Consider the following 72,089-nt stretch of genomic DNA (forward strand, 5'->3'; position numbering starts at 1 on the left):
TCGGAATCCGGGAGCCCCCTTTAAGAAGGGGGCCCCCGGATACCGGCCCCCCACCCTATGTGAATGAGTATGGGGTACAATGTACCCCTACCCATTCACCTGTGAAATAAAGTACAAATAAAAACACAACACAGGGGGAAAAAATATTTTATTGCACAGCCGGGGGTCTTCCGTCTTCGGGGGTCTTCTCGCCGGACTCCTCCGCTATGTGTGTGTAGCTCTTTTGCCAGCGGAGGAGTCCGGCTTTCTTCCTCCCCGCCGCCGGCCTCTTCTCCCGACTTCGGGGGTCTTGTCCCCCTCTTCGGTTCTTCTGCCGGGCCACCGCGCCTGGTCCGGTGGCCCGGTCTTCTGTCGCCGTCTTCCGTTCTTCTGTCGCCGCCTTCGGTTCTTCTGCCGGGCCACCGCGCCTTCTTGTAGCTCTTTTACAGGCGGTGGCCCGGTCTTCTGTCGCCGTCGCCGCCTTCCGTTCTTGTTCTTCTTCTTGTTCTTCTTGTTCTTCTCCAGGCGATGTTGACTCGACGAGCTCTCCGGCCGGAATGCCGGGGACGCGCTGTGCGGTCACTTATATAGTGACAATGGGGCGGGGTCACATGGTATATGTCACATGGGTTGGTCACATGGGTTGATGTCACATGGGGACTATGACATCGTAAGGGGGCGGGGTCACCATGTGACATCAACCCATGTGACATATACCATGTGACCCCACCCCATTGTCACTATATAAGTCACAGCGCAGGGCGGCTCTGGCATTCCGGCCGGAGGGAGCGACGTGTCAACATCGCCTGGAGAAGAACAAGAAGAACAAGAAGAAGAACACGAACGGAAGGCGGCGACGGCGACAGAAGACCGGGCCACCGCCTGTAAAAGAGCTACAAGAAGGCGCGGTGGCCCGGCAGAAGAACTGAAGGCGGCGACAGAAGAACGGAAGACGGCGACAGAAGACCGGGCCACCGGACCAGGCGCGGTGGCCCGGCAGAAGAACCGAAGAGGGGGACAAGACCCCCGAAGTCGGGAGAAGAGGCCGGCGGCGGGGAGGAAGAAAGCCGGACTCCTCCGCTGGCAAAAGAGCTACACACACATAGCGGAGGAGTCCGGCGAGAAGACCCCCGAAGACGGAAGACCCCCGGCTGTGCAATAAAATATTTTTTCCCCCTGTGTTGTGTTTTTATTTGTACTTTATTTCACAGGTGAATGGGTAGGGGTACATTGTACCCCATACTCATTCACATAGGGTGGGGGGCCGGTATCCGGGGGCCCCCTTCTTAAAGGGGGCTCCCGGATTCCGATAAGCCCCCCGCCCGCAGACCCCGACAACCAACGGCCAGGGTTGTCGGGAAGAGGCCCTTGTCCTCATCAACATGGGGACAAGGTGCTTTGGGGTGGGGGGGCCGCGCGGCCCCCCCCTTCCCCAAGGCACCCCCCCATGTTGAGGGCACGCGGCCTGGTACGGCTCAGGAGGGGGGGGCGCGCTCGCTCGCCCCCCTTTCCTGGCCGGCCGGGTAGCGTGCTCGGACAAGGGTCTGGTGTGGACTTGGGGGGAACCCCCACGCCGATTTTTTTCGGCGTTGGGGTTCCCCTTTAAGCCCATTCCAGGCGGCGGAGCCCGCGACGTCTCCTTCGCGGGCCCCGCCTACCTGTACACGCGCTCGAAATGGGCGGATTTGCCTCCTCCTTACGTGGGCGAGTCCGTTCATTTCAAAAGTTGAGCGAACTGTTTGCCCAACCTTGTTCGTCAAACAGTCCGCTCGTGTGTGGGCAAGTCCGCTCATGCAAATTTTGAGCGGACTGTTTGACAAACTGTTTGCCGAACAAGGTTGGGCGAACAGTCCGCGCGTGTGTACGCGGCCTCAGAGAAAAATTGCGACAGGGAAGGCAGCTCCAGCTGATTGAAAGCCTCAGCTCTGTTCCTGTGTGTTGTGTGCAGGGGGGTGTGTCCCTTTCCTCCAATCAGCTCGAAGAGCTCTTCTCACTGAGCTCTGCAGAGTGCAACGTTCTCCACCCCCTTTTTTCTGATCTTGCAGACAAGCTTATAAATTCAGCACTTTGAACAGATGTAGAAAAGATGAGACAGATACAATTTACGTAGGAGGATTTGTTTCATCTCAATCTATCACATGAGCATAGTCCCTTTACTGGGTATATGTAAAGGTTTACAACAACTTTAAGATGCATCCAAGTACTAGCAGGCAGACCTCCTTTTCATGGGAAAAGTTCCAACAATAATCATTACTTCTAGGTCATGCGGTAACCTGCTGTAAACGAGCCTTCAAAATTGAAAACAGCATAACATATGGTTTCAGTCCTATGTGTAAAAATATCCTTGCCAGGAAGCTTAGGAAGTTAAGGTCTCTGACAACTACATTAGATCATTATTTTTCCACTGGCCTACGGCTCTCAATTCTCAACCTGTGCCACATAAGGCTTCAGTATACAGCTGCACCAAAGCAGTAATATGAATGATCAGATGACAAGCCAAAGAGGAGGAACTGGCAGAGATGGCTGATCAACTGCAGAAGAATTGGGTTTTACCACCAGCACTGGAGTCTGCAATATTTTTTGTAAAGAACTTTAACCACTTGAGACCCGCAATACGTCTATTGACATCATGGGGTTTCGCTGGTTATATCTAAATGATGCCTGAGTCCACAGACATCATTCAGATATTGCCGTTTTCAGCCGGCGATTCCCTACACCATAAGAACAATCATAGCGGCTGTTCCGCCGCTTGATCGTTCTTACGGGCGGCGGGAGGGGAGGTCCCCCCCTCCCGCCGCCCTCCGGTGCTTCTACCGACTCACCGTTTCCATTGGTGAGTCGGTCACAGGATCCGCCGGCCCCAGCATGTGATCATAGAGATTTCTGGCGGACTAGATTGTCCCCGGAGTCTCTATGATCGTTCGGAGGCTGGGCGCGATGTTATGACGTCACGCCCGGCCTCGGTATTCAAAATTAACGGCGCCGATCTGGCTAGGAAGCCATGATCGTTTTTTTTTTGTTTTTTTTTGTTTTTTATTCTTCCCAGCCTAGAGGTGAGATATGGGGTCTTATTGACCCCATATTTCACTGTAAATATGTCAGATCGTGGCATATTCCTATTACAAGGGATGTTTACATTCCTTGTAATAGGAATAAAAGTCATCAATTTTTATTTTTATTTTTTTTTAAGTGTAAAACTAAAAAAATAAAATAAAATTAACAATAAAATAATAAGAATAAATACATTTTAAGCGCCCCTGTCCCCGTGAGCTCGCACACAGAAGCGAACGCATACGTAAGTCCCGCCCACATATGAAAACGGTGTTCAAACCACACATGTGAGTTATCGCCGCGAACGTTAGAGCGAGAGCAATAATTCTAGCCCTAGACCTCCTCTGTAACCCAAAACATGTAAACAGAATTTTTTTTTTAAAGCGTCGCCTATGGGGATTTTTAAATACCAAACTTTGGCGCCATTCCACGAGCGCGTGCAATTTTGAAGCGTGACATGTTGGGTATCCATTTACTCGGCGTATCCTCTTCTTTCACATTATGCAAAAAAATTGGCTAACTTTACTGTTTTTTTTTTTTTTTTTAAGCATGAAACAGTTTTTTTTTCTGAAAAAAACGCGTTCGAAAAATTGCTGCGCAAATACTGTGCGAGATAAAAAGTTGCAATGACCGCCATTGTATTCTCTAGGGTCTTTGCTAAAAAAACATATATAATGTTTGGGGGTTCTATGTAATTTTCAACCAAAAAAATTAGGAATTTTACATGTAGGAGAGAAATGTCAGAATTGGCCTGGGTCTGAAGTGGTTAAACATCTATTTTAACACAAAACAAAATCCTTAGTATTATATGTATGTATATATATATATATATATATATATATATATATATATATATATATATATATATATATATATATATATATATATATAAACACTCATTCAATGTATTTTCTGTAAAGCTGAGAGACATCAGAGAAGCATTTTGGTCTTTAGGTTTTTTTGCCCAGATGGAGCCATGATCTAATGTCTTTGAGGATGTTCTTACCCGAACCCCTGGTCCCTGCTGTATATACCTCTGTGGGTGCTGGTCTTGTCAATTCCCACGCTGCTGGTTCACCAGTCTGAGGATTTGCAATTCTTGCTCTTCTCCCTCTTCTTTCTGCAGGGCTTCTGGGACAGCTCGGAGTGCAGGGGCGGACTGACCATTGGACCATTGCCGAGGGCCCCCGAGCCACTAGGGTGCCCATCAGGGTTGCCAGCCTCAGTAAAACCAGGGACAGGATGTAAAAATCTGTGTTTTTTTTTACATCTGTCTCTGAAATTGTCCCTTACCGACATCCTTTTGGTCTAAAAATCCTGAGATTATAGCTCCAGTACCTTTTCAGCCAATAGAAACATGTCTGTGTATAATGTATGTACATGTATGTGTATACTGTGTGATTGTATACTGTGTGTGTGTGTGTGTGTGTGTGTGTGTGTGTGTGTGTGTGTGTGTGTGTGTGTGTGTGTGTGTGTATATATATATATATATACTGTGTGGCCCCATAAACTTGGATTGCTTGGAGGTCCCATAATCTCCTATTGTCCAGGGGCCCCATGAGTTGTCAGTCCAGCCCTGTCAGAGTGATTCTGATTGCTCCAGTACGGAGCATCACTGTTATCCATCTCGGAAGCGATTCAGAAAGAAGAGAGAAGAGCGGGGATATCAAATCCCCAGACCATTACGCCAGGGGTGTAGGAACTGACAGCTCATCACCCACAAAAGTACAGCAGAGCCAAGGTATAAGGTGTTGGTACCCCTACAAAGGTGAACTAACCTTTTAATGTGAAGGTGCCTTTCTAGATCCTCATCTACAGATTATCACAATGCACTTCTGAATATATGGTCAGGGCTGCGAATTAACATGTTATGGAACAAAACGAGGGGAATTTATCAAAACTGGAGCAGCCAGATTTTGGAGCAGCTGTGCATAGCGGCCAGTTAGCTTATTTCTTTAATTTTTAAAGCTCAACTGAACAAACTAACGATGGGAGCTGTTTCGTTGCCATACCCATCTCCAGGTTCTTTCTGCTCTAGTTTTGATGAATTTCCCTTTTTACAACTAATTATGCTTAAGATAATAGCAGGAAAAATACAAGATTTATGTTTCTTGCATTTAACTTGCTATAAGATAGCGGCTTATTTATAAGTTTGCAGTCACCTCCATTCACTGGTATTATGCCGCGTACACACTATCGGACTTTGACGGACTTGGTCCTGCGGACTATCCGTCAGACTTTGCCGCGGGAGGTCCGCCAGCCTTTCAAACTAACGGACTTGCCCACACACGATCACTCCAAAAGTCTGACAGATTCGAACGTGGTGATGTAGAATAAGGAAGTTCATAGAAAAGTAGCCAATAGCTGCCCTAGCGTCGGTTTTCGTCCGTCGGACTAGCACACAGACGACCAGATTTTTGGACCGGACTCAAGTCCGTCAGAAAGATTTGAAACATGTTTTATTTCTAGGTCCGTCTGACTTTTGGGAAGAAAAAGTCCGCGGGAGCCCCCACACACGAGCGAATTGTCTGACGGATTCCAGTCCGCCAGACTAAGTCCGGTTGAAAAGTCAGATCGTGTGTACGCGGCATAAGACTGGGCAGCACATGTTGCAGATGAAGGTATTGGGCAAATTGCGCATGAAGTTTCCAATAAAATGGCAGCACAGACCTTCATAGGAAATCAACAGATTTTCCATCGCAGAGTGGCAGAGATTTCTGACCAAATGTTTTCTGGGGGAAACCACTGGAATGGAATAATGGCACTGCCATCCACTTCCTCACACATAGTCAGTAAGGCTGCCTTTTACAGTAATGGGCTGACAGCGATGCACTTCAGTCAGGAAGTGGGGTACAGTGCCATGCTGAAGGTGGTATGTGCGCATTAAACAGGGCCCCAAATGACTGAACTCCTGGGGCACACTAGAGCAAAACCAAAATGGATTTAGTACAACCTGGTCCAGAACTCGTGTTTGGACAGTGAAGGAAGAACAACACAAGATCCCAGCATTAGCCTGATAGCACAGCACAATAGTGATTAGCTGACATGGTTTGCTCAGCTCTAGCCATAGCTTTAGAAGGAGTGGGGAAAGCTCCTCTGTGGTAATTGGAAAAAAACTCATGAGCAAGGACAGCTGTAAAAACCTAGCGGTAATTAAAAAAAAAAAAAAAAAAAAAAAAGTTTGTTTGCAGTTCAACGTTACATGTTTACGTCATAGTTTCCTTACTGGAAATACATTTATATAGAGCAACATGTACCTAGTGTTTTTTTCCCCCCTTTAAATATGTTGTAATAATCCAATAATTTAACGGATAACTGTCCTTTCATATTATAAGGAAACTATTTTGCCTTGGGCAGACAGGGTTGCCTTACGACTTGGCATTTCCTGGAATAACCCTATTGCAAGGTCTGTGCGCAATGTTTAAAGCAACCTGTCGTGCTACAGTCATTAAAAGCCACGGGCTGAGCCTTAATGATGCAGGGAAGTGAGCCCATCTACCCCAATGCTCCAATCATTCTCTATGAGCCATTTGAAGCATGGCACTGGGTATTTTCTTTTTATAGCTGCAGCACAATGGGAGGCTCTTAAAGCGGAGTTCCACCCAAAAGTATTATTATTATTATTATTATTCAGGATTTATATAGTGCCAGCAATTTACGCAGAGCTTTACAATATAAAAAGGAGATGATACAGTTACAATACAATAAAATACAAGAGGATTAAGAGGGCCCTGCTCAGAAGAGCTTACAATCTAATAGGGTGGGGCAGGTGGTACAAAGGGTTATAACTGTGGGGAATGAGCTGATGGAAGTGGTAGGAGAGTTTGAGACGTGATAGGCTTCCCTGAATAGATGAGTTTTCAGGGATCGCCTGAAGGTAGCAAGAGTAGGGGATAGCCAGACCAGTGGAGGTAGAACTTCCACTTTAAGCACTCCTCGCCCCCTGACATGCCACATTTGGCATGTAATTTTTTTTTTGGGGGGGGGGGGGGTACCCTCTTTTTAGTGGGACTTCCTGTCCCACTTCCTCCCTCCTGTTCTCGGCAGCCTAGGCGACTCCTCCTCTCGCTCTAGGCACCCCCTCCCTGCCAGCGATCTTCTGGGACACAACACAGGTCCTAGAAGATTGGCTAGCCAATAGCAGAGTGCAGCGTGTCTCGCGCATGCGCAGTGCGCACCCGCCGCGAAGCCGTAAGCTGTCACGGCCGGGTGCCCACAGTTGCTATGATGGTGCCGAGGAGAGGAGGGGGGAGAGGAGCGAGGCTCTGGGCGGCTGCATCGCTGGACCGTGGGACAGGTAAGTGTCGGTTTATTAAAAGTCAGCAGCTATGCTTTTTGTAGCTGCTGACTTTTAATAAATGAAAAAACGGGTGGAACTCCGCTTTAAGAACTGTGCACAGACGAGGCACAACAGCTGGGTTTTTCTAGGGAAATCAATGTGGCAATTTAACGTTTGAAAAGTAGCTCAATTGTGCCCTGGGGTAAGTTTCATATTTTTCCAAGTACAATCCTTCCTATTTGGCAGATCTATCTGCATTTTCCATTATTGCCATCTAATGACGTACTGGCAGAATATTAATTCAAGCTAACACGTTGCTCAATTTGTCACCTAATCCCTGACTACGTACAATAACCTGTCTGTGAGAGTCCTTGAGGCAGAACTGCATTACATCTGAGCACCACAAACCAAAAATGCTGTTTAACCACTTCAGCCCCAGACCATTTTGCTGGCCAAAGACCAGACCACTTTTTGCGATTCGGCGCTGCGTCGCTTTAACTGAGAATTGCGCGGCCATGCTACGTGGCTCCCAAACAAAATTGACGTCCTTTTTTTCCCACAAATAGAGCTTTCTTTTGGCGGTATTTGATCGCCCCCTGCGGTTTTTATTTTTTGCGCTATAAACAAAAATAGAGCGACAATTTTGAAAAAAAAACGCATTATTTTTTACTTTTTGTTATAATAAATATCCCCCAAAAATATACAAAAAAACATTATTTTCCCTCAGTTTAGGCCGATACGTATTCTTCTACATATTTTTGGTAAAAAAAAAATCGCAATAAGCGTTAATTGATTGGTTTGCGCAAAAGTTATCGCGTTTACAAAATAGGGGATAGCTTTATGGCATTTTTATTAATATTTTTTTTTTACTAGTAATGGCGGTGATCAGCGATTTTTATTGTGACTGCGACATTATGGCGGACACATCGGACATTTTTTACACATTTTTGGGACCATTGTCAGTTATACAGCAATCAGTGCTATATAAATGCAGTGATTCCTGTGTAAATGACACTGGCAGTGAAGGGGTTAACCAGTGGGTGGCAGTGTAGGGGTTAAGTGTTCCTAGGGGTGTGTTACTAACTGTGGGGGGCTTGGCTTTCATTTAGTGAACACTGATCTCTGCTCCAATTACATGGAGCAGAGATCAGCGTCACTAGTTGCTAGGCAGAATGGGGAAATGCTGTTTACAACGGCATTTCCTCGTTCAGCCGCCCCGTGACCGGACTCACGGGGACTCACTCACGGGGATCCTGACCAGCACGCAAGGCAGGGCGGCATTAAAGATTGGACGTACCTGTACGCCAATATGCCTGCCCGTGACATTCTGCCGACGTACATCGGCGTGAGCTGGTCGCGAACCGGTTAAAGTGGAGGGCCGGTTATAAAAAAAAAAAAAAAAATTAAAAAAAAAGTCAGCAACTGCAAACACTGCAGCTGCTGACTTAATAAACACACTCACCTGTCCAGGGCGCCCGCGATGTCGGCCGCCCGAGGCCGACCCGTCCCTCGGCTCCCGGCGCCGCCATCCCTTGTAAGGGAAACAGGCAGCGGAGCCTTATGGCTTCACTGCCCGTTTCCTACTGCGCATGCGCAAGTCCCGCAGCTACTGCGCATGCGCGAGTCCCGCAGCGCTTTCTGAATGGGACGCGCTGTGTTCAGGAACACACAGTTCCCAGAACACAGCGCGACTCATTACCCAGAAGACGCCGCGATGAAGACAGAAGACAGAAGATCTCCGCGGAGGAGGAAGAGGAAGATTAGGAGAAAGTGCCTAGCAACAGGCATTTCTGGTAAGTAAAAAAAAAAAAAATTTTTCATTTTTTTTTTTTTAGATTTTTTGTAATTTTTAACATTTTTTTGTTTTTCAGGGTGGCCCTCCCCTTTAAAATAAAACTGAAACCATTATACAGGCACACCCCACTTTTAAAAAGAAAGTAAAGGCACTTAATATATATTTTTTTTAAATGCAACCTGCAAGGCAAAGGCATAATGAGCTAGTATGCATAGCATTATGAATAACTTACCTGGGAACGAAGCCCCCGAAGCAGTCCTCCTTCTTCATCTTCACTGCTGCCATGTATCCCGGAGTGACTTCCGGGTCTCGCTGCTCCAGCGCTGCGATTCGCCAGAGCCGCGATGACGTCATTCCCGCGCATGCGCACGGGAGCAGACACGAGTGGCATATCGCCGTGATCTGTGGCTTGCCCAGTGCGCCTGCGCCGTAGACAGCGGTGCCTGTATTTTTGTAAATATCTCCTAAACCGTATAGGTTTAAGAGATATTTCTTGGACCTACAGGTAAGCCTTAATCTAGGCTTACCTGTAGGTCAAAGTAGTTTGTAAGGGTTTACAACCACTTTAAGTACACAATGGGGTTTATTTACTAAAGCTGGAAAGTGCAAAATCAGACCCGCTTCTGCATAGAAATCAATGAGCTTCCAGGTTTTATTACCAAAGCTTAATTGAACAAGCTGGGAAACTTATTGGTGTACTTGTCATTTTAAAAAGACAGACACAGCTGCAACAATATACCCTATTACACAGGGAAGTGCAGAAAGGGACAAAAGACAAAAAAATCTCTGAATAAAGTTCTAAGATGTTGCAATAAACTTTTTTTTTTCTGCCTGCTTTCTTCTTGACAAATCACAGACCTAATTTCTAAGCAACACATTTGCATCCTTCTGAACTACAAGTTGGCCCATTTCCCAGAAAAAAAAAAAAGCATGCATTTTTAAAAAGATCATTTACATATTCACTCATCTCTCCACCCCGCACACTCCGTAAGAAAAGTGCTGATCAGATTTGCCTGCAGAACCAGACACAAACACATGTTGTTAGCTCTCCGACTGTATCCAACAGTCTTTTTTAGCCTTCAGATGGAACTCTACCCATGTTCCTCAAGGAGAGACATCCAAGGTAACCACTCGGTAGTGCCTAGTTCTGTGCTGTTTGCTGCTGGCCTCTTAGGCAACATCATTGCCCTCATAATTCTCTGGCAACACAAAGTAAATGGGAAGACCAAGAAGACTTCAGTTTTCTACATTCTGGTAACGGGACTCACCGTAGTAAATCTCACGGGGAAGATTATTGTGTGCCCAGTTGTAATAGCTGCTTATTCCAAAAATGAAACTCTATTCCAGCTGACTGGGAACCAAAATCTGTGCCATTTTTTTGCTTTTTGTATGACATTCTTTGGCCTTGCGCCCACCCTCATCCTTTTGGCCATGGCTGTTGACTGTTGGCTGGCTCTAGCCTATCCATTTACCTATCAGAGACGCATCACCAACAAAGTTGGGCTTATGGTCCCTGTTGTGGCTTGTATTTTCAGCCTAGGCTTTTGTTCGCTGCCTTTTTTTGGAATTGGGAGGTTTGTACAATATTGTCCCGGCACCTGGTGTTTTATTGAAATGACCATGAGGAACTCAGCTCTTGGGGATCGCATCTATTCTATGCTCTTCGGTACGATTATGGGACTAGTAGTATTGGCCATCATTTTCTTCAATGCGGCCATCATGAGACATCTCTATACAATGTACCGGAATAACAGCAAGAGGATCGTTGTTCGTGCCAATGTTAGCAACAAAGGGATGGATGGGAACCAAGCTCAGATGAAGGAGTCAGACCATCTAATTCTGTTAGCAGTCATGACTGCTTTATTTGCTGTCTGCTCGCTGCCTCTGACTGTACGTATGTAGGAGTAAATATTAATTAGTATATTTTATAGCAAACTTACATATGACTTAATTTCTATAATGCAATTGTTTTTTTTTTACCACCACTTCAATATGAGAGGTAAAGGGGCTCGTTCACAGGGACAGTACATAAAATATATTTTGCCTCCTTACCCTGTTTTTGAGTTTGGAAGTGGTCCCACCTGTTGAATGCAAAATGCTGTCTAATGTCGCGTACACACGATCGGAATTCTCGTCGGAAAAAGCTCTGATGGTTTTCCCAAAAGGAATTCCGACGGAATTCGGCTCAAGCTGTCTTGCTTACACACGGTCACACCAAATTCCGATCATTTATAACGCGGTGACGTACAACACGTACGACGGGACTAGAAAAAGGAAGTTCAATAGCCAGTAGCCAATAGCTTCCGTCTCGTAGTTGAATCTGAGCATGCGTGATTTTTTGGCGTGTCAGAATTGCATACACACGATTGGAATTACCGATAGAAAGTTTTTCCGTCGGGAAAATTGAGAACATGCTATCGATTTTTGGCTGGTGGCAACTCGGACAGCTAAATTCCGATGGAGCGTACACACGGTCGCATTTTCCGATGAAAAGCTCTCATCTGTCTTTTTCTGGCCAGAAATTCCGATTGTGTGTACGCGGCATAATTCTTGCCACAGCAGCAACATCCAACAGAAGTTCAATCCCTTCTACAATCTATCCAAATCTAAACTAAAAGTTTTGGGGGTTTCTCTGACCCAGTGCAACACCAGATCAATGTTAGCCCTTGTACACACGGAGAATCCGTCGGAATGTGTCCTATCGGACCGTGTTGTCGGATAATCCGACTGTGTGTGGTATGCATCGGACTGATTCCGTCGGAATACCCGTCGGACCCAATTTTCCAACTTGTTGGAAATATTTCCCGTCAAACTGGTCCGATCGGACATACTCCGATCATGCGTAGAGAATTTTGATCGGACCAAGTGCCACGCATGCTCAGATCAAATTCCTACATCAAAGCTATTGGCTACTAGCCTGAATGTAGTCCCGTCGTAACGAAATTACGTCATCACGTTCTGAAAGATCGGATTTTTCGACAACTTTGTCCGACCGTGTGTATGCAACAGTTTCGGACAAGATCCGACGGACAAAATCCGATGGATTTGGTTGTCGAAATCTCCGACCGTGTGTACAGGGGCTAAGTCTTCCTGATCTCTAACAAGCTGCAAACGTGTGGCAATAACAAAAGCTCATCTGTTCTGCCCATAGTACCGGAATTTCATTTGAGAAGATAAAGTATTTGTTCCGATACCAAAAATTGGGCCAAAAAACTTATAGGAAAAAAATCTGATTAGCTCTGCTTGGTTGCTTTATGTAATTGTATACTTTTCTTTCCTTAAACTTGAAAGTGTTTTGGCACTCAAGCTGAACTATGTCTGGCAGCTGAACAGTCAGTAGAAAGACAAATAGCGGATCTTCCAAAACATGGAATCGCTGCACCAGCAAGCACAGAAAACCTGTTCAGATTATCTCCAGGACTTGATTTTTCTGTAAATTCAAAGGGGTACATCCAAGAGATGCTGGGGCTTTAATCCGTAGGGCTCATGCACACTGGGGTTTAAAAAATTACATTTTAACAGGCGCTTGAAATTTCTTTTTAGCCTGTAAAAGCACCTCTATGTTAGCCTAGGTGTCCATGAACACATAGGAGTTTACAGGAATCTTGGAAGAGGATCATTTACAGGCTGGGAAAAAAAATAATAAAAAAATAATCGGCACGTGTTGACAAGAGCTATTTGGGCAGAAAACACGCTTGATGCAACTAGATGTATTTAGCACTTAAGCATTCCTTCACTGGCTAAAATAAGTTAATTTTCAGGCCAATACAATTCATAAGCTCTCAAATGCTTGACATGCCTAAACACACATGCAAAACGTGGCTTTAGGGGCTTTTTTAACCACCTTAATTAGGGATGCACGATGCCATTTTTTTTTACAATGAGTACAAGTACCAATAGCTTTTTTTCTTTTTTTTTTTAGTACTCGCCGATACCAATTACCGATACCTACCGCGACTGTTTTGTTTTAACTTACTTCAGCTGTCAGCAACGGTACAAAGCATTGAAAAGTTATTTACAAATTAAATAAATAGATTAAATGGAGGAGAATAGGGAGTTAATTAAAGTGGAGGGCCACCCTGAAAAACAAAAGTACATTAAAAATTAGCAAAAAAATAGAAAAAAAAATTTGAAAATGTTTTATTTTTTTTAAACTTACCAGAAATGCCTGTTGCTAGGCACATCGTCCTAATCTGCCTCTTCCTGCTCCGCGGTGATGTTCTGTCTTCTCTCCTCCGTGCGGCGTCTTCTGGGTAATGGGTCGCGCTGTGTTCTGGGAACTGTGTGTCCCAGAACACAGCGTGCCCCATTCACAAAGCGCTGCACGACTCGCGCATGCGCAATAGGAAACGGGCAATGAAGCCGCAAGGCTCCACTGCCTGTTTCCCTTAGTTGAAATGGTGGGGCCGGGACCCGAGAGCCGAGGGACGGGTCGGCCGACATCGTGGGCGCCTTGGACAGGTAAGTCTGCTTATTAAAAGTCAGCAGCTACAGTGTTTGTAGCTGCTGACTTTTAAAACATTTTTTTTAAAGCTGGCCCTATTTCTGATTTTAGGTGCTGAAAGCAGTACAATTACTGTGCATGGAAATTTGGCGTTTTATATTGCAGGCCTGCAATTCTTAGGAATAACTCTCTTAAATCTGTTCAAACCAGAGTCTAGTACACATCCCGGGTATGATAAAGTTTATAATATAATAAATAACGATAACAAATAATAATAAAAATTATTTAATAATGTAATCAAATCCAAAAACACTGAAATTTGCTAATTTGCAGAATTGTCGCTGTCATTAGATTTAGTGGTTGATGACGGCTCTCTCCACAAATCGCTATCGCTCAATTGTGCAAGTGATTGTGCAATTTATTATCACTGTTTTCTAGTGGGTCTAAAATCACTTTTGACATAAAGGGACACTTTTTGGTTGCTATGGGCAATCTCGAAATTCCAGGCAGAAAAAAACAGTATTTATAATATAAAACTGCATGCAGGGCACTGGACAGACCACTAGGGACAAAGGGGGTGTGTATTTTTTTGTATACAGTACTACTGTATGTGTTTTGTATCTTTTTACTTTTTTGAATTTGGCGCCGATCTCCGCTCCCGTGCGCCGTAACGTCGCAGGGAAGAGAGCTCAGCGGCACTCGGGCACTGTGTGACTAGAGCGGAGGATGGCTCGCACACACAGCGGGGGGACATTGCTGGATCCAGGGGACAAGGTAAGTAAGTTTCCCTGTATCCTGCAATGCGATTCTGAGGCCGCGTACACACGCGGGGACTGTTCGCTCAACTTTGTCCGCTGAACAGTGTTTCAGCGGACAGTCCGCTCGTGTGTGGGCTTTCAGCGGACAGTTTCAGCGAACAGTCTGCTGAACAAGGTTTTTCGGAATTTCCGAAAAACTGTCCGCTGAAACCTTGTTTCAGCGAACAGTCCCCTCGTGTGTAGGCTTGTTCGTCAAACAAAGTTCCGCGCATGCTCAGAAAGAATTTATACGCCGAAGGTTGCATTGCAGTGTATAGGACGTCGTTTTCTAGTCCCGTCGTACGTGCCGTTCACGTCATCGTGCACGGTTTCAGCAAACTGTTCGTACGTCGTGTGTGGCCATGTCCGTCCATGCTAATTTTGAGCGGACTGTCCGCTGAAACTGTTTGACGAACAAAGTTGAGCGAACAGTCCCCGCGTGTGTACGCGGCCTTAGTCTGGCTCGGGGTTACCGCTCGTGGTACTGAAATTCCAGGAGGTGCCAGTCTCGGGATTACCGCCAGGCAGGTTAAGGCTGATTCGAGTAAATTAAGTTTTATTAAGGGGTTAAACAGAGGGACATTTGTTCATCCCATTTGATCTGCAGATGAAGAAACAGAAATATACAAAAAGAAACAATGTTTCTTTTAATTTGAGTGTTTCAGGGCTGAGCAATGTTGGTAATAAACATTGCTAGTTGCTTTTTTTTTTTTTTTTAACATGAATTTTTATTGAGAAGTTTTCCAAAGTGTAAACAGAGTATACAACTATATAAAAGGTACAGAAAGCAAGAAGTGGTCACAACAATTGTGTGGTAGATCTGTCACGAACAATAGAATGTACATCATTGAGTTCAGCATATGAGAATATAGAAAAATCAATTAAAGGAAATCAAGGAAAAATATTTAACGCATGTTGCTGCGACTAACTTAAAAATAAATTTAAAGTAAGATAACGTAAAATAGTTGATAGGATGGGTCCTTCAAAACCAAACTTTCTAAGCCCTTGTACACGCGGTCGGAGATTCAGACGGAATGTGTCCTATCGGACCATTTTGTCGGATAATCCGACTGTGTGTGGTCTCCATCGGACGGTTTCCATCGGAGTATCTGACGGACCAACTTTTCCAACTTGCCAGTAAAATTTTCTGACAAAATGCTCCGATCGGACATACTCCGATCATGTGTAGCCTACTCCGACGGACAAAGTGCCACGCATGCGCAGATCAAATTCCTAAGCCAAAGCTATTGGCTACTAGCCTGAACGTAGTCCTGTCGTAACAAAATAACGTCATCACGTTATGTACAATCGGATTTTCCGACAACTTTGCATGACCGTGTGTATGCAACAGTTTTGGACAAAATCCGTCGGACAAAATTCAACCGAATTGGTTGTCAGAATGTCCGACCGTGTGTACAAGGGCTAAGAGTGTGTGACCCCAGTGTATTCTGTCAAATGCCTTCTCCGCATCCAAAGAGAAGAGCAGAGAAGGCACCCGACAGGACCTTGCATATTGGATAACGTTTATAACGCTACATGTTGCGTCCGATGCTTGTCTACCTGAGGTAAAGCCCGATTGATTTGGGTTGATCAATGTAGGTAGGATATGAAGAAGTCTATGTGCCAGGATTTTAGCATAGAGCTTGACATCTGTATTTAGAAGTGATATGGGACAAAAATTAGAGGGGGTGTCTGGGCTTTTACCCAGTTTTGGGATAAAGACCACATACGCTTTAAGCATCTCAGAGGGGAATGAAGTGGATGATATAAGGATGATAAAGTTAACCAGGGCTTGGTGTCACAGAGTTGGAGCCGCTGGAGGAGGCCGGAGAGGCGCCGCCGGCGCCATCTTTGATCGGGCCGTGGGATGACGGGGGAAAGAAGTGTGGCAGCTTCTGTAGCTAGGATGAGCCTTTTCCGCTTGCGAGGCATCTCAGTGTGAAGGCCGGTACTTAGGAGAAATCCTGGGGCAAAGAGGGCCGCTCGGGAACACCTCGGCACGTTATAATTCCAATGTCTGGCACGGAGCTATCTGCTCAGGCGTTCATCCAGTAGCTCGGTAGCCAAGTTCCCCTGCTTCCTTTTTTTTTGACAGCTCCAATTACCGTACTTCTTCAACACTGGGGAGACCCACTGACAGCTCAAAGACCGAGCCTGAAAGTATCAGTTCCAGGTATTGGTGCATTTGCACGAGTACCGATACTTGTGCAAATACTCTGTATCTGCACCCATACTAGTATCGGTGCAACCCTAACACCACTTTACCTGAAATATGGCTACAGCGTGATCCTCTCATTCTGGGAGGTATCCATGGACGTCCATCAGGCTCGCTCTGTGATCAGTGTTCTTTGGATACAGCAGATCACACATTAAGGTAAAGGGCCAATCACAGCTGATCACATGTAAACAGACCTGCCGGTTAGCGTGAGTCTTTTTCTAACATGCTGTGTCTGTGTGAGGAAAGTAGAGCTGATAAGCAGCAAGCCTGTCAGATTGTTTCACTGATAATCAATGCTCTTATTATCAGTGCAGCTTATCAGTGCAGGATATCAGTGCAAGCTATCAGTGCAGCTTATCAGTGCACATCAGTTAAGAAAAATTATTACTTATTTGCAAATTTTGTAACAAAGAATTTTTTTTTTTTTTCAAAAAGTTCTTAAATACTACCACAAGAAAGCTCGGTCTCAAAAAAAATATATAAAAATTTTATTTGGGTACAGTGTTGCATGACTATGCATAGATTTATTATACTTGTAGGATCCCAGTGGAGCCTGGAAACAACTGTAGTAGGCACCGCTACTCCCCTGATCTCTACTAGCTTCCAAGTGCCATGGCGAGGGTCTGTTCTGCTGCATTGTGAACACAGGAGGTCACCTGCTCAACATGGGTGCCATTCAGATAACAGTGTGTATTTTCCTCAATAGGTGTAAACTGTTCTCTGCTTGGATTGGGTGAAGAGGCAGGGAGATGACATGACAATCTCCACCTTATCTAATCAGAGAAGGCATGGCATTCATTGATAAAATGCAACGCGTTCTCTGAATGGCGAGCTCTTGTGTTCAGTGAGCAGCACGGCAGTGGCTCAGTACAGGACCCAGAAGCTAGTGGAGATCACTGTAGTAGCGGTGTCTACTACAGTTCATTTCCAACTTCCAGCAGGATCGGCCGGGTATGGTAGGTATGTGTATGTGACTAGTATGAAAGCGCTTCCCCCACGTGACAGATTATAAATGATAAATTACAACAAATGTTGTGTAAATATCAAATTAAAGTGCAAGTGCAACAATGGAGTTCATATATAGTTCATGAAGTTCACAAAAAATACACAAAATTTCATGAGACTTCAAAATCTTCTTAGTTCGCAACCATTTCCATGTGCAAAATAAATATATCTTCTCTTTTGCCTCGTTTCCACTGAGTGGATCGATTTGGTTTGGTACGGTACGCTATTTTGAGTGTTTCCATTATGAAAGCAGCCCATACAACCGAACCATACCGCACCATTCAGGGTCCTGCTTCAGATGTGGGGCCATAGAAAATGGTCCGGTACGGTTAGGGCGGAGCTACGATACATTCCACTGATTGGCGGACAGAAAAAACATCTGCCAATCAGTGTGAGGCCACGCTAGGCATTTTTTCTAAACCCCATATGGCCCCTGGTGGTCCGACTTGCAGTGGAGACGCTCACCTGAATAGGCCAGACCATTCTAACCCTTCCAAACTGTACCGACCCGAAACCGTTCCACTCAGTGGAAACGAGGCATTTGCCATCTGTTACCAACTACCTGAACACACTTTGAGGACATCTCAAGCTGACATTGGAGTTCCAGCCTGTAGGACAACAAAACCCAGCCATCAGTACAAGTGCCTGAGACTTCTGTCATGAAGTCCATGATATCTGGTGAGTGTAATGGTACACAAGAGGGGAGCACGGACTGCATGAATAGAATCCTAACAGCACTTAGGATTCCATTTGTGCGTCACCTCAGTTCAGCCAATCAAACTGGAAGGATGACTGGTTGAAAATGAAAGCACTGGGAACCGGGGAGAGCCACTGACAGCGCATTGCTGGAGGGCTCCATTTGTAGGTAAGTCGGTCATAATGTACTAGCATGCAATTCATACTAGAACATTATGACTGCTCTAAGGAGGATTAATGGGAAGGAAAGCGGGACCCTGAAATTTTGGCCTTGAAAGAAGAACTGCAATGGTACTGCAATGCTAGTGGCTTGTGTCGCATTTGTAAGGCAATGCAATGGAAGTGGGTTGTGTCTCCACAATGTAACATGTTACCACAACAAATGGTAAAAACACATGTTAATAATAACTGTGCAGTGCCTAGTGGAGTTTTATGCATGATGAAAATTATTCCAGAGAAATCAATATAAGAGACATTCAGACCCCTGCTATGCAGAAACACTTCCTATTAGTAGAGGAAAAAAAAGTAAAAATTCTGGGGAAGACAATAAAGCAAATGAGGGGTGAATAAGCAGCTTCTTGGAAATCTTTTGCACCATAGGCTAGGCGGTGAGGCACTAAAAATAAATCGGTCCGCTGGGACCAAGAGGAAATCACTACTTGTCATTTTTTCCCAAGGAAAGCTTTCTCAGTATAGGATGCAGACATACTGTATGCTCCGTTCCGAATCCCTATGGAAGAGGGCCCGTCATACAACAATAAAGGAAAATGGTAACGTGTTTATAGTACTTACACATTTGAGCTCTATTACATGTGCTCTACACACAGAGCCAGCACCCAGGCTGTGCAGGGGAGGTAAGGTCTTGGTATTTGTACCTGGAGCGATATACATCTTTTACTTACACGTTTGAGTTATTTGAACATTTGCCTTGAAGTTAATTTTTAACAAGTCTTAGAGATTTTATTTGATTGTCATTTTCTATTTTGTTGGTTTTGTTTGATTTATATATTTGTAAGGCAGCCAGGAAATAACTCTTCATTCATTCGAACAAACCCAGGGCTTAAAATGAATGGAGCAAATGTTGAAGTGTCCATTGAAAAAGTTAGACTTTTTGTTTTGCTTTAGACCAGTGGTCTCCAAACTGAGGTCCAAGGGCCGGATGCTCCTCTTTGTTTCCTTTTATCTGGCACTAGGGAACCTCTTCCTACCACTGACACCAATGATGGGCCACTATTCCTACCACTGACACCAATGATGGGCCACTATTCCTCCCACTGACACCAATGATGGGCCACTATTCCTCCCACTGACACCAATGATGGGCCACTATTCCTCCCACTGACACCAATAATGGGGCACTATTCCTCCCACTGACACCAATGATGGGCCACTATTCCTCCCACTGACACCAATGACGGGCCACTATTCCTACCACTGACACCAATGATGGGCCACTATTCCTACCACTGACACCAATGATGGGCCACTATTCCTCCCACTGACACCAATGATGGGCCACTATTCCTCCCACTGACACCAATGATGGGCCACTATTCCTACCACTGACACCAATGATGGGCCACTATTCCTCCCACTGACACTAATGATGGGCCACTATTCCTCCCACTGACACCAATGATGGGCCACTATTCCTCCCACTGACACCAATGATGGGCCACTATTCCTCCCACTGACACCAATAATGGGGCACTATTCCTCCCACTGACACCAATGATGGGCCACTATTCCTCCCACTGACACCAATGACGGGCCACTATTCCTACCACTGACACCAATGATGGGCCACTATTCCTACCACTGACACCAATGATGGGCCACTATTCCTCCCACTGACACCAATGATGGGCCACTATTCCTCCCACTGACACCAATGATGGGCCACTATTCCTCCCACTGACACCAATAATGGGGCACTATTCCTCCCACTGACACCAATGATGGGCCACTACTCCTCCCACTGACACCAATGATGGGCCACTACTCCTCCCACTGACACCAATGATGGGCCACTACTCCTTCCACTGACACCAATGAGGGGGCACTATTCCTTCCACTGGCACCAATGATGGGACAGTATTCCTCCCACTGACACCAGTGAGGGGGCACTATTCCTCCCACTGGCACCAATGATGGGGCACAATTCCTCCCACTGGCACCAATGATGGGGCACTATTCCTCCCACTGGCACCAATGATGGGACAGTATTTCTTCCACTTGCACCAATGATGGGACAGTATTCCTCCCACCGACACCAGTGAGGGGGCCACTATTCCTCCCACTGGCGCCAATGATGGGGCACTATTCCTCCCACTGGCACCAATGATGGGACAGTATTCCTCCCACTGACACCAATGATGGGAAAGTATTTCTCCCACTGACACCAATGATGGGAAAGTATTTCTCCCACTGACACCAATGATGGGAAAGTATTTCTCCCACTGACCGCGATGATGGGACAATATTCCTCCCACTGACATCAATGATGGGACAGTATTCCTCCCACTGACACCAATGATGGGGCATTATTCCTCCCACTGACACCAATGATGGGGCACTACTCCTCCCACTGACATCAATGATGGGGCACTATTCCTGCCACCGACACCAATGATGGGGCACTATTCCTCTCTTACTACAACCAACAATGGGCAGACGTCCACTCACTGATACCAATTATAGGGCATTATTCCCCTCCTTAAAGTGGTTGTAAAGGCACAAGGTGTTTTACCTTCATGCATTCTATGCATGAAAGTTAAAACCTTCTGTGTGTAGCAGCCCCCCCCCCCCCAATGCTTACATGAGCCCCCTCGATCCAGCTTTGTCCATGAGAGCTTTGCCTATATGGAGACTCAGGCTGAGTTCACACCAGTGCGAACTGGATGCAGCTTTCTCCGCATTCAATTTGCATAACAGGAGTTTTTGACCAGCTCTCTACGGGGCTGGTTCACACATCTCCGCAGAGGCTCTGGTGCAAATTGCGCAGGAGCCCTGTGTGTCTTTTGGTCAATTTCAGGTTCAAAGTCAGCCAAAAATTTGGGCTGAAATCGGACATGAAACGGTGAATGGAGACTCAATGGGCTCCTGCTGCGATCTCAAGTGTGAACCCAGCCTTACACTCCTAATTGGCTTTTGGCAGCAGTGGGAGCCAATGGCTCTCCCTGCTGTCAATCACAGCCAGTGAGACAATCAGGAGATAGAGGGAGCGGGACAGGTCCAAGCTGCGGCTCCGTGTGTGAATGAACACACAGAGCCGCGGGTCAGGAGCGCACCTGCTGGGGAGCCCCCACAGCAAACTGCTTGCTGTGGGGGCACCCGGCAGGAGGGAGGATCCAGGAGCGCCGGGGTGGGACCTGAGAGGAAGAGGATAAAGGCTGCTCTGTGCAAAACCACTACACAGAGAATGTAAGTATAAAAAAAAAAATTATATAAAAAACAAGGCTTTAACCACTTCAGCCCCAGAAGATTTGGCTTCTCAATGACCAGGCCATTTTTTGCGTTACAGCGCTGTGTCGCTTTAACTAACAATTGCGCAGTCGTGCGACCCTGCACCTAAACAAAATTGACGTCCTTTTTTCCCCACAAACAGAGCTTTCTTTTGGTGGTATTTGATTGCCTCTGCAGTTTTTATTTTTTGCGCTATAAACAAAAGAGCGATAATTAAAAAAAATATATATCTTTTCATTTTTGCTATAATAAATATCACTGATTTTTTATCCAAAAAAATGCTTTCTTCAGTTTAGGCCGATATGTATTCTTCTACATATTTTTGGTTAAAAAATATCATGATAAGTGTATATTGATTTGTTTGCGCAAAAGTTATAGCGTCTACAAACTATGGGAAAGATTTATGGCATTTTTATTAATATATATATATATATATTAATAAAAAATTTTTTTTACTAATAATGGCGGCAATCTGCAATTTTTATCAGGACTGCGATGTTGGAGTACAAATTGGAAACTTTTGACACATTTTTGGGACCAGTGACAATTATACAGCGATCGGTGCTATAAAAATGCACTGATTACTGTATAACTGTCACTGACAGGGAAGGGGTTAACATTAGGGGGCGATCAAGGAGTCAACTGTGTTCCCTAGGTGTGTTCTAACTGTAGGGGGGATGGTACTGTGTAGGAGAGAGAGAGAGAGAGAGAGAGCGAGCGATATCGGTGTTCATACATAGTATGAACAGATGATCTGTCGCTACTCCCCTGAGAGAACCCTGTTTACACACACAGATCCCGGTTCTTGCTCTGTCACGAGCAATCGCAAGAGCCCAGTGCTCATCGCGCCCGCCGGGCACTCGCATCGGCTCAGGGCACACATTGTGGTCCACTAGTGGCCAAAAGGCGAAGCGACGTAAGGCAACATCGTTTCGCCCAGCTGTGCCATTCTGTCACAGTAAAACTGCGGCAGCTGGTTGGCAAGCGGTTAATATCACTTTAGGACCACAGGTACTATTTATTTTTTTATTTTTTTACTCCCATTGACCAGCAAGCTTAAGACAATATTTAGTCCCACTGACACTGGGGCATTTTCTAAACCCCAGGGCTAGTCTGGTCAGCTCTAATGTCTGAGGGTTAGTAAACTGAGCCTTTGTTTAGAAAGTTTGGATACCCCCCTGCTTTGGACCAGGGCCGTTTTTAAGGCAGGGCAAAAGGGGCAGCTGCCCTGGGCCCTGTCATTGTTGTGGGACCCAAAGCAGCTGCCTCATACTTGCCAACTATCCTGGTTTAAATTCCCTCGTCCCTTGAGGTTTTAGTCCTGTGCTGTGTCCCAATATCTCAGTGTGAAGTGCTGCTACTAATGCTGTCCAGCTCTGCCCTTTTGTTGTGTACAGATGACCCCGTGTTTACATGTAAATTACCAGCATTCATATGTAAATAGTGGCTGCATTCATATGTAAATAGCGGCGACCGGCGGCATTGATTTGTATATCATGCCTCCCTGAGGTCATATACACAGTAATCTCTAGCAACCAAGCAGAAATCATGTGCTGTAACCTCTAGTAACTAATCAGTGAGCCGTAATGTGTGCTGTAACCTCTAGCAACCAGTCAGTGAGTGGTAATGATACACTGTAACCTCTGGCAACCAATCGCAACCCGATCTGATTCAGTAAACTGGATTTGAGTCTAGCTGCTATTTATTTTATGTCTCAGAGCAGGTGGAGAGCAAAACTGCATGGGGGGAGGAGGGGGGGCCTCCAAGAAAAGTTTTGCCCAGGGTCCAATCAATTATAAAGACGGCCCTGCTTTGGACCCATGTAACCCAACGACCTTCTCCAGATTTCAGAAGGCAGTTGTGTCCTACCGAGCTGTGTTTTGGATCAGATAAGATTTGATTTGTTTTTATTTTATTTTATTGTATTCAATATTACAATTTTTACATGGTAGCTCACTGATAGCAGCAATAGAGGCACAAATGTGTCCATGGTTCTAGTTCCTGTTCCCTGTATGTCAAGCTTTGGATCCCCATTTATATCTCAGGCCTCCCTATTGGTTCTTTATTGAGATAAGCAAACTCCACTTTTACGGGAAATGATGAGATTTTTAGGGTCTATGACCAGTTTGTTTTAGTTTGGATTATTCTCATTTCTAAAAAAAAATCCGCAAATAGTTTAAATTTTACTCATGGATTTTATTTAAAAGTATTAAACCCAAAATGAAAAAATGTAATATATTGCAGTCTACTAATCACTGGATGTGGTGGCTGCATTAACTTTCTTTTTAAGGCTTTTCCCCTCCGTTTTCACCTGGTGATCTGGCCAGTAACACTCCTCCTGTATTAGAGCGCCTCCAGGGGCGGACTGACAACTCATGGGACCCCTGGGCAATAGGAGATTATGGGGCCCCCGGGCAATAGGAGAAGATTATGGGGCCCCCGAGCAATAGGAGAAGATTATGGGGCCCCCAGGCCATAGGAGATTATGGGGCCCCCGGGCAATAGGAGAAGATTATGGGGCCCCCGGGCAATAGGAGAAGATTATGGGGTCCCCAGGCAATAGGAGATCATGGGGCTCACAGGCAATAGATTATGGGGCCACACAGTATACACACACACACACACACAAATACAGTAGACAACAATATACACACACAGTATACATACACATACACACACTGAAAGGGTACTGGAGAGGCGGGGCAGCTATAATCTTGGAATTTTTTTAAAAAAACACAGATTTTTACATACTGTCCCTGGTTTTATTGAGGCTGGCAACCCTGATGGGGTCCCTTAGTGGCATGGGGCCCTCAGGCAGTGCCCGAGTGGTCAGTCTGCCCCTGAGCGCCTCCACTCACTCATCCACTGTATCTACAGGACAATTTAGCGACTCTTGAACAGCGGCATTGTAGAGGTTAGTGTTATGCCGCGTAAACATTCGTTTTTGACGGACTAGGTCTGGAATGAATCCGTTGAATATTACGATCGTGTGTGGGGCTCCAGCGGACTTTTATTCCCCAAAAGTCCAACGGACCTAGAAATTAAACATGTTTCAAATCTTTCCGACGGACTCGAGTCCGGTTGAAAAATCTGGTCGTCTGTATGCTGGTCCGGCGGTTGAAAAACGACGCTAGGGCAGCTATTGGCTACTGGCTATGAACTTCCTGTATAGAATGCATGAAGGTAAAAAAACCTTGTGCCTTTACAACCACTTTAAGGATGGGATTAATGCCCTATAATTGGTATCAGTGAGTGGACGTCTGCCCATTGTTGGTTGTAGTAAGAGAGGAATAGTGCCCCATCATTGATGTCAGTGGGAGGAATACTGTCCCATCATTGGTGTCAGTGGGAGGAATAGTGCTCCATCATTGGTGTCAGTGGGATGAATAGTGTCCCATCATTGGTGTCAGTGGCAGGAATAGTGCCCCATCATCGGTGTCAGTGGGGGGAATACTGTCTCAGCATCGCGGTCAGTGGGAGAAATACTGTCCCATCATTGGTGCCAGTGGGGGGAATACTGCCCCCTCACTGGTGTCAGTGGGAGGAATAGTGGCCCGTCACTGGTGTCAGTGGGAGGAATAGTGGCCCATCATTGGTGTCAGTGGGAGGAATAGTGCCCCATTATTGGTGTCAGTGGGAGGAATAGTGGCCCATCATTGGTGTCAGTGGGAGGAATAGTGGCCCATCATTGGTGTCAGTGGGAGGAATAGTGGCCCATCATTGGTGTCAGTGGGAGGAATAGTGGCCCATCATTGGTGTCAGTGGGAGGAATAGTGGCCCATCATTGGTGTCAGTGGGAGGAATAGTGGCCCATCATTGGTGTCAGTGGGAGGAATAGTGGCCCATCATTGGTGTCAGTGGTAGGAAGAGGTTCCCTAGTGCCAGATAAAAGGAAACAAAGAGGAGCATCCGGCCCTTGGACCTCAGTTTGGAGACCACTGGTCTAAAGCAAAACAAAAAGTGTAACTTCTTCAATGGACACTTCTACATTTGCTCCATTCATTTTAAGCCCTGGGTTTGTATGAATGAATGAAGAGTTATTTCCTGGCTGCCTTACAAATATGTAAATCAAACAAAACCAACGAAATAGAAAATGGCAATGAAATAAAATCTCTAATCCCTTGTACACACGGTCGGACATTCCGACAACAAAATCCGTCTGATTTTTTCTGAGGGTTTTTGTCCGAAGCTGATGTTGCATACACACGGTCGGACAAAGTTGTCAGAAAATCCGATCGTTCAGAACGTGATGACGTTCGTTCGTTGCAACGGGACTACGTTGCGGCTAGTAGCCAATAGCTTTGGTCTCGTAATTTGATCTGAGCATGCGTGGCACTTTGTCCGATCGGAATTCTCTACAAATGGTCGGACAAAGTCCGATCGGATCATGTTGTCGGAAAATTTTCTATCCAGCTCTCAAACTTTGTTGGTCGGACATTCCGACGGAAAAAGTCAGATGTAGCCCACACGCGGTCAGATTATCCGACAACACGGTCCGATCTGACCTTTTCTGTCGGAATTTTCCGACCGTGTGTACAGGGGCATGGACTTGTTAAAAATTAACATTAAGGCAAATGTTCAAATAACGCAAACGTGTAAGTAAAAGATGTATATCGCTCCAGGTACAAATACCAAGACCTTCCCTCCCATGCAATAGAGCTCAAATGTGTAAGTACTATAAACACGTTACCATTTTCCATTATTGTTGTATGACGGGCCCTCTTCCATAGGGATTCGGAACACAGCATACAGTATGTCTGCATCCTATACTGAGAAAGCTTTCCTTGGGAAAAAACTACAAGTAGTGATTTCCTCTTGGTCCCAGCGGACCGATTTATTTTTAGTGCCTCACCGCCTAGCCTATGGTGCAAAAGATTTCCAAGAAGCTGCTTATTCACCCCTCATTTGCATTATTGTCTTCCCCAGAATTTTTACTTTTTTTTCCTCTACTAATAGGAAGTGTTTCTGCATAGCAGGGGTCTGAACGTCCCTTATGATTTCTCTAGAATTATTTTTATAAGGCACTGCGCAGTTATTATTAACATGTGTTTTTACCGTTTGTTGTGGTAACATGTTACATTGTGGCGACACAACCCACTTGCATTGCAGTACCTTGCTAAACACAGATGTGAAAAGTTCTTCTTTCAAGTCCAAAATTTCAGGGTCCCGCTTTCCTTCCCATTAATCCTACTTAGAGCAGTAGGAAAATCAAAAGACGGTTTAAGTCATAATGTTCTAGTATGCATTGCATGCCAGTACATTATGACCGACTTAACTACAAATGGAGCCCTCCAGCGATGCGCAGTCAGTGGCTCTCCCCAGTTCCCATCGCTTTAATTTTCAACCAGTCATCCTTCCAGGTTTTGTATTTTCAGCAGTTTAATTGGCTGAACTGAGGTGACGCACAAATCGAATCCTAAGTGCTGTTAGAATTCCATTCATGCAGTCCGTGCTCCCCTCTTGTGTACCCTTATGCCGCGTACACACGATCGGACTATCCGGCGGACTTAGTACGGTGGACCTAGTCTGGCGGAACACCCGCTGGACTTTCTGAACTATGGACCTGACCACACACGACCGGACATTTCCGGCGGACAAACCGCTAGATTATGGCGGGAGTCCGCTGGATTTTTTAAATGAACCGACTTGCCCACACACGGAGAAAAGTCCTTTCATTTTGAACGTGGCTCCAGGTAGACGGGACTAGCGCAGGAAGTCAATGTCACTGCCTCCATCGGCGACATTGACACCTCGCTGGCTCCGTCACCTGGTATGGACTTCAAGGGGAAGCCCTACGCCGAAAAAAAGCTCAGCATGGCCCCCCCGGGTCCATATCAGACCCTTATCCGAGCACGCAGCCCGGCGGTCAGGAAAGGGGGTGGGGATGAGCGAGCGCCCCCCTCCTGAGCCGTACCAGGCCGCGTGCCCTCAACATGGGGGTTGCTTTGGGGAAGGGGGGCCCTGCCCCAAATACCACCAAAAGAAATCTCTGTCTCAAAAAAAAGTTAACATTTTTTTTGGGTACAGCATTGCACGACCTCTCAATAGTCAAAGTGCGACAGCGCTGAAAGCTGAAAATTGGCAGGAAGGGGGTGAAAGTGCCCTGTATTGAAGCGGTTAAAAAAGAAAACAAATGCAGCCATCACATCAGTGGCGCTGTTTTTATTTATTTGGGGGTGGGAGGGAAACACCCCCCCCCCCCCGCTGTTTTCTGGTCAGTCTGGCACTTACCCCATCCTGGCGAGTGGGACGCAGCCTGGTGCAGTGGCTCGGCACCGAGTCCTCTCCTCCATAGCAGCTTCCAGCTCCTCCCCTCCACCTCTTAATCATCCAATAGGATCGCCTATCCTTTCAGCCAATTGAGTGACTTGTGTCAAAACCTGCTTCCTGATTGGCCGGGAGGAGCATCAGTGTTACAACAGTGAATATTGATCCACTGTTGTAACACACCTGGGTGGGCTTGGAGCGCACTCTCTGCGACCCGAGCCCACCCTATATTGAAGCCTATTAGAGCCTCTGGCTCTAATTGGTGCTTCAAAAAAAAAACAGCTGCCCCAGCATTGGAATTCATGCACCGTGTCCTGAAACGGGCCGGACACATGGATAGGGTAGGCGGCGATGGGCGGGGGGGTGGCGCCCCTGCGCCCTTAATGGACAGGCTGCCACTCTATCACATCTAAGAATTGGTAAGCTGCAATACAAGAAATGTTTTGAGTTTAATACCGCTTTAAGTATATTTACATTTACATTTATTACTATAATTTCTTTGCTGTGTTCCAGTGCGGAGATTTATCGTCACTTGCTAAAGGAAGAAAGCTATGCTTTCAAAACATTTCTACATAAACCAGTCGTTAAAAAAACAGAGCACTGTACATAACATTTGCACTATTGCCCTAGCGCAAGCAGCTCTGTTGTGCAGTTACCCCAAACTGACAAAATAACAGATAGTGATTTCCCATTGGATGATGACAGAAATTGCAAACATCTGTGGTCAGGTCCAACTGAGCATGTCCCAAGGAAACATGCACTGTGAAGTAAAAAAAAAAAAACATTTCTAGAGAAAAGATTAGTTCCCAGATACTTTGCTTGTCTTACCACCTGTGCCAAGACAAATATGGAGCTGGCATAGCAAAGCTTCATATAAAAATGATTGTTGCCTGGATGGTGTGCTGATCCTGGGACATCAGTAGAGTCTGAGTCGCATGCAGCAGTGCATACATGCAGCAGCCAGTATATGATGTAGCCATGCTTTAATTTGTGATTTTAATGTGACTGTTTTATATTATTATTTATTTAATGTGTGTAGCACCACCCCCGTGGGGACTGCTTGTTTACCTGTTCATCTGTACCACCATGACCCTGTGAACTTTCCAACCCACCTGACACTCTGGGTTCAGACATCTTTGCACCACCTTAAAATAATAAGTCAAGCAACTCAGTGAGTTTATATTCTATTAACGTTTACTGGAATAACTCAGATATTGTTGCACAGATGAGGTACTAGATCAACTGAGCTTTGGATAACAGTCCTAGTTCAGTAGAGGAATTCCTCCTCAGTAATACAAGTTGACAATAAACAGTATATTATATACACGCATGTACAATGGAGTACCACTTAAACATGACCTGAAAGGATAAGCAAGAGTTAAGTATAAATTCTGGCAAGACTTCTAAAGGGGAACCCAGGCCGGCCTATTTAACTTTAAATCCTAATGAGAGATCAATTAAACAAGAATGGTATGAGGGCCCTTTAATTAGTAATGACAGCAATGTCCCAGTTGCAGACCTGATGGTCTTAGCCGGCAGTCGGAGCTCATTAACTATATCCAATTAGGTGCAGTAACAAGGCAATAGTATTTCTTGAAACGGTTGATGCAACAGGTGTCTATGTACAGTGTTCAAATATAAGTGCAGTAAAGTGTTTTATCAGGGTAAAACTGTCTGTACACAGTGTCCCAGTGAAGCAATAAAGAAAGGATTGCAAAGGTGGGCAATCGCCCTCTCACCAACGCCCAGGATGATTCAATGCCTTCTGAACATTGGCTCCCGGAGAGGCGTTCTTGCAGCGGATCCACTTGTGACGATCATCTGATGTGAAGCACAAAGAGTGGGTTGTCAGGCTACTAGAGTGGTGCTGGATAGATGTCAGATGAACAGCCAGCAGGGCTATGTCTTTCTTGGCCGGATTGGGGTGTTGTCCACCGTGTGGTAGGCCACGACCTCGCTCTCCCGGGAAACAGAGAGGTTCATCTCACACAAGGCCCAGGAAGAAGAGCGTGGGGCGGTTTGTTTTATAGCTCTTTCCAGTAATGTCTCTGATGGTAGCAAAGATTCCTGGGATATGTAGTCCTGGTGTATAGTCATGCGGAGCAATTGCCATTCTGAGGAACTACCAATCCCACAATACCTTTAGTTTGGCTCACAGATATGTCAGTTAGTGATGCTGGGCACTAGAGGGACAATACAGTACATAGAAATGACGGGGAGCCGCTATACTTTACCATTGTAGTCCACATTACTACATGTGTTATAAAGATGTACAGTACTGTAAGGTTTTATTACGGTATTTATCAGTGTATGACACGCACTTGTTTCCCCTTAAAATCAGGGGTAAATCATGGGTGTGTGTTATACGCCGATCCTCCACCATTTTGAGCCTCAGGGCGGCTTTCAGCCGCCTTTGGCTCTTCTCAGTGGCTTTCGCCCGCCTTCGGCCCTTCCCGTGGCTTTCGGCCGCCTTCGGCCCTTCTCAGCGGCCGAAAGCAGCCAAGAACGGCCGAGAGCAGGCGAAAGCTGACGAGAATGGCCGAAAGCTGACGAGAATGGCCGAAGGCGGCTGAGAACTACCGAGCGCCACGAGATACTCAGAACATCCGGCTCTGTATCTCAGCGGCGCCATTTGGAGAAAAAAAAAGAGCTGCAAATAAAACTGACAAGGCTGTAATTGACACTGACAAGGGTACAACGAAGGACAAGGCTACATGATAAAGCTGCAATGATGGACAAGGCTGCATGACAAAGCTGCATATGACACTGACAAGGCTGCAATGATGGACACTGACAAGGCTGCATTGATGGGCATTTAAATGTAAGGTTTTTTTTCCTTAAACTTCCCTCCTAAACTTGGGGTACGTGTTATATGACGGAGCGTGTTATACGCCGATAAATACGGTATATACTCATGATCAGGAAGAATATAAGTCATTAGTAAAAAGGAGCTGGCATTTTGAAGAGAAACTGTCACCTGCCCATTCAGGGCAAAGTGACAGTTCTTCTGGATTGCCCACCCCTCCAGCAAGTTATAGTCATCATCCCTGAATGGCTAAAGTGACGGAGTCGGTTGAAAATGGATTTGAATTAAAAAAGTGAAGATTTGCTATCTTAGCGAATATGCAGAAATAGTAATTGTGTCTTAGCATTGCCCTTTGTCTTAAAGTGGTTGTAAACCCTTACATATACCCAGTGAAGGGACTAACCTCAGGCAATGCACAAAGATGAAACAAATCCTCCTAAATAAGTTGCATTCGTCTATCTGCAGTCTTCTCTTCTCTACATCCGTTCAAAGTCCAGAAATTTTAAAGCTCATCTTAAAGTGGAAGTCCGCCGGGAGTTCCGCCGTTTTTTTTTTTTTTAAAGCCAGCAGCTACAAATACTGCAGCTGCTGACTTTTAAAATAATGACACTTACCCGCCCAGCGCGCCCGCGATGTCGGCACCCGAAGCCGATCTCTCGATCGTCTCTCGGGTGCTGCCGCCGCCATCTTGGGTATGTGAATCAGGAAGTGGAACCTTTCGGCTTAATTTCCCGGTTCCCTACTGCGCATGCGCGAGTCGCGCTGCGCAATAAGGATGGTCCCGCTGCCTCTGGGATCTGTGTGTTTCCCAGCAGGCAGCGGGGGACTTTCGGAAAGGGGCGTAGATTCTGCAGAATCTACGCCCCTTTCCTCAGATAGCTATGCCGGAAGTGGGTGCAGATACCTGTACTGTACAGGTACCTGCACCCCCCTCCCCCCTGAAAGGTGCCAATTGTGGCGCCGGAGGGGGGGAGGATTCCAATGAGTGGAAGGTCCACTTTAGGGTGGACCTCCGCTTTAAGACAAAATGGGGCAGAGAGCTGAAGTTACACTCTGCAGAGGTCACTGAGAGCGGATTGGCGGGAAGAGGCACACCCTCTTCACAAAGCATATAGGAACAGACTGTCAATCAGCTGGAGCTCTCTCCCATGTCACAATTTTTCTCTTGGTGTCAGGAACATTGTCAGAAATGATTCATGCTGATACCAGAGGAACAAAACAAACCCAATCGTTTGCAAACTGTGCCAAGAATAGGCAGGCAAGGGGCAGAGTTCAGTTCCTCTTTAAAAAAGAAAGATTAGTAATAGCAGTCTTCATATTTTTTATAATCGAAAAACAAATACAATTAGACTTAAAGTCCATCAGCTATAAAAGAATATGGTTGTCCTTAAAGGGCCGATTGTATCTGTAAGCCCTTGTACACGCGGTTGGAGATTCCGACAACCAAATCCGTCAGATTTTGTCCGATGGATTTTGTCCGAAACTGTTGCATACACACGGTCGGACAAAGTTGTCGGAAAATCCGACGTGATCACGTTATTTTGTTATGACGGGACTACGTTCACGCTAGTAGCCAATAGCTTTGGTGTAGGAATTTGATCTGAGCATGCGTGGCACTTTGTCCGATCGGAATTTTCTACACATGATCGGAGTATGTCCGATCGGAGCATTTTGTCGGAAAATTTTACCAACAAGTTGGAAAACTTGGTCCGTCGGATACTCCGACGGAAACAGTCCGATGTAGACCACACACAGTCGGAATATCTGACAAAACGGTCCGATCGGACACATTCCGTCGGAATCTCCGACCATGTGTACAAGGGCTAAGACTATATACATTTACAGTGCCTTGCAAAGTATTCACCCCCCCCCCCCCCCTGGATTTTTACCTATTTTGTTACACTACAGCCTTTAGTTCAATGTTTTTTAATCTGAATTATATGTGATGAATCAGAGCACAATAGTCTAAGTTGGTGAAGAAAAATATATACATAAAACTATTTTTCAGAAATAAAAAAACGGATAATTGGCATGTGCATATGTATTCACCCCCTTTGTTATAAAGCCCATAAAAAGCTCTGGTGCCACCAATTACCTTCAGAAGTCACATAATTAGTGAAAATATGTCCACCTGTGTGCAATCTAAGTGTCACATGATCTCATTACATATACACAACTTTTTGAAAGGCCCCAGAGGCGGCAACATCTAAGCAAGAGGCACCACTAATCAAACACTGCCATGAAGACCAAGGAACTCTCCAAACAAGGAAGGGACAATGTTGTTGAGAAGTACAAGTCAGGGTCAGGTTATAAAAAAATATCCAAATCTTTGATGATCCCTAGGAGCACCATCAAATCTATCATAACCAAATGGAAAGAACATGGCACAACAGCAAACCTGCCAAGAGACGGCCGCACACCAAAACTCATGGACTGGGCAAGGAGGGTCTTAATCAGAGAGGAGCACAGAGACCTAAGGTAACCCTGGAGGAGCTGCAGAGTTTCACAGCAGAGACTGGAGTATCTGTACATAGGATGACAATAAGCCGTACGCTCCACAGAGTTGGGCTTTATGGCAGAGTGGCCAGAAGAAAGCCATTACTTTCAGCAAAAAACAAAATGGCACATTGAGTTTGTGAAAAGGCATGTGGGAGACTCCAGAAATGTATGGAGGAAGGTGATCTGCTCTGATGTATGGAGGAAGGTGCTCTGGTCTGATGTATGGAGGAAGGTGGTCTGGTCTGATGTATGGAGGAAGGTGATCTGGTCTGATGTATGGAGGAAGGTGCTCTGGTCTGATGTATGGAGGAAGGTGCTCTGGTCTGGTGTATGGAGGAAGGTGATCTGGTCTGATGTATGGAGGAAGGTGATCTGGTCTGATGTATGGAGGAAGGTGATCTGGTCTGATGTATGGAGGAAGGTGATCTGGTCTGATGTATGGAGGAAGGTGCTCTGGTCTGATATATGGAGGAAGGTGATCTGGTCTGATGTATGGAGGAAGGTGCTCTGGTCTGATGTATGGAGGAAGGTGCTCTGGTCTGATGTATGGAGGAAGGTGCATTGGTCTGATGTATGGAGGAAGGTGCTCTGCTCTGATGTATGGAGGAAGGTGATCTGCTCTGATGTATGGAGGAAGGTGCTCTGGTCTGATGTATGGAGGAAGGTGATCTGGTCTGATGTATGGAGGAAGGTGCTCTGGTCTGATGAGACTAAAATTTAACTTTTTGGCCATCAAAGAAAACGCTGTCTGGCACAAACCAAACACATCAAATCAACCAAAGAACACTAGCCCCACCGTGAAACATGGTGGTGGCAGCATCATGCTATGGGGATGTTTTTCAGCAGTCGGGATTGGGAAACTGGTCAGAGTTGAGGGAAAGATGGATGGTGCTAAATACAGGGATATTCTTCAGCAAAACCTGTAGCACTCTGTGTGTGATTTGATGATAGGACGGAGGTTCACCTTCCAGCAGGACAATGACCCAAAACACACTGCTAAAGCAACACTGGAGTGGTTTAAGGGGAAACATGCAAATGTGTTGGGATGGCCTAGTCAAAGCTCAGATCTCAATCCAATAGAAAATCTGTGGTCAGACTTAAAGATTGCTTTTCACAAGAGCAAACCATCCAACTTGAAGGAGCTGGAGTAGTTTTGCAAGGAAGAATTGGCAAAAATCCCAGTGGTAAGATGTGGCAAGCTCATTGAGACTTATCTAAAGCAACTTGGAGCTGTGAGAGCCACAAAAGGTGACTCTACAAAGTGTTGACTTTAGGGGGGTGAATAGTTATGCACATTGACTTTTTCCATTATTTTGACCTATCTGTTGCTTGCTTCACAATGAAAAAAAAAAAAAAAACATCTTCAAAGTTGTGGGAATGTTCTGTAAATGAAATGATGCAAATCCTCAAACAATCCAAGTTAATTCCAGGTTGTGGGGCAACAAAACACGAACAATGGCAAAGGGGGTGAATACTTTTTCTCTCAGAGTATAGGTGCAGAAACTCAACCTCTGAACCGCACTCAACGATGGTTGTGGCCAAATTGCACATTGGGAGGATCTTCAAGGGGCAATAAATACCAGGAGTGAGTTAAGCGCAGAATTCAGGGATGCGCTACGTTCAGAATGCAGAATTCATTAGTGCGCTGTGTACAGAGTGCAGAATTCATGAGTGCGTTGTGTACCGAGTGCAGAATTCATGAGTGCGTTGTGTACAGAGTGCAGAATTCATGAGTGCGTTGTGTGCAGAGTTCAAGAGTGCGTTGTGTGCAGAGTTCAAGAGTGCGCTGTGTGCAGAGTGCAGAATTCATGAGTGCGTTGTGTGCAGAGTTCAAGAGTGCGTTGTGTGCAGAGTTCAAGAGTGCGCTGTGTGCAGAGTTCAAGAGTGCGCTGTGTGCAGAGTTCAAGAGTGCGCTGTGTGCAGAGTTCAAGAGTGCGCTGTGTGCAGAGTTCAAGAGTGCGCTGTGTGCAGAGTTCAAGAGTGCGCTGTGTGCAGAGTTCAAGAGTGCGCTGTGTGCAGAGTTCAAGAGTGCGCTGTGTGCAGAGATCATGAGTGCGCTGTGTGCAGAGTTCATGAGTGCGCTGTGCACAGAGTGCAGAGTTTAGGGGTTTGCTATGCACAGTGTGGGTGCGCTTTGTACAGAGTGTAGGGTTGAGGAGTGCGCTACACACAGAGTGCAGGGTTTATGGGTTTGCTTTGCACAGTGTGCAAGCATCAGCTCTATTTCACAGGTTGTTTACATCTCACTTCCACCCTTCCCCCTGGGTGCGAGGGCCACATGAAATGGCCTGGGGGGCCGGATTTGGACCATGGGCCTTTTGTTTGACACATGTACCCTTGACTGTTTCTTAAGCCATTTGTAGAATGTGGAAAATTTCTGTTGCCTGGCTGTGGGTGCTGTGTGAGACAAAAGACCCAATATTCAACGGCTCTTAAGGGGGTAGCACTGTATAAAGTTATAATTTAAATACTAAAGCCAGTCTAAAGAATATCTTTTTATCACTGTCTTGCATTAGCACCAGACTACTTTCTGTAGAGGCTCAGAGGGACGCACATTAAGTGACAAAGAGCCCCATGCAGCCCCCGAGCTGCAGATTTGGCACTAGAGCCTTAGATGAACAGACATTAAGTACATATAATAAGATTAGCAATGAGTACATTTTATCTTTCCTAGCTTCAAGATGATCACAAGTAACGCTGCGTTCTGAAAAATGAAATCTCTCATTACTTTTGGCAGACCTTTCATTCATCTGCCTGTCCGCATACAGCTCAGTTCAATGTGGGAACCAATAGTAGGACTTCTATGAATGGAGGAGGGGACCAGAAAGCTGTGGCACAGATGGGCACTGATTGATGGCTCATGTGGGCACTGATGAGGTGGCACAGATGTGCAATGATTGATGGCACAGATGTGCACGGATGAGGCAGCACGGATTTGCACTGATGACTGATTGATGGCACAGGTGTGCACTGATAACACAGATAGGCACTGATTGAAGGCACATATGGGCACTGATGAGGTGGCACAGATGTGCACTGATTGATGGCACAGATGTGCACGGATGAGGCAGCATGGATGGGCACTGATGACTGATTGATGGCACAGGTGTGCACTGATTGATGGCACAGGTGTGCAATGATTGGCACTGATGATTAATGGCACAGATGGACACCGACCCTGAAGGGCACTGTGACAATGTTTGGCTCTTGATTGGGCACTGTTTGGGCACTGTATTCGCTGGTGTAATAAAGTAATTCGCTCACGCTGCAGCACAGGTCACTCTCCCTCCTCACAAGCGGTCTCTGTGTGAGGAGGGAGAGCTGTCAATGAGAGATGATCTCAATATGTTTACAGTTCAGATCATTTCTCATTGGACACGCCGATTGCGTGGTAAATGGCCGCTGTGATTGGCCATTTACCACAATCTGTGATTGGCTGTGTTGAAAAGATGCGGCCATCACAAATTTTTCCCGATGCACGTGGGGGGGGCAGGGGGTTGGGCGCTTAGGGAGCAAGCAAAGGTGAGGACGTCTATTGACGCCCTCCCAGTAATCTAGGGCTGCGCTGTAGCTTTCATTCGGCTATAGCGTGGACGGGAAGGGGTTGAGCAATAAGAAAACCTGTCATACATGAAAGACTAATCAACACAAGGGCACAGTACTGGGATCGGGAGAGGCACAGTACTGGGATCGGGAGAGTACAGTACAGGTTCTGGGATGTGGTCATCCCCGGACAGCTTAGTAATAAGTGTGACTGTCCCAGCAAATCCAGGACAAGTATGATGTGGTAATAAAAAGTATGTTGCGCTACAGTGTATGATATAAAAAAATGGGCTGAAAAGTTTGTTACTACTATCAAGCTTTTTTTTTACGTTGGATGTTCAATGGCAGCTGACTTTTTACCACGCTGTTTTTACTATGGATACGTGTAAGTGTAATACTTTATATTAAATGCAACCCTTAAAGCGGGAGTCTGCCTGGACTCCGCTTTTTTTTTTTTTTTTAAAAGCCAGCAGCTACAAATACTGCAGCTGCTGACTTTTAAAATAGTGACACTTACCTGTCCAGCGCGCCCGCGATGTCGGCACCCAAAGCCGATCTCTTGATCGTCTCTCGGGTGCTGCCGCCGCCATCTTGGGTATGGGAATCAGGAAGTGGAGCCTTTCGGCTTCATTTCCCGGTTCCCTACTGTGCATGCGCGAGTCGCGCTGCGCAATAAGGATGGACCCGCTGCCTCTGGGATCCGTGCGTTTCCCAGCAGGCAGCGGGGGGACTTTCGGAAAGGGGCGTAATCTACGCCCCTTTCCGCAGAGAGCTATCCCGGGAGTGGGTGCAGATACCTGTACTGTACAGGTACCTGCACCCCCCTCCCCCCTGAAAGGTGCCAATTGTGGCGCCGGAGGGGGGGGGGGGGTTCCGATGAGCGGAAGGTCCACTTTAGGGTGGACCTCCGCTTTAAGAGGTTTTACACTCTCTAGCGTTTTATGTTTTATTTGGATCTGGTATTGGATCATTGTTTGGGTGGAGTCCTCTGGATACTCTGGAAGTGATCCCGACGTGGTTCCTTTATACATCCCCTACTGATGACCTCTAAAAGGGTCCAGGCTCTCCGGTAACTAGTACAACTTATTGTGTTGGTGGCGCGTTCACTTGGTGAAGGGATTGGATCCATCTTATCCATGATTGAATCACCGAGTTTGCCCTTTGACCATTATGGTCCATCTGAGAGATGGATACTTTTTTTTGGACTAATCATTTGGACTTTTTTCAGTATTTTTTAATATCATACACTGTAGACCAGGGGTGCCCAACCAGTGGCCCAGCGGCCACATGTGGCCCGCGGAGCCCTTTGATGTGGCCCGCGACCTCCTGCTCTGTGATGGAATAGAATACAGTTATTAATCGTAAAATCACAGTGTATATATGGGCCATAGGCCCCTTTCACACGGTCTGTCCGACCCAATTGGACCCTCCATTCAGCGCTAAAGAGTAGCAGATGTAAATGGACTGGGAGTGGGCTGTCGTGCACCGGCTCCGCTCATTGCGGCCCGCAGCCGCTTACCAAGTCGCTTAGGTGGCCCTCGCTCTTCAAAAGGTTGGGCACCCCTGCTGTAGACCAACACACCTTTAGTTTGTTTCTAGGTTTTTTTGTGGTAATATCCCACATTTGTGGTGCTGCTTTTCTTGACACTGAATAATCTTTCACAAGCACAATATTATTTTTCTATTAAGTATTATGTAGTGCAAGACTATTATGGGGCCCCTGTGCAGTGCCCAGGGGTGCCCATGCATTAGGACAGTCCTGGTTACAAGCTGGTTTCAAGCTGGACCAATGCACCTATGTAAAAAAATGGCCTACCTGGAATTATTCAGTAATAATACACAGTGTTTTAGCAAACTAAAATCGTTGAGTTATGCCGCGTACACACGATTGGAATTGTCGTCGGAAAAAGCTCTGATGGTTTTCCCGTCGGAATTCTGACGGAATTTCATTCAAACTGTCTTGCCTACATACGGTCTACCCAAATTGCGATAGTCAATAACACTGCGACATACAACATGTTCGACGGCACTATAAAAGGGAAGTTTAATGCTTCCGAGCATGCGTCAAATTGTTTTTCCGAGCATGCATCGGAATTTTGCGTTTCGGAAATTGCATACACAGGATCAAATAATCCGATAGAAAGGTTTTCCGTCGGAAAAATTAAGAACAGGCTCTCAATCTAAAGACCGTCGGAAATGCCGACAGAAAAAGACCAATGGGCATACACACAGTCGGAAAATCAGATGAAAAGCTCCCATGGGACTTTTTCCATCGGAAATTCCGGCCGTGTGTACGCGGCATCAGGCTCCGTTCACATCTAATTAGTCTGAGCCAAACTGCAGCTTCAGACAAACTTAAAGCGGCATTCCAACCTAAAGTGGAACTTCCGCTCATCTGAACCCTCCCCCCCCCCCCCTCCGGTGTCACAGTTGGCACCTTTCAGGAGGGAGGGGGGGGGTGCAGATACCTGTCTAAGCCCTGTACACACGGTCGGAGATTTCGAGATTTTGTCCGTCGGATCTTATCTGAAACTGTTGCATATACACGGTCGGACAAAGTTGTCGAAAAATCCGATCTTTCAGAACGTGATGACGTAATTTCGTTACGATGGGACTACATTCAGGCTAGTAGCCAATAGCTTTGATGTAGGAATTTGATCTGAGCATGCGTGGCACTTTGTCCGATCAAAATTCTCTACACATGATCGGAGTATGTCCGATCGGCCCAGTTGGTCGGGAAATATTTCCAACAAGTTGGAAAATTGGGTCCGACGGAATCAGTCCGATGCATACCACACAAAGTCGGATTACAAGGGCTAAGACAGGTATTTGCACCCACTTCCGGGCATAGACTCCCACGGAAGTCTATGCTTCTTCCTGTCCCGCCGCACTGTCTGCTGGGACACACACGGGTCCCAGAGACAGCGTGGACCATTCCCATTGCGCTGCACGACTCGCGCATGCGCAGTAGGGAACCGGGAAGTGCAGCCGCAACGCTTCACTTCCTGATTCCCTCACCGAGAATGGCGGCAGAAGCCGAGAACCGAGCGATCGATAGGCCTCGGCTGCCGACATCGCTGGACCCCGGGACAGGCGAGTGTCCATTTAGTATTTATAGCTGCTGGCTTTTAATATATATATTTTTTTCCAGTGGACTCCCTCTTTAAATTTCCAAAAATAATAGCGTCTGTATTGAAAATACCAGCGCTACATGTCTGAACCATGTCAACTGCACAGTATAGAAACAATGGCTAGGGATTACCCTTTGCAGGCACACAGACCATGGCCCAGGAAACAATGGGATAAAAACAAATATAATATATATGAGATAATGACAGAACAAAGCTTACAAATAAAAAGGTTTCATACATGTACAACGTTTGTTATAAGGGCTTAAAAAGACCCCCCCCCCCCCCCCTTTTCCAAAGTTTCCCTTCAACATAATGTGATAAATACAGTAATGAAATGAAGCAACCCCCTACCCCTGGGGCATGTACGCTAATAAAAGTTTACATAGCAGCTTCATTGCAGTGATCATATTTAATTTTTAATCAGCAGACAGTAAACAAAACATGATTGGAGAATGATTGCTGGCACGATTTTATCGGCGCACAATCATTTCAAGGTAAATAATTAATTTCCAGCGCTGAATAACGTTTTGCGGTGTAAAATGTTATTTCCTCTATGAGATAAACCGAGGCATTTGTTAACATAATTAACCAGCGGGGTGACGAGGCAGCCAGATTAGGTGGATTCTGGGGAAGAGCTTTGTTGATATTTGCTATTCTGAAAAAAATAAAATCGGCGCGAGATAAACCAACCAATTACTGAGAACCAACTAATGTTTTTTTTTCCTTGTTTTTGTAACCGTGTAGAGATCCATTCAGGTTAGATGTACACTGTATTTAGCAGTAGAGCCAAAAATCGCCCATTTATATATCATTGGCCAGCAGAACAGCTGGAAAAAATTTCTATGCCCTTGTACACACGGTCGGACATTCCCGACGAAAAATGTCCGATTGGACCGTGTTGTCGGATAATTCGACCGTGTGTGGGCTCCATCGGACCGTTTCCGTCTGAATATCCGACCGACAAAGTTTTAGCCCTTGTACACACGGTCGGAGATTCCGACAACCAAATCTGTCGGATTTTGTACGACGGATCTTGTCCAAAACTGTTGCATACACACGGCCGGACAAAGTTGTCCGATCCGATCCGATCGAACATTTTCAGATGGAAATTACAACCGTGTGCACGGGGCATTAGTCTTTTGGCTAAAATGCCACTTTAGTTTTAGTCGTATTTTAGTCATCTCAGTTGTTTCAGTTTTAGTTGTATTTTAGTCGACTAAAATAATATTTATTTAGTCGACTAAAATGTTTTAGTCGACGAAAGTAACACTTCTGTCTAAAAGCAAGTGCCCATTGGACATGCCCAGAAAAAGTAACAAGGGTTACAATATGTACTGTATATAAAAAGTTTGAACATCTTTATTATTCACATTCCATATGAAAACACTAAAAAGCAGACAATAGAAAACATTTAAAGCGGAGTTTCACCCTAAAGTGGAACTTCCACTCATCGGAACCCTCCCCCCCTCCGGTGCCACAATTGGCACCTTTCAGGGGGGAGGGGGGTGTATAATACAGGTATCTGCACCCACTTCCGGGCATAGATATCCACAGAATCTGCGGGTATTTACCCGACTTCCTGCGGGGGCCCCCGCTGTCTGCTGGGAAACACACGGATCCCAGAGACAGCAGAGACCGTCCTTTTTGTGCAGCGCGACTCGCGCATGCGCAGTAGGGAAACGGGAAAGTGAAGCCGCAAGGCTTCACTTCCTGATTCCCATACCAGAGATGACGGCGGCAGCACCCCAGAGCTGAGCGACAAATCGGCTTCGGGTGCCGACATCGCGGGCGCGCTGGACGGGTGAGAGTCCATATCTTAAAAGTCAGCAGCTGCGGTATTTGTAGCTGCTGACTTAGTAGGCGCCTCTTTTTGTTTCTTACCTTGCCTTTTAGAGTCTGCTTCACTCTCAAGGGAGCTGCCATCAGTGCCATTGTTTTATCTTTACATATGGACTTTTTGTTTTTACATCGGGACTCTGTTCTTTTAGGTTGATCTGTTTTATTATAGATTATATTATATCCTGTATATAGCATTTTTTGTAAATAAGCGTTCATTAATTTATTGTCATTATTCCCAAACGTAGTGTCTGTAGCCATCTTTGCGCCATTCCTTCCTTTCTATTTGTGTTTACTACACTGTTTCCCAGAAAATAAGACCTAGCGTGATTGTCGGTGATGGCTGCAATACAACCCCTACCCTGGTCCCCCTGAAAATAAGACCTGCAAGGACTTTAACTAGGGCTTATTTGGGGGGGTTTGGCTTATAATTGCAGCCATCACCGACAATCACGCTAGGTCTTATTTTCAGGAAAACAGGGTATGTGTGCTGCTTTTACTAGGGGAAGAGATGGATTTTAGTCCCTGCATTGCAGGAACACAGAATCCCAGAATCCATCCCTTCCCCCCCGTCAGAACAGCGATCTGCCTTGGTTACATAGGCAGATCCCCATTCTGTGTCGTTTACCAACGATCAGTGGGTGTTGGAGGACATTGCAAGATGGGCTTCTGCTGTGAAGAATCAAATCAGAAGCGGCGCACCGACTGCAGACAGAAGTGCAGGATCACATATATATAAACACATGATCCTGCGCAGAAACGCAGCCCTGTATCAGTAAAACTACTATAGAGTGGTCTGCAGGTGGTTAAAAAGGACAGAGAAAAATGTATGATGTGGAGCAGATACTGGTTCCTTCTCTCAACGCGTTTCGTGAAACAAAGTTGACTTCTTCAGGAGATAAGCGAGTTTCAAGCTGATAAGCAGCATCTGTAGAGAAACCATGTCATTAAAGCAAATGATCTAAGAACAAAAGTGCCCAGAGAAAAGGGACAATGACGATATATTAGCTCAAACACATATGTTTATACAGAGCTTGCTAACCAGCAAAAATGTATGATTTATAATATTACAGGAAAAGGGACAGGTGCCTGAATGAGCACCAATAAGGCCGTCTTGCCTGGGAGCCGTGGGTGTGGCAGACTGCCAAATGGATGACGCACCAAAGATTAATATAGAGGCCAAATGGAAGTGACGGTAAGGCCCCTTTCACCCTGGGGCGGTTTTTAAGGCGCTACAGCGCTAAGAATAGCGCCTGTGTAGCGCCTGAAAAACCCGACCCCTTTCACTCCAGTGCGAAAGCCCGAGGGGCTTTCACACTGGAGCGGTGCGCAAGCAGGACGGTGAAAAAAGTCCTGCTAGCCGCACCTTTGGAGCGGTGAAAGGAGCGGTGTATTCACCGTTCCTATACCGCTCCTACCCATTGAAATCAATCGGACAGCGAGGCTATACCGCTGGAAAAGCGCCGCTGCAACGGCGCTTTGCGGGCGGTTTTAACCCTTTTTCGACCACTAGCGGGGGTTAAAACCGCCCCACTAGTGGCCGCAGACAGCCGCTAAAAAATAGCAGCGCTTTACCGCCGACACCCACACCGCCCCAGTGTGTGTGAAAGGGGCCTAAGGGATGGTAACCTATATGCGGGGGCGGACTGACAACTCATGGGGCCCCCGGGCAATAGGAGATTATGGGGCCCTCGGGCAATAGGAGATTATGGGGCTCCCAGGCAATAAGACATTATGGGGCTCCCAGGCAATAAGACATTATGGGGCCCCCAGGCAATAGATTATGGGGCCACACAGTATACACACACACACACATACACAGACACACAATATACACACACAGTATGCACACAGAATACACATACACACAAACTGAAAAGGTACTGGAGAGGCGGGGCAGCTATAATCTTGGGATTTAAAAAAAAAAAAAAAAAGATTTTTACATACTGTCCCTGGTATTATTGAGGCTGTCAACCCTGATGGGGCCCCTTAGTGGCATGGGGCCCTCGGGCAGTGCCCGAGAGCCCGAATGGTCAGTCCGCCCCTGCCTATATGTGAATTGATCGGCAAAGGAGAGCCTTTTATAATGTATCTGCAAGGATCCACAGAAAAAAAAAATGGGAATGAAAACAAATATCAAAATAAAAAAATAAAAATAGTAAAGAGAAAAATAAGAATTGCCATTATGAAAAAGATAAGAACATGCATTACATGTACAAAAATCCCTGTCCCCCAAAGTACCAGGTACCATCTATTGCAAGTACTATAGAGAATAATGAAGTGCACAAGATAGGAAAGTGCCAAACAAAAGTAACCTGTTCCTTAAATCGGTTGTAAACCCTTACAACACACTTTGACCTACAGGTAAGCCTAGATTAAGGCTTACCTGTAGGTCCAAGAAATATCTCCTAAACCTACACGGTTTAGGAGATATTTAGTAAAAGACAGGCACCGTAGACAGCGGCGTGCAGGCGCACTATCGCCGTTAGCAGCATGCCGTTGCCAACGGCGATATGCCGTTAGTGGCGGCTCCCGTGCGCATGCGCGGGAGTGACGTCATAGCTGCTCCAGCGCTGTGAGTGGCCGGAGCAGCGACACCCAGAAGAAGATGGACGCTCCGTGCTGCAGGGGACAGCGGAGACATCGCTGGCTCCTGTGTCAGGTAAGTGACACATAATGGGCTACGATGCGATGCGATGCATAGTAGTCCATTATGCTTTACCTAACAAAGAAGAAGTAACACTCATCAGAGTTTACTTCCTCTTTAAAAACCAGTGAAAGAACGTGCAACCACCCTGAGGTCAAACCACCATAGAAGGACACAGAAAGAGAGATGTCCACCATATAATTACCTATTCATAATGCCCAGAAAAAGACAGAGGAAACTATGCAGCTGTCAATGGCCATGACACATCATGTAACCCTAAATAATCCCACCGCCCAGCGTCACTTGGGAAGGGGGCGAGAACGCCCAAACCACAGCTGCCATACCAGGAAGACGGCAGAGAAGCCGCCTCCAAGACAGCAGACGGATGGAGAAGCGCACATGCGTCTAGCAGGGTGACACAAGATGCGGCTGTGCAAGGCGCCCGGGTGGGAGCAGGTCACTTTATGCATAGCTCCCAACTGTCCCTGATTTTGAGGGACTGTCCCTCTATCCCTCATTTGTCCCTAATTTTGGTCTGATCTATATAGATGTATATAAAATGCACTTTTTATCTATCAAAAAGTGTTTTCCAGCGCTAAACCTTTCATCTGATTTCTAAATGACTGCATTTGTAAATTCCAAAAGCCGATATAAAGGAATAGTAGTGGTAAAAAAAAGCGTTTGTGGGTTTAACCAATCTTGTTTTTCTGTACGCAGATGTGCGTTCTCGGCTTCCGGGGGGTTATATCGGGATGATGCCCGCACCTGCAGGCATCATCCCGGTACCGATTTTCAGAGCGGGCGATCGGCTTTCCAGCCATAACAACTGATGCGGCTAAAAGCTGCTCAGCTGTTATGCCGGAGGAGCGGGAGGGGACGTCACCCCCGCCGCCTCCCGCCGTTCTTACCGGGGCTTACGTTCAATCAGGAGCCCCAATCAAACATCTGATGCCTCTGGCGGCTAGGGAGGGACTGGAATGGACTGGACCGTAAGCGGCTTCATTCCAGTCTCCTAATTGTAAACACGGAAGTGACGTCATGACGTCACTTCCCGTTTACTCGGCTGCCAATGGCGCCGGATTTAAAAATATATACAGTATTCAGAATCGCCGAAAACTTTAGACCCCCCGATCCCTAAATAAAGAGTACCTGTCACCCCCTATTACTGTCACAAGAGATGTTTACATTCCTTGTGACAGCAGTAAAAGTGATCAAAATTAAAAAAAAAAATATAAAAACTATTTATTAATTTTAAAATAAATAAGAAAAAAAATTTTTAAAGTGCCCCCATCCCCGCAAGCTCGCGCAGCAAAGAAACCGCATACGGAAGTCGCCCACGTATGTAAACGGTGTTCAAATCACACATGTGAGGTATCACCGCGATTGTCAGAGCGAGAGCAGTAATTCTAGCACTAGACCTCCTCTGTAACTCTAACCTGGTAACCGGAATTATTTTTTTTAAAGCGTCGCCTATTGAGATTTTTAGGTACCGTAGTTTGTCGTCATTCCACGAGTGCGTGCAATTATAAAGCGCAACATGTTTGGTATATATTTACTCTGCGTAACATCATCTTTCACATTATGCAAAAAAATTGAGCTAATTTTACTGTTTCGTTTTTTTAAAATTCGTGAAAGTGTCCCCTTTCCCAAAAACTTGGGTTTAAAACACCGCTGCACAAATACCGTGTGACATAAAATATTGCAACAATTGCCGTTTTATTCTCTAGAGTCTATGCTAAAATAAAAAAAATAAAAAAAATGATATATATATATATATATATATATATAATGTTTGGGGGTTCCAAGTAATTTTCTAGCAAAAAATATGGATTTTAACTTGTAAACACCAAATGTCATAAATAGGCTTAGGCGGGAAAGGGTTAAGGGGGCGTGGCAAGGGGCATGTCCGATGCCTGCATACATTTGCTGATAGTTGTCCCTCATTCCCATCTCAAAAAGTTGGGAGGTGTGGTTTATGTCAATCAAAAGTCTATATGACTTTCAAGCATGTCTCATCAGGAATTGTGAAAATATTTGACAATATGAGTGCCAGAAGTACCTTAAGGGCTTGTTCACACTATATGCAGGGGCCTGCATTTTTCTGCACTGGATAAATGCAGGTCAACCCTAGGGCACACAGAAAACAACTGTACTCTATGTGCCCTGTTCACATGATAACACTGGTGTGCTGTGATGTGTAGTGTAGTGCAGAAAAATGCAGCATGTCTGCATTTTTCCGCAGCCCACTGGATGGAGCCACAGGTCACCGCACAACAGTGCAATGCACCATGCCGCTGTGCAGTGACATGAAGAAAGTGTCACTATGTGACACTTCAAATATAGTTTGAACAAAAAAAAAAAAGTAAGCAAGCAGTGCAATGCATGCTTCACTTAGTTTCCCATACACTACACTGATGATGGTCAACAAGCCTGAAATATCTGTATAAAGTTTGGAATAAATGGATTTTATAATATTAAGCTCTATCTGCTACAGTCGCATTTGTGGTTCTGGATTCATGGAACCACAGGAATGAAAAATACATTGACATCCAGTTTAATAATGGGGAGAACATGCTTCACTCACGATCCTGAAATGAGGAATGATTTATTTTTGAGATATGTGATGAAATGAGACACGTGAATACTTTCTATTGTAAGGCGGCGTTACATAGCTTCATGTCCGAGAAAAAACAAGCCAAGAAAAATAAATCTACTAAACAACCACTAGAGGGCATAGAAAGGACACAGAATGCAGTTCAAATCAGCTTTAAACTGCAAGCTTCAAGGATAAGTTCACTTTTTAGAAAAAAATAAATAAATGTAAAATTTCTTGCAGGTGAGAAAATGTGCATTCATTAATATTATTAATATTATTTATTTTTATTTTTTGAGCATTTAAAACATTGCACCAACGATCAGCAGATCGTGTGCCCATGCGTCCCGTACGGGCAAGCAGATACAATGTGGCAGGAAGAATCGTAGAACTAGCACGGCGCTCTACAGCCGAAAAAGGATGTTGGGCTTGTAGTTCAGTCACACATTAAACTTCAGGCGGTGGCTGCAGCACTGGGAACATGTTACATGCTCTACCCCAAAAAACGGGTGGAACATATAACATCCTCCCAAATGTGAACCCATGCTTTAACCACTTGCTTACTGGACCAATTTTCAGCTTTCAGCGCTGATGCACTTTGAATGACAATTACGCGGGCATACAACACTGTACCCAAATGAAATTTTTATCATTTTTTCCCCACAAATAGAGCTTTCTTTTGGTGGTATTTAATTACAGCTCGGAGTTTTATTTTTTGCTAAACAAACAAAAAAAGATGCAAAAAAAATAAAAAATCATGTTTAATAGTTTGTTATAAAATTTTGCAAACAGGTCATTTTTCTCCTTCATTGAAATGCGCTGATGAGGCGGCACGGATAGGCTGCACTGGTGGGCACTGATAGCTGAACTGGTGGGCACTGATAGGCTGCACTGGTGGGCACTGATAGGCTGCACTGGTGGGCACTGATAGGCATAGTTAAGGCAGCACTAATAGGCACAGATAAGGTGGCACTGATAGGCACAGATAAGGCAGTACTGATGGGCACAGATAAGGCGGCACTGATGGGCAAAGATGGGCACAGATAAGATGGCACGGATGGGTTGCACTAAGGGGCACTGTTAGGTACCACTAATAGATGGGACTGATGGGCACTGATAGGTGGCACCGATGGGCACTGGTAGATGACACTGATGGGCACGGATATGTGGCACTGGGGTGCAGCACCGTTGAGGCAGATTGTGGGCACTGATGGGTGGCACTGTGGGCACTGATGGGTGGCACTGTGGGCACTGCTGGGTGGCACTATGGGCACTGCTGGGTGGCACTGACGGGGGGCACTTATTTATTAATGAAGTGGCACTGGCAGGGGGCAGGTGGGCACTGGCAGGGCTGGCCTTGATCGGGACCGATGTCCCGATCACAGCCGCCAGTGATCGGCTCTTTTTTTTTTCTCCTCGCGCTGGAATAATAGGCGATTGCCGGCTCCATTGTATCACATGATCAGCTGTCATTGGCTGACAGCTGATCACGTGGTAAGGGGTCGGGATCGACCCCTTGCTCGGATCCGTGATCAGGTTAGTCTCATAGACTCGCCGATCACAGGGTGCGCAGGCCGCCCGTGCACGGGACAACGTCAATAGATGTCGTCCCGGCAAAGGAGGTCCGCGCTGTAGCCGTCATTTGGCTATAGCGCGGATCCCTAGTGGTTAAAGAGGAAGTAAAGGCAAAATAAAAAAAAGCACACCCTGTAAGGCAAGGGCATAATGAGCTAGTATGTATAGCATACTAGCTCATTATGAATAACTTACCTGAGAACGAAGTCCCCGAAGCGGTCCTCCGTCTTCCTCTTCGCCGCTGCCATGTATCCTGGAGCGACTTCCGGGTCTCGCTGCTCCGGCGCGTGCGTTACATCAGAGGGGGCGGGGTCAGCCATACGTCACTGGGGAACCCCATGGCTTCCCTCATCAGCGTCAGAGGGGGCAGGGTCAGGTGACGGGTGGCCCCGCCCTCCTAATATAAGAAACGTCGGCGCTGGGATCCCCGCAGTGTCTCCGCAGTGGAGACAGAAGACGGATGTATGGACAGCGCTGGACTGAAAATCCCCCGTCGCTGGATCAGATCAGCCATCGCTGGATCCCGGAGAGATGATCGTCCGTCGCTGGATAGCAAGAGTGTGTTTGTTTTATTTAACCATTTTTACACTTTCTTTGTGAAATGGTAGGGGTACTTTTGTACCCCCTTACCATTTCAAACAGGGGGGGACCGGGATCTGGGGGTCCCCTTGTTAAAGGGGGCTTCCAGATTCTGATAAGCCCCCCGCCTGCAGACCCCCACAACCACCGGCCAGGGTTGTGGGGATGAGGCCCTTCTCCACATCAACATGGGAACAAGGTGCTTTGAGGGGTCACAGACCCCCAAAGCATCCTCCCTATGTTGAGGGTATGTGGCCTGGTACGGTTCAGGAGCGGGGGGGCTCTCTCATCCCCCCCTCTTTTCCTGCGGCATGCCAGGTTGCGTGCTCGGATAAAGGGTCTGGTGTGGATTTTTAGGGGGACCCCCACGGCAAATTTTTTTTTTAATTTGATGCGGGGTTCCCCTTAATATCCATACCAGACCTGAAGGGCCTGGTAATTGAATTTAGGGGAACCCCCATGCTTTTATTTTTTTATCAAGGCATTGATTTTTTTTATTTTTTTATCAACAGGCATACTATAGATACCCCCCAGGTATGAAATTTAAAGGAATATTACACTTTTATTGTTTCACTTTAATCATTATTAAAATCACTGCTCCTGAAAAAACGGCTGTTTTTAAAACTTTTTTTTGCATTTATCCATGTCCCCTGGGGCAGGACCCGGGTCCCCAAACACTTTTTAGGCCAGTAACTTGCATATTAGCCTTTAAAATTAGCACTTTAGATTTCTCCCATAGACTGGTATAGGGTGTTCCGGCTTTTCGAATTTGCCGCGAACAGCCCAAATTGTTCACTGTTCGCCGAACAGGCAATGTTCGAGTTGAACATGAGTTCGACTCGAACATTACTATAGTAATACTATATAGTAATTACTATAGTAATTACTATTGTGATGTATAGAGGAACATAGGGGTTATCAGCTACTCTAAATATACCACTTGTAAAAAAAAGCGTCCCTGAAAATATTTTTGAAATGTTGACAACTATGCACTTAGGCACTGCCCAAGGGCCACTGGGTCAGTAGGGGGCCCCATGAGAGGCTCCTGTGATATTAAAGCTGTAGTAAACTTTTGTAACATTACTACTTTTTAGAGGCCCTGGGGTAGGTTATGCCCAGCATATTAGCACATTAGGGTACACTTACCTGTCAGACTGAGCCATCCAGTGCTGTGCTGTGATTAATCCGGCAGGGCCCGAGCACTTCCATCTTCACCCGGTCTTCCTTCTGCATCCTCTCTCACCCCCCCCCCTTTCTCTCTCATCCTCCCTCCCTTACCCCTCACACCTCTTTCATCCCCTTTCTCTCTCTCATCCTCCCTCTCTCTCTTTAATTTAATTTGTTATAACAAAAAATTGTTTGCATTTTTATTTATTGTTTATAAAAGGCCCCACCAAAATCCTCAGCGCCAGGCCCATGATGTTCTTAATCTGGCCCTGAGCGCACAGTATATTTGCCTTTAGCATATCAACCTCTTGTTTGTCTTAGGTCTTTCACTTACGCCATTTCTTTTTTACCCCCCACACACAGGTACGTGTCTACGTTGGACTATTTACTGACCAGCACAATGAATATTACGATCTCATCGTTCTGAGGCTGCTCTCTATGAATTCTGTGGTGGATCCGTGGGTTTTTATTATCTGCCGAACTTCGAATTTTTACCACCACCTCAGCGTTCTTTGCAACAAGCTGCACACCAAGACCAGTGGGAGAACGCATTTTCTGCGGCAGAGCGTAAGCCTCTGATGGAAAGCACTTCACACCGGCGCAGTCAGCTCCTTACTGAACTTGTGGATGTATTGCCGAGGACATCAGCCAGTGAATCTACATTCACGCCTCTTTCATGTCTGACTATTTAAAGTAGATATACACTTCAATGTAAACGTCAAGCTGCGTCCACAGTCTTGCTGGGCTGGAGAAATGATTTCTCTTTATGTAATTTCTGCTGAAAAGGGCCAATCTGAACACCAATCCCCCTTTCTTTTTCTTACATTATTCAGTTATTGATGGGACAAACCCCATGTAGTACTTTGTACCATCTTCCTACGCACATGGCCTGCCGCCACAGCTAGCATGGACCTGGCTGCTTTAATAGCCAGCGTCTACATCTGGCTCCCCGGCACAGGCAAGAGGTATGCAGAGGGAGGCAAGATGGGACAGCCACACCTCCCTCGGCATTGTCTCTTGTCTCTTTGCTAGATGCAGTGTTGGGCAGTCAAGGGGGAGGCATCCTGTTCCACATCACAACTAGTGTTTAGAGATGGGCCAAGATGGGCCGAACACCCTCCCCCCCGCCCAGTTCGCAGCAGAACTCCCGAACAGGGAAAAAAAGTCCTAACCCGGACCGCGAGCCCCATTGAAGTCTATGGGAGCCAAACAGGAAAAATTAAAAGTCCCTATTTTGCAGGCTTATAGGCAAGTAATTGGCCATAAAAAAAGGGTATGGGGGGTCCGGGGTAGTACACTGGGGGACATGTATCAACGCAAAACATTTTTTTTTAAAAAGCAATTGCTTTTTTCAAGAGCATTGATTTTAATGATGCTTAAAGTGCAACAAACAGAAAAAAAAAAAAAAGAAAAATTCCTTTAACCACTTCAGCCCCAGAGGATTTTATCCCCCGTCCTTACCAGAGCACTTTTTTTGCGATTTGGTACTGCGTCGCTTTAACTGACAATTGCGCGGTCGTGCGACATTGCACCCAAACAAAATTAACGTCCTTTTTTCCCCCCACAAATAGAGGTTTGTTTTAGTGGTATTTGATCACCTCTGCGGTTTTTTATTTTTTGCGCTATAAACAAAAAAAGAGCGACAATTTTGAAAAACAAAACAAAAAAAAACACAATATTTTTTGCTTTTTGCTATAATATATATCCGATTTTTTAAAAAAAAACTATTTTTTTCATCAGTTTAGGCCGATACGTATTCTTCTACATATTTTTGGTAAAAAAAAAAAAAAAAAATTGCAATTAGCAATTATTGATTGGTTTGCACAAAAGTTATAGCATCTACAATATAGGGGATAGATTTATGGCTTTTTTTTTTTACTAGTAATGGCGGCAATCTGCGTTTTTTTCGTGACTGTGACATTACAGCGGACATATCGGACACTTTTGACACCATTCACATTTACACAGCGAACGTGCTATAAAATTGCACTGATTACTGTGTAAATGTGACTGGCAGGGAAGGGCTTAACACCAGGGGGCGCTGCACGGGTTAATATGTTCCCTATGGGAGTGATTCTAACTGTGGGGGGAGGGGACTCACAAGGGGAGGAGACCGATCAGTGTTCCTCTATACTGGGAACACACGATCTGTCTCCTCTCACCTGACAGGACGTGGATCTGTGTGTTTACATACACAGATCCACGGTCCTGCTGTGTTCCCGGGCAATCGCGGGTGCCCAGCGGACATCGCGGCCGCCGGGCACACGCACCGGGTCCTGAACGATGCCGCGGGTGTGCGCGCGTGCACCCTCTAGGTGGCCGGGAATCAGAGGACGTCATATGACGCCCACCCAGGATGGGAGATCCCATCTGTGGGCGTCATATGACTATAGGCCGGGGCTGAAGTGGTTAAATAAAAAATAGTGCGGGGGGGGGGGCGGAAATCCCCTTAGACTGTCTGTAAAGTGGTGCATCTGTGGCATATATAAGATGCTGCAGCAAAAATTACATTTCTAAAGAAAAAAGTAAAATCAAATTAAAATGACTCGCGGTTAAACTGCCGGCACCCGGCTACTGAAAAATAATTAAGAATAAAATGGCATGCCCCTCCCCCCGTCCATACCAGGCCCTTCAAGTCTGGCATGTGGTTTTAAGAGGAACCCCATTCCACAAAAAAAAAAAAAAAAAAGACGTGGGGTCCCCTCAAAATCCATACCAGACCGGCAGGTCAGGAAAGGGGGGGGGGGGGTGAGCGAGCGCCCCTCCTTTGGGGCAGGAGGGGGGGCTGGAAATTTGGGTGTTTGGCCGAATTGTTCACCCAACTCTACAAGTGTTACAGAGCACCTAGAAAAATAGGAGATGTTACTACATGTACTTTGTACCATAGGGAACTAAAGTAAAAAATAAATTAAAAAAAATGAATAATTCTTCTCTAGCAGAACAGAGACCACAAGGGCAATTGCGTGATCCATGCTTTATTGCAGTGGTTCTTAACAACAGGGCCAGAAGCTTCTGCCCTCCACCCAGTGCACCAGGATCAACTATATCTTTCCAGTGCACACCAACAACAGTCATTGGGGCTACTAGTGTGAATCCTCTAGCAGCAGTAAAAACCTGACTGGGGTTCTAATCCTTTCCATACTTTCTCCAGACTAAACCAATATAATGGCTTTGGGTACACTTTAAAGCAAGTCATAGCAATGTGTCTAAACATATCAGGAATGTTGTTTTGTTCGAGGGTAAGCAAGGAAGGACGCTGCACATTCTGTATATATTTATTTATGTTTTTTGCACATGCTTAGTTCCTTGCTTGGTACTAGCAGCAGGGTGACTGTGCTTTACTGCTCTGCTTATCTCTGTGCAAGTCTGTTCTAATGGACTTGTATAGAAAGCCGCTGCCCCCCCCCCCCCCCTTCTTATCTTTTCCGCTCTCTCACAATGCTCTGATCTGCCGGTGTCTTGTCAAATAGGGTCCTCCATCAGATGCTGTCCCCTGCGTACTGCGCATGCGCAGTACACAGGAACAGAGATTCCGAAAATTGCAGAGGATGAACGGCGCCTGCGCCGTGAGTCCAGGTTCTATCCCCACTATCCAAGTGGACATAGAGTTAGAATAAAAAAGAGCCGAGCGCAGCGAGGCCGAGCCCGAAGCGTGGCGAGCGAAGCTCGCCCGCGAGGGGCCCTCTAAAATTCTCAACCCTATGTCCGCTTGGATGGTGGGGCTACCACCTCCACTCACGGCGCAGGAGCCGTTCAGCTTCGGACTTTTTCCGAAGCTTCGTCTGCTCCTTACTGCGCATGCGCAGTACGGAGCGGACACATATTGATGGCCGGACTCTATTAGGCAGAACACCGGTCCAGCATTTTGAAAAGCCTGTACTTCTGAGTTATAGGACCACTTGTACGGACTCCCGTAATTCATCACCTAAGTGGCCGATTCCCAGGCCAGTACTGTCATCTGGTCGGCTTGGGAATTGCCCAGCTTTACACAGATATTTGCATTTGGAACATCAGCACTTTTATAGCTTTTTAGGGGGCTTGCTGGATGGTGGGGGGGGGGGGGGTGCAAGAAAGGTAAGAGCAGGTACCTTATGGTACCACAGTCATAGCTTCCAAATGTCCCGGATTTCGAGGGACTGTCCCTGATTTTGGACACTGTCCCTCTTCCCTCCTCATTTGTCCCTCATTTTAGTCTGATCTATATAGTTCAGTGATTCTCAACCAAGGGTTCCGTGGAACCCTAGGGTTCCTCCAGAGGTTGTAGGGGTTCCTTCAGCATTGGGCAATTTCTGCCTCTAGGATAAGTTCTCATCGACACCATTGATCTTTTTAGCTATCTGTAAGGAGGTAATTCCTTCTTCCCAGTGACCACAAGTGTAAGGACCATTCTTCCCACTGACCATCACACTAATGTATCATGAGTTGTAGATTTCTCATTTTTAGCAGGGGTTCCCCCGAGACCGGAGAACTATTTCAAGGGTTCCTCTGTGTTGAAAAGGTTGAGAAAGGCTGATATAGTTGTATATAAAATGCACTTTTTATTTTTCAAAAAGTGTTTACCAGTGCCAAGCCTTTCATCCAATTTCTACATTTGTAAATTTTAAACTCCAGTATGAAGGAATAGCAGTGGAAAAAAAAGAAAAACACTTTATCTCATTTTTTTTTGTAGGATTCTCCTTAAGGCTGGATTCACACCTATGCATTTTTTGTGCATTTTGCCGATTTACACTAAATAACATATTCCATAGCAAACCATGTTACATGGACTGTAGTGCAAATCTGCAAAATGCAAAAAGCACTAAAAATGCATAAGTTTGAATTCAGCCTTAAGGGGGCGTGACAGGGGGCGTGTCCTATGCTTACATACTTTTGCTAATAAGTGTCCCTCATTCCCATCTCAAAAAGTTGGGCGGTATGCCACAGTGCAGGGCTGGTGCTACCACTAGGCAAACTAGGCAGCTGCCTAGGGGCGCCCGGTCACTGGTTTCCCTCCATGTCTGCATGCTCTGCAGGATGCAGCATGTAACCAACTCAGTCCTAGGCAGCTGCTTCACCCGACCAGTAGTTTAATTAGAGGCACAGCGTAGCACTGGAGCTAGCGCTATAGGAAGCAGAGTCAAATGCTACCTATATAGTGGTGCCTTCTGTCACATGGGCAGGGAAAAGGGGGTGGAGTCAGGGGTGGGGCCAATTGGGGACGGAAAATTTTCGGTTTCTCTTTGTATCCACATTGGAAGATTTTCCCTTAGCCATTGTTCTGGTGACATTTGTAAAATTTTAGATTTTCCCCCTCACTTTATGTCCCTGCGGCAATGGTCACCAGCACAATAGAGCCGGTGATTCTACCTATTCATTTCAATTTGTTGCCCTATGTGCAACAAATGCGACAAAGTCGCACACCTTTTCTTGAGCTCGGAACTTGTACATTTTTATTTTATTTTAACAACACATTTTTCACAAGAAAAAAAAAAAAACGCACGTCTCATTGCCATGTTTGGGGTACCCATTAACAATTAATGGCACAGTAAGCGTGACTTTTATTTATTTTTTGTAGGTGTTAATGAAACACTATAGTGTGAATGCAGCCTCACTTGTAAAGTTACCAAAATATCCATTTTAAATAATACTTGCAAACTAGAGGGGTACAACCACAGACATGTGTGTTTTGTTAAAAATGTGGCAAAAAAAAATGATACTTGATACACTTTGGAATAATCTTATAAAATGTTATGAATTGATTATCAAGATAAATAAATAAAAAAATAAAAATCGAAATCAATTGTTTTCAAATAAATGTTACAGTAACAGTATAAAGTAATACCTACTGATGTGACATTATAGACGTACAAGAAGGATTTTGTCGCCAACACACGAATGTTTCACACACAGTATCGCAAATACCTAAATAAATAAATATTCTTCCCACCAAGTCTCTCTGTAGTCAGGAAAACCTTACAGTGTAATACCAAATCTGCTTGGGAAACAGTTATCTAATATAATCATCTGTCTGGGCACAAAGCAAAGCCGATCCTCCTCATATTACACTGCTGATTACTTGGCAAAGAGAGCAGGATATAAAAATAGTTTGCAATTTTTTTTTTTTTTTTCGTCACAGATACACAGTAAACTTACTTCAAACCCTACTTTTGCAGGGGGAAAAGAAGAGGAAGTAAAACCCATCAGGTATACACAACATGTCTAAACCTAGAGTGTCAGAGGGACTGGAGAGTTTACAGGGTCATGGCTGCACAGAAGAACATGCATTACCAAGCAACCCCCGAGGGGGCAGTGCTACAATAATATAAAAAATACTTATATCACAGCAACACATTACCGTATTTATCGGCGCTTATAACACGCACCCCAACTTTAGTAGGGAATTTTAAGGAAAAAAACTTTTAGGAGGGAAATTTAAGGAAAAAAAAAACTTACATTTAAATGCCCATCAACGCAGCCTTGTCAGTGTCATTTGCAGCCTTGTCATGCAGCCTGTCCATCATTGCAGCCTTGTCATTGCAGCCTGTCCGTCATGCAGTTTGTCCATCATGCAGTTTGCAGTTTGTCCATCATGCAGTCTGTCCATCATGCAGTTTGTCCGTCATTGCAGCCTTGTGCATCGTTATCCCCTCAGCTTTTGTTTTTAAAAATGGCGCCGCTGAGATGTCCTTCATATCTCAGCGGCGCCCGGAAGTTCCCGGCGGCTTTCGGCCACCTCGGCCGCACTCGGAGGCTTCAGGCCTCTCTCGCCACTTCTCGGAGGCTTCAGGCCGCTCTCGCCGCTTCTCGGCGGCTTTCGGCCGCCTCAGAGGCTTTCGGCCGCTCTTGCCGCTTCTCGGCGGTTTTTGGCCGCTCTCGCGGCTTCTCGGCGGTTTCCAGCCGCCTCGGCCGTACTCGGAGGCTTTCGGCCGCTCTCGAAAACCGCAGAGAAGGGCCGAAGGCGGCCGAAAGCCGCGATAAGGGCCGAAGGTAGCTTAAAGCCGCCCAGAGCCCAAAAATCGCAAGGGAATCGCGGCGGATCGGTGTATAACACACACCCACGATTTTCCCCTGATTTTAAGGGGAAAAAAAGTGCGTGTTAAACACCGATAAATACGGTATATGTTATTATATATTATTATATTATATTATTAATAGATCTTGCTGTGGTACAAGTATTTTTTTTTAGCTGGGCTGTAGGGAGTACAGTGATCTCTAGCAGTCGTAGGCCTCATATACACTGCTGCTGGTAAACGGACGTTTAGGAGCAGTTGGGCATTTTTTTTCAACTGCTCCTGAGCTCTCCTCTATGTTATCTTATCAGTACATGTACGCTGGTTTGTTTATAATCATTTCTAGGCAGTTGTGTTTAAAGGCTTTTTTTTTGGAACCCAAAAAAAATGCGTTCAGAAGATGTGTTTAGAGGCATTTCAAACGCCAAACACGGCTAAACAAGGCAACTCACATTTAGCAGCTTTTCATTTACAGGTGTTTTTCATTTTTGGCTATTTTGAAAAAAATTATATATATATATATATATATATATATATATATATATATATATATATATATTTTTTTTTTTTTTTTCAAATGCTTCTAGATGCAAACGCGGCTAAACGTGGCATGTAAACGTTGCTCAACGGCCGTTTTTAGATGCCGGTTTCTAGCTGTCAAGTTAAATCTTTCAGGGGAGGTTGAACGTCGTCCCGTGTACATGAAGCCTTACGCAACATGTCTCCAGTCTATTACGGTCCCCTAAAGCATGTCTACAGTCTCCAAGTACTCCTATAGCATTTTTGCAGTCTCTGATCATTTCTTGTTGCAGGCTCGTAGTCTCTGACCAACTACTGTTGCATGTCTGCAGCTTTTGACAGTTTTCTATAGTATAACATCCTCTTAATATTATGTGTTGCATATGAGGCCGTGTATATCAAGATTAAATTAATGGAGGCTACAGGTCTTTCAGCCCTTAGCCCTTGTACACACGGTCGGAAATTCCGACGGAAAATGTCCGATCGGACCGCGTTGTCGGATAATCCGACCGCGTGTGGGCTCCATCAGACTTTTTCCGTCGGAATGTCCGACCAACAAAGTTGGAGAGCTGGATATAAAATTTTCCCGACAACATGATCCGATCGGACTTTGTCCGATCGCAATTCTCTACATATGATCAGACAAAGTGCCATACATGCTCCGATCAAATTATGAGACCAAAGCTATTGGCTACTAGCCTGAACGTAGTCCCATCGTAAAGAACGTCATCACGTTCCGAACAATCGGATTTTCCGACAACTTTGTCCGACCGCGTGTATGCAACACCAGTTTCGGACAAAATCCGACGGATTTTGTGGTCAGAATTTCTGACTGTGTGTACAAGGGCTTAGTCTGAGCTAATAATAGATATAGAGTTCCTGATGCGCTATTCACTCACCCATAGCTAGTTGGGATCTGACAGCTTTGAATCAGGAATGAGGGTTTATAGCTGAACCAAAAAGTGCTCAGAGCTGAGCGCTTCCAGGTTCACTGCACAAAGGGTTAAGATTCCACTTCCAATGGACTCTTGGGGAAACCAGAAGTTTCCAAGAAAGCTTAGACAAGCATTGTTCATGGTCAGTTAAAGTGGTTGTAAACCCTTACAAACCACTTTGACCTACAGGTAAGCCTAGATTAAGGCTTACCTGTAGGTCCAAGAAATATCTTCCAAACCTATACGGTTTAGGAGATATTTGCCCAAAGACGGGCACTGCTGTCTAGGGCGCATGCGCCGTAGACAGCGGCGCGCAGGCGCACTGAGCGTGGCATCGTCGATGACGAAGATGCCTCGCAATGCCGTGCATCTCGGCTCCCATGCGCATGTGCGGGAGTGACGCCATCGCAGCTTCGCCGAATGACAGTGGCGGAGCTACGAGACCCACTGAGAAGATGGATGCGCCGGACTACAGGGGACAGCGGTGACTTCGCTGGCTCCTGTGTCAGGTAAGTGAAACATAATGGACTACTATGCGATGCGATGCATAGTAGTCCATTATGCTTTGCCTTTGCAGGGAATGAAAGAGGAAGTAAACTCACCAGGGTTTACTTCCTCTTTGAGGCCTACAAATATATAACAATTTGATGCTACATGGCCCAGTTGGGTGGTTCTATAGGTCTGTAGGCACCTTAACCCTTTCTTCAAGCTGAAGCACTTTCACCTACCCCTTCCATACTCGCAAGAAGCCTAAAAAAAAAATCTGCCTGTTGTATCTTTTCATGAGGCTGGACAAGAAGCCAATTTCCTTTACAAATACTACTTCTCTGGGCCAGAACCATATCTCTGCTATCTATAAATGTTATTTGTTCTTTCTACATGTTGATACGTCATAAAACCTATAACAGCCTCTAACATCTGGACATTAAGTTACTCCAGGAGAACTATAATTCTTGGAACATCTGAGCTAGAAATAGTTGTAGCCCTTTGCAAACACAATCACACCCGGAGAGTAATGTGACAAGGTATGAAAATGTTTACCTTACTGCGGCCCTGCCGCTCAGCGATTATTCTATTGATGCATGTGAAATCATTGAGATAATAGAGATCAGATATACCAGTCTAGACCAGATGGCTAATGCCAAGCTTAAAGCTGAATGCCGTGCACAAAAAGAAAAGGGTAATTTAAATGTATTCCTCAAGGTTCACAAATCCACTTTACTTTGCTGCAATGAAATGCCTTTGGAAATCAAATTACCTTGCAAAAGTAGCAGTGTCATCATCATTGTGCTGTACTTGGCCTGTACAGAGAGTGGAACTGTGGGTGGGATCCATCAGGCTCCACCCACTACAGGTTACCTGCAGAGAACTACAGGAAGGGGCGGATACAAGACCAGTCACCTTGCACAATAGGGATGCGCATCTTCACTGGTCTCATGATTCGATTACGATTATCCTGGCCATGATTCGATTGCGCGAAATACATCACGATTACAACGCATGGTTCTTATCCAAAAATTCAAGCAGTCAGAAGAACTGAATTTTTCTTTTATTTTCATTTGCTCTTACTGCAATGTCCTATTTGGGGAGGTTTATTCTCATAACCATGCCAAAGGAGGGCTACAAGTTACTCACTTTCAGTTCATTACAGAGAACAAAGGGTCATTATTTACATCTAGAAGAAAAACAGAAAGGCTTCTTTGCAGTAAGAGCTGTGAAAATGTGGAATAGACTGACTCACAAACTAGTTCTGGGCTGCTCGGTAGATTGTTTTAACAAAGACCTGAAATGCATTGCTGTTCTAAATGCACAAAATATACATGATAGTGACAGAGGGATGGTGGTGGGGGGATGGGACCAGATAGAAGCATGGTGGTGAGGGGGGGGGGGGGTGGGATCAAGCAGAAGGGTTGTGGTGGGGATCAGGCAGAGGGAAGGATGGTGGGATAGATGGGATCAGTGGCAGAGAGATGGAGGGATCAGTGGCAGAGGGATGGTGGGATGGATGGGATCAGTGGCAGAGGGATGGTGGTGAGGGTGGGATGGGATCAGTGGCAGAGGGATGGTGGGATGGATGGGATCAGTGGCAGAGGCATGGTGGGATGGATGGGATCAGGGGCAGAGGGTTGGTGGTGAGGGTGGGATGGGATCAGGGGCAGAGGGATGGTATGATGGATAGGATCAGTGGTAAAGAGATGGTGGGATGGATGGGATCAGGGGCAGAGGGGTGGTGTAATGAATAGGATCAGGCAGAGGGATGGTGGTGGGATAAATGGAATCAGGCAGATGCATGGTAGGGGGGGGGGGGGGGGTTAGGCAGAGGCATGGTGGTGGGATGGATGGGATCAGGCAGAGGGATTATGGTGGTGGGGGGGATCAGGCAGAGGGATGGTGATGGGACGGATGGGATCAGGCAGAGGCATGGTGGTGGGATGGATGGGATCAGGCAGAGGCATTGTGGTGGGATGGATGGGATCAGGCAGAGGCATGGTGGTGGGATGGATGGGATCAAGCAGAGGGATTATGGTGGTGGGGGGGATCAGGCAGAGGCATGGTGGTGGGATGGAGGGGATCAGGCAGAGGCATGGTGGTGGGATGGATGGGATCAGGCAGAGGGATTATGGTGGTGGGGGGGTCAGGCAGAGGCATGGTGGTGGGATGGAGGGGATCAGGCAGAGGCACGGTGGTGGGATGGATGGGATCAGGCAGAGGCATGGTGGTGGGATGGATGGGATCAGGCAGAGGCATGGTGGTGGGATGGATATGATCAGGCAGAGGCATGGTGGTGGGATGGATATGATCAGGCAGAGGTATGGTGGTGGGATGGATTGGATCAGGCGGAGGCATGGTGGTGGGAGGAATGTGAGCAGTGACACTGGCACTCACCTGCACTCAGTGTCAGTCGATTCCCCCTCCTCCATGCTCAGTGTGTCTCTGCCTCTTTTTTCCCATCCAGTGGCTCCAGTGATGCCTCTCCTGACGTCGGGTCTCCTCGAGCTCCTCCCCCTGCACTCTACTGTCTTTCTGCTTCAGTGAAGGGAAGGGGGCTTTATCCACCAAGCAAGCTCTGCCTCTCTGTTTCTCCAGGAGAGGCAAAACACCGCATGGAGAGATGGGTGAGGTCATCGGAGAACAATTCGGCTGACTCTCAGCATCGATGCAGAATCGAGAACGTCTGAATCACGATGCACCGATGCTGTGATTATATTCAACACCCCTACTGCACAAGGAGAGAGCGCAGCAGTGACTGGTCTTAATCGAATGAACAATCTTCACATAGGCAAAGTGCAGATCTGGAAGAAATACACTAACCACATAAAGATTCAAGGAAGAATACACATGACCCTTGTATATAGGCAATTTTTGTTGAGCCAAGACTTTAGATGAACCCTTTCGCTGCCAGGTCCATATGTCGTACAGATCTAATGGCGGGGGGTATCACACACAATCCAGTGGCTGCAGACTCCTGCCTGTCAGGTGAGAGCATTCGGGTGGCTCCACTGCCGCTCGACCACTCTCACACACCCCCGAGCCAGCGCTCACCCCCCCCCCCAGCCGCGGGCACCCGCCATGCTTATCGGGCTCCGCTTGCCCATCGGTGTGCCCGGGATATTCATGGCGGGTGCCAGTGAGTAGAGAGGAAGGAGAAGAGCGGGGACACACGACCACTCTTGTCCCCTTCTTCTTGTGACCCAGAAAGCGACATCTCTGACATCACTTCCGAGTCAAGCTCTCGGTGTCCCCAGCTCAATTTGCAGAGAAAGGCGATCTTTATTGCAAAACATTCAGTGGAGTAAAGGGGAGACATGCATATCTCAATAAAGAGAAACTGCCACCTAAAAAATCATCACATGTGATGAAAAAAAAGTTAAGTAAAAAATTTTTTACCATTTTTTTTGTTGCAAAAATATAACGTTACACCCAAGCACATAAAATCCTCCCCCGCCCCCCCAAAAAATTTTTTTGAGGTCCCCTACATATACACACCCACAAACAAAGGCATGCATCGGGGGGCGCCTACGCGTGAAAATGTTGATTGCAATACACATATTACATATCGCCGCATACGCCGTACCTGTACTGACGGCCTATCTCATTTCTTGAGACCCTAACAAGCCAGGAAATACAAATACCCCTCAAATGAGCCCTTTTTGGAAAGTAGACATTCCAAGGTCTTTAGTAAGAGGCATGATGAGTTTTTTTTAAGTTGTAATTTTTTCCCACAATTCTTTGCAAAATCAAGACTTTTTTTTTTTTTCACAAAATTGTTATATTAGCGGGTTATTTCTCACACACAGCATATGCATACCACAAATTACACCCCAAAACACATTCTTCTACTCCTCCTGTGTATGGTGATACCACATGTGGTACACAGCGTGGCCACATACAGAGGCCCAACATGTAGGGAGCACCGGCAGGCGTTCTTGGAGCATAAATTATACATATCATTTCTTGACTACCTCTTACACTTTTGAAGGCCCTTGGACACCAGGACAATGGACCCAAAAATGACCCCATTTTGGAAAGAAAACAACCCAACGTATAATCTATGAGGCATAATGATTCTTCTGAACATGTCATTTTTTTCTACAAGTTTTTGAAAAATTTGTAAAGAAAATGAAAACACATTTTTTTTTTTTACACAAAGTTTCCCATTTATACAATATTTCTAACACATAGCATGTACATACCAAAAATTACACCCCAAAATAGATTCTCCTACTCCTCTTGATTACGGCGATACCACATGTGGTAAGACTTTTCCTAAGCCTGGCCACATACAGAGACCCACCATGCAGGGAGCACCATCAGGTGTTCTAGGGGTATACATTTCAAATCTAATTTGACTACCTATTACACTTTTGTGAGGCACTATAGTGGCATGGAAGAGAATTGACGTGGCATGGATGAGCCGTGGATGGGGATGGCTGAGTATGGATGGGATGAATGAGCATGAATGAGTATAGCCAAGTATGGCTGGGTACGGCTGAGTATGGCTGGGTATCACTGGGTATGACTGGGTATCACTGGGTATGGTTGAGTATGGATGGGGGTGGATGGGATGGCTGATCATGGATGAGTATTGCTGATTAGGGATGCATGGATGAGTATTGGTGAGTATGGATGGATGAGTATTGCGGAGTATGGATGGATGAATATTGTGGAGTATGGATGGATGAGTATTGGTGAGGATGGATGGATGATTATTGCTGAGTATGGATGGATGGCTGAGCATGGATGAGTATTGCTGATTAGGGATGCATGGATGAGTATGGATGGATGAGTATTGCGAAGTATGAATGGATGAGTATTGCTGAGGATGGATGAGTATTGCGGAGTATGGATGGATGGATGGATGAGTATTGCTGAGTATGGATGGATGGATGAATATTGCTGAGTATGGATGGATGGCTGAGCATGGATGAGTATTGCTGATTAGGGATGGATGGCTAAGCATAGATGGATGGATGGATGGATGAGCACTGTGGGCATTACAGATCCAGCCCACAGTGCTGCTGCAACTGATCTCTCCCCTCTCCGCTCACACTGTACCGTTTGGTACAGAGAAGGGAGAGAGGAACTGGACAAGACGCAGGTTTGTTTACAAGTGATTGCTCCGTCATTTGACGGTGCGATCACGTAGTAAACGGTGAGGGTAAACAGATGGTCACAGATATCCCCAAGGGCGTGCGGGAGCGAGATTCTGGGAAGACGTCAATATATGCCCTCCCAGATTTATCGAGCCGCACTGTAGATGTCATTCGGCTATGACGCGGCCGTTAAATGGTTAACCACTTCGCGCCCAGGCCAATTCTGACATTTCTCTCCTACATGTAAAATTCCAAATTTTTTTTGCTAGAAAATTACATAGAACCCCCAAACATTATATATGTTTTTTTAGCAAAGACGCTAGAGAATACAATGGCGGTCGTTGAAACTTTTTATCTCGCACGGTATTTGCACAGCAATTTTTCGAACATGTTTTTTTCAGAAAAAAACAGTTTCATGCTTAAAAAAAAAAAAAACAGTAAAGTTAGCCCAATTTTTTTGCATAATGTGAAAGAGGAAGATACCCAACATGTCACGCTTCAAAATTGCACGTGCTTGTGGAATGGCGCCAAACTTTGGTATTTAAAAATTCCCATAGGCGACGCTTTACATTTTTTTACTGGTTACATGTTTTGGGTTACAGAGGAGGTCTAGGGGTAGAATTATTGCTCTCGCTCCAACGTTCGCGGTGATACCTCACATGTGGTTTGAACACCGTTTTCATATGTGGGCGGGACTTACGTATGCGTTCGCTTCTGTGTACGAGCTCACGGGGACAGGGGTGCTTTACTTTTTTACTTTTTTATTATTGTTAATTTTATTTTTATTTTTTTAGTTTGACACTTAAAGAAAAAAAAAAAAAAAGTATGACTTTTATTCCTATTACAAGGAATGTAAACATCCCTTGTAATAGGAATATGGCACGATCGGACCTATTTACAGTGAGATATGGGTGGGGGGTCAATAAGACCCCACATCTCACCTCTAGGCTGGGAAGAATAAAATCCCAAAAAATAAACGATCCTGGCTTCCTAGCCAAATCGGCGCCGTTAATTTGAATACATAGGCCGGGAGTGACGTCATAACATTGCGGCCGGCCTCCGAACAATCATAGAGACTCCGGGGACGATCTGGTCCGCCGGAAATCTATATGGTAACTTGCGGGGGCCGGCGGATCCTGTGACCGACTCACCGATGGAAGCGGAGAGTCGCTACAAGCACCGGAGGGCGGCGGGGCGTCCCCTCCCGCCGCCCGTAAGAACGACCAAGCGGCGGCACAGCCGCTACGATTGTTCCTTATGGTGCAGGGAATCGCCGACTGAAAACGCCGATATCTGAACGATGTCTGTGGACTCAGGCATCATTCAGATATAACCACCGAAAGCCCATGACGTCAATAGACGTAGTATGGGCGCCAAGTGGTTAAACATGTGTGCAAAAAAATAAAATAAAAATAAAACGCCTCTGGCAACGAAAGGGTTAAAACATGACAGGGCATTTACAAATAATACCAGTGACCACAGCACCATGGTAAAAACATGCTCACTCTTGTCATCTGAGCATATATGTTTTCACAGCAGAGATGACTAAAGCAGCCTCTAGCAACAATCACAAAGTGAATTTGGCAGGCTGGTTGTACCCAACTTGATCGATCGCTCAACCTGGTACCTTCAGCCTGCCCACACATGGTTCAAATCTTGCCCAGTTTCTGCTGAACCGAACGAGATTTGAATAGACTATGGCTGGCCTATGGGTTTGTTAAAAGTGCGGTTTACATTTTGGGAAATTCCAGAGATAATCACAGCACAATACAATTCACAAGAATGGAAAGACTGATGAGAAAGTCTACCCATGGAGATGTGAAAGAATATTGTGCAAGACTTCTAAATTTACTTTTTCACACGTTGTAAGATACCGAAGAATCTGAATCACTGAATTTCAGTTCTTCTTGCCCAGTTACCGCAAACTGATCATTAAAGGCTTATCCCGCTCTCACAGAGGGAAGGGCTGAGTCACTAATCATGTAAGGTTTAAGGGGGAAAATAAGAGGAAGAAGCAAAATTGTACGTGTAGACCAAAAAACTCGGATCACTTCTGGTCAGAATTGTGGCCTACTGACCTGTGTGGACTTCAACTGCATGACATATTGGGATTTAAATGTGCACTAAATGTCTAAACTCCAGCCTTCCCTTCAATAGTGCACAGGGGCACGGGCACCTCTTCTGTAATGAAATTACTCGGATTTTACCACACACTGTCAGATTTTAATTATATTATTATTATATTAAAAGCTGCTGCAAGTCAGATAGAGTCCGTCCCATTTCCTGGCTAGAAGATGTCCATTATCCTCTAGTCTTTTCTTCCCCAACTTATTTGTCCCTCAATTCATTGGAATTTAGTTTGTTCAGTTATGGAGGCTCAACATTACATGTGGGCTTTACCTAGGGTAGTCTGCATTCATATACAACCTACCTAGGAATGCCCACTCCTCCAGATGGACCCATCAAGGCATTTTGATATTTGCATTACACCTCCCAAGAGCCAGCCCACTGCTTGCATCAGAGATGAGGGTTCTCCAGACAAGTACTGTGATGTTTTCAGAAGGCTATGCACAGGAACCTGCCAACCCACCCCACAAGCCATGACTGGAGTACTGCAGACTTACCGGCTGACGTGGCCCATACCTCAAACCCCACAAACCTCCCATAATAAATCAAACACAAAAACCTCTATGGGTTTTAAATGGCCATATCAGCCTTTTATTAAACACTTTGCAAAAAACATAACCCAACATTTTATATTCCTGAGACTAACTGGCTCTTAACGCAGGTGTTTTGAGGGGCGAGCATGGTCTACCACATTTTGCTGTATCAGGCTACCATTCCATACCACGGCCCACAGCCGCGAAGGACCTGGCTCGAGGACACATTTACCAAACCTTACCAGCCTGATACAACCCCAATACCAAAATTGTCAAGATGACGTCACTGAATTATAGGAGGGTCCCATACCACAGATGAGACCCTCCCACCATACACCACATAACCTCTTGACCATGCCCACCTTCAAAACCCTGAAACCCCTGCCACTGCTATGACTTTCACCAAAAAACGTTGTATAATACCCTTAAAGTCCCAAAATGGATACCCTGTGCAACCTCATATTCAAGGGAGGGAGGGAAATTCTCCTTCCCTGGCTGTTACCAACTGACCCTGTCAAGCCCCCCTACAGCCTACACCCTCTCAGACTCCGCCCTGTCTTGACCTACTCCCCCTACCACGCCTTCCCCTGACCCAATGTCTGTGCACCTCACTTTTGTCCTAACCCCCTTTAAAATCTGCCCAGCTACAGCCTACCCTGCGCCCCCCCAGTCATGCGGGCCTTCCACTATAATGCTACACATTACGTTCCAGGCCTTCTCCTTGCTCTGCCTGCATTGCATAGAGAGACACAGAAACCCAATGCCCAAGTGTGCACATTTATGCAACAGATCATCAGTACGGGGGAGGGGGGGGGGAGGCATCACCACACACTTCCAGCCCATTGTGGGGAAATCGAAAATAATCATTCCAGTGCCAATGTTCAATATGTTTAACCGCTTGCTGACCAACCCGCGTCATTTTATGGCAGCAGGTCGGCACGGTCCACCGAACCGTCGCAGCTATACGTTGGCTCGCAGGATCGAGATTGCAGGTGTCCGCATGCGCCCGCTGCAATGAGGGGGTGCCAATGCTCGTGGCCGAAGGTCACGATGACCGCCGGCCTCGAGTACGAGGGACAGAACACAGAAATCCTTGTTCTGTTCTGAGAGGAGTGGCAGATCGTGTGTTCCTATTAGCTAGGAACCACGATCCGTCGCTTCCTCTAGTCAGTCCCCTCCCCCTTCAGTTAGAATCACCTCCCATGGAAAACACAGTTAACCCCTTGTTTCCCCCCTAGTGTTAACCCCTTCCCTGCCAGTGACATTTTTACAGTAATCAATGTATTTTTATAGCACTGGTCACTGTATAAATGACAATGGTCCCAAAATGGTGTCCGATGTGTCCGCCATAATTATAAAAATCGCAGATTGCCACCATTACTAGTAAAAAAAAAAAAAAATGCTATAATTCTATCCCCTATTTTGTAGCCGCTATTTGCGCAAACCAATCAATATACGCTTATTGCGATTTTTTTTTACCAAAAATATGTAGAAAATGAGAAACGGCCTAAACTGAGAAAAAAAAATGTTTTTTTTTTTTAAAATGGGGATATTTATTATAGCAAAAAGTACAAAATATTGTGTTTTTTTTTTTTCAAAATTGTCACTTTTTTTGTTTATAACGCACAAAATAAAAACCGCAGAGGAGATCAAATACCACCAAAGAAAGCTCTATTTGTGGGAAAAAAATAATGTAAATTTTATTTGGGTGCAGCGTCGCATGACCGCGCAATTGTCAGCTAAAGCGATGCATTTCCGAATCGCAAAAAAAATGGCCCAGTCATTGAGCAGCCAAATCTTCCGGGGCTGAAGTGGTTAATTAAAGTGACCCCATTAGGAATATATTATGGCCAACAGAATACCCTGCAAAAGAAGATGACAGACAAGTTACCTCCTGTCACCCACACCATAGAACTTAGCTCTATCAAATCGTCTAATGAAGCCTTCTGCAGAAACTGACGCACTGAGAGTGTCGAGTTCCAGTGTCAGGGAATTCCTGTTCGCCAACTGGGGAACAGGAATTAGTGTAGGTAAGTGCAAAGGAAGGATTTGGGGGTCTTATAGACACCAGATCCCTCCATAAAGAGTACCTGTCACATGCCTATTGCTGTCACAAGGGTGTTTACATTCCTTGTGACAGCAATAAAAGTGATAAAAAAAATTAAAATAAAAAACAGTGCAAAAAAAAAAAAAAAAAGATGACTAAAAAAAATATATATATATTTTTTAAACTGCATCCAGTTCAATAGCCAGTAGCCAATAGCTTCCTTCTCATACTTGTTTCTTAGCATGCGTCATTCTTAGTCCAAAACTACTTTCTAAGTCAGCCGGACTTTACGATGAAAGAATACGCTGGAGCCCACACACGATCGAATTGTCCGGCGTAATGCTAAGTCTGCCGGACAATTCGATCGCGTGTACGCAGCATAATTCTTGCACTAGACCTCCTCTGTACATCTAAAGTGGTAACCTATAAAGGCTTTTAAAACGTTGGATATGGATAGTAAAATTTACGTTGTTTGTCCCCGCTATTCGGGCGTGCGCAACTTTAAAGTGTGACATGTGACATTTGAGCGGCATAGTGGTGTATGGGCAGCATAGTGGTGTAGGGCGGCATAGTGGTATAGGGCGGCATAGTGGTGTAGGGCGGCATAGTGGTCTAGTGGGTAGCATTCTCACCTAGCAGTAAAAAGGGTCGCTGGTTTGAATCCCAACCACAACACTACCTGCCTGGAGTTTGCTTGTTCTCCCTGTGCCTGCATGGGTTTCCTCCGGGTACTCTGGTTTCCTCCCACACTCCAAAGACATGCAGGGAGGTTAACTGGCTTCTGTCCAAAATTGGCCCTAGTATATGAATGGGGACCTTGGATTGTGGGCTCCTTGAGGGTAGGGACCGATGTGAGTGTGCAATGTACAGGGATAGGGACAATTGTAGACACTCACTCAGGTTGAACTGGATGGACTGGTGTCTTTATTCAACCTTACTATCTATGAAAACTATGAAACTATGTATTGTATCTATTTACTCTGCATGACATCATCTTTTATATCTAACAAAAAATGTAGTTATGTATTGTGTTTTTTTGCATTAAAGTGTATTTTTCTCCACAAAAAAAAATGCATTTTTCTACATAAATAGCGTGCGACATAAAAAAAAAAAAAAAAAAAAAAAGCCAAACCCCCCAAATTTACTCTCTAGGGTCTCTGCTTTAAAAAAATACATAATGTTTGGGAGTTCTAACTCATTTTCTAGCAAAAAAAGATTTTCACATGTACACAAAAAGTGCCGTAAAATGGCTGATATTCAAGTGGTTAACATCTGTTTTTTGTTTTCTTACTATGTTGACAGCGTGGGTATACTTTAAGCCTAGTTAAGTTTCTGAATAGCAGTACCGCCTTGTAGATTGTAGATGGCACTGTTGCTCATTGAGTTTCTTCATCAGTAAGAAAAAACTTGTGTCAGCCATCATTAATCTAGGGTTACTTACCATGTTCTACAGTGCCTTGGAAAAGTATTTCAACCAACAACGTAAATGTATTTTATTGGGATTTTTTGTGATAGACCAACTCAAAATGGCTAATTGTAAAGTAGGAGGAAAATGATAAATGGTTTTCAAAATGTTTTACAAACAAATATCTAAAAAGTGTGGTGTGCATTTGTATGGCGCCCCCCCAGAGTCAATACTTTGTAGAACCCCCTTTCACTGCAATTACGGCTGCAAGTCTTCTTGGGGATGTCTCTACCAGCTTTGCAGATCTAGAGAGTGAGATTTTTGCCCATTCTTCCTTACAAAATAACTCAAGCTCTGTCAGATTGGATGGAGAGAGTCTGCGAACAGCAATTTTCAGTTCTTGCCCCAGATTTTCAGTTGGATGGCTGTGGATCTCTGCAGCTCCTACAGAGTTACCATGGGACTCTTGGCTGCTTCTCTGATGAATGCTCTCCTTGCCTGGCATGTTAGTTTAGGTGGACGGCCGTGTCTTGGTAGGTTTGCAGTTGTGCCATAGGCTTTCCATTTTCGGATGATGGATTGAACAGTGCTCCGTGAGACGTTTAAAGCTTGGGATATTTTTTTATACTTCTCCACAACTTTATCCTTGGCCTTGGTGTGTTCCTTGACCTTCATGTTCACTAAGGTTCCCCAACAAACCTCTGAGGGCTTCACACAACATTTGTATTTATACTGAGATTAAATCACACACAGGTGGACTCATTTACTAATTAGGTGACTTCTGAAGGCAATTGGTTCCACTAGATTGTTAGGGGTATCAAAGTAAAGGGGAGTGAATACAAATGCACACCACACTTTTCAGATTTCTGTAAAAAAAAAATTAAAACCATTTATCGTTTTCCTTCAACTTCACAATTATGTTACACTTTGTGTTAGTCTATCACGTAAAATCCATCTACGTTTTTGGTGGTAACATAACAAAATGTGGAAATTTCAAGGGGTTTGAATACTTTTTCAAGGCACTGTACACTGTAAAATTCCTAAGAACAATAAAATATTTGTACTGAGAGTATTTTTTATTGCTTGACTTCTGGCACACGAGCTTACAGGACTCCATCTATGCCATACCCCAACTACAGTATACACCACCTATATGTACTGTATACTGTGGAACCAGGAGGCCAATTATTATTTAGAAGCAGTCCCAGCTATCTGAGAGTGTGTAGAGGCACAATTGCCGACTCTCAGCTTAGAAGCAGCCGGCATACTTGTGGGTAGGTGCCGTGTAGTGCAGCGTTAGAGAATACTTAGAATCCAGATGAAGAGTACACAACAAGCCTGGCAGAAAGGCAACCCGACTGAAAGCAGTGGGTCTTAGGTGTGCCGACAGCGTCTGACTCAAGGGTGGCAAAATGCTGCCCGGCCAGTGTGTACCCAAGTGGGGAGGCTTCCAGGAAGATGATGCGACTCTGCGCTTTCCTGTCTAATCTGGGACCTCCAAGCACTGTCCCTGACAAACGGGAGACCTGTCCCTACTTTAACCACATGCAAAATTCACTTTAAGCCCA

General features: G+C 45.6%; 1 protein-coding gene across 1 annotated transcript; it reads left to right on the forward strand.

Moving 5' to 3' along the window:
• Positions 1-10,118: 10,118 nt before the first annotated feature.
• LOC143956590 (prostaglandin D2 receptor-like) lies at positions 10,119-56,276 on the forward strand. Its single transcript, XM_077466801.1, has 2 exons — positions 10,119-10,994; positions 50,736-56,276. Exons 1-2 carry the CDS (start codon positions 10,140-10,142, stop codon positions 50,949-50,951), a joined length of 1,071 nt encoding a protein of 356 aa, XP_077322927.1. The 5' UTR covers positions 10,119-10,139; the 3' UTR covers positions 50,952-56,276.
• Positions 56,277-72,089: the final 15,813 nt, after the last annotated feature.

This window comes from Lithobates pipiens, unplaced genomic scaffold (assembly GCF_037356315.1).
Source record: "Lithobates pipiens isolate NorthernLeopardFrog02 unplaced genomic scaffold, aLitPip1_a1.2 Scaffold_37, whole genome shotgun sequence".
Classification (NCBI taxonomy): Eukaryota; Metazoa; Chordata; class Amphibia; order Anura; family Ranidae; genus Lithobates; species Lithobates pipiens.

Coding starts and splice junctions, on each gene's coding strand:
- LOC143956590 (XM_077466801.1), top strand. CDS start 10,140: ATGTTGTTAGCTCTCCGACTGTATCCAACAGTCTTTTTTAGCCTTCAG. Junction 10,995..50,735: donor TCTGCTCGCTGCCTCTGACT/GTACGTATGTAG, acceptor CCCCACACACAG/GTACGTGTCTACGTTGGACT.